The sequence below is a fragment of the Diospyros lotus genome, chromosome 8, assembly GCF_014633365.1.
Source record: "Diospyros lotus cultivar Yz01 chromosome 8, ASM1463336v1, whole genome shotgun sequence".
NCBI lineage: Eukaryota > Viridiplantae > Streptophyta > Magnoliopsida > Ericales > Ebenaceae > Diospyros > Diospyros lotus.
Genome location: NC_068345.1, coordinates 36,211,424 through 36,266,118, shown reverse-complemented (window position 1 = coordinate 36,266,118; position 54,695 = coordinate 36,211,424). Strand labels below are relative to the sequence as shown.

Here is a 54,695-nt window from a genome sequence, read left to right as displayed (position 1 = left end):
TCTCATGAGAATAATCTATGAGGTATAAACATGGTAATCATAAGCGTTAGCAATTCTTATAACATACCTGGAGACTGGAAGCTTGGACGGGTCGTGGTGGTTTTCATGAAAAGAATTTCCTTACAAATCCTTCCGAAACTAAAATTTTCCTTTGAAATAATTTGAGTCTACAGGAAAGTAGACCTGCTCTGATACCACTATGTGACACCCATGACTTAAAACATGCTTAAAAATAATAATGATAATAATAATATTCTTATGAACTTCAGGTTTAGCGCAGACGAAAACTTGAGAAACAAAACTTTTATAAACTTAAGTAAAGTTTTGAACATAATGAGGTTCAGAGTATTTTTCGTGTAAATATCAAGTTTGATACTGAAAACATGGCTTCAATAAAAGAAAGTGAGACTTAGCAAACATAATAGCATCCATACTGAGAAATCCAAACTTAAAATGAGATTTGGCTCTTTTCATAAGCTTATATAAGCTTTAAGGACATATGGTGTAGCAATCGTGTACATATATCATAAGAGTGTATTATCGAAAATATTACAAAATATCATTTTGATTATTAAAAATTATCTTCAAATATCCACCACACTCCACGTCCACGTTCCAATCTCCTCATTCATAATCACCTGGGGGAAAAATATGGGATGAGATTCTTGCGAGTCTCAGTAAGTACAAGAGAACCATCATATGTATTTAAGCAAGTCATGACATAACATAACATATCATATGGAGACACGAGAGGTTCCACCAACTTGTAGGGGTAAGAACCCTCGTGCGTAGCGCTACTGAGCTCCGGTCCTCAAACTTGCGTGAACATAACATAACATGAGGGACCATATAACATATTCATGGGCATGCTTAAACATCATAAATAGTTTATAATGTACTTACCTCAACTTGGTTGGATGAGATTCAAATGTTTAAGGCTTCACACCTTACCGGGTTTGTTTTTCTACAGATAGAATACATATTTTCGTGAACTAAACCTCACATAATCTTACATGGGATTCTAGGTACTTAAATAAGGGGTTTATACGTGAAATCTCATGGAAAAATGGGCCTCCACGCGCCCTCACGCTCCCCAAGAATAGGTGGCGCCTATTTTCACGCCTTGGGGGTAGATTCGACACCCTTTCGTATTTTTGTCATATCTCTCTCATTTTAACTCCGAATCGACTTCCGTTTGAACCTACGGACTCATATTTCAGTCCTCTACTTGATTATAGAAAGAAATCAGACTTACCTCTCCGATTGATAGACTGTTACAGCAAATCTTTGCAGCTGTCCGCTTTTCGCCAAGCCTTTGCCTCTTCTTCGTTTTCTCCCTTGTTTTTCACCGACTTTCTCTCTTTCTTTTACAAAACTTCCTCCTCACAATCAAGACCTTATTTCTTTCTAAAAGTGCTCTCAACGTAACTTGGATTTGGCTCACACAATTTTTGAGATGGCTCGGGAAGTTAGATTTCAAGCCTATTTATAGAATTATCCATCAAATCATAGCATGCCATGTGTCACCTTAATTATTTAGGGTTCATCATTACTTCCATGTGCTACCACTCAAATGGTGACATGTGTCCCAAACTTGGAGGTTAAGTAAAGGTTTGGAGAAGACTTGACTTATCCATGTGCTTCCATTCAAGTAATGCCATGTGTCCTATAATCATTACAATCTTTGAATTTTTCAATCTTCTCAAGCAAGCTTCTATTTCTCTTCCAATCCAAGCCTCCAAATCTTCCTTCACGTGGCTTATAGGATAAGATCCCATCATGGCCCTTATCTCTTCCTTTCCAAGACAGTTTCTTTCTTCCAAGCTAAGTCATTCTAAGGCTTCTAGTGTAAGCCAATCTCTTTCTTCCAAGGTAAGCCATTCTAAGGCTTCTAATGTAAGCCAATCTCTTTCTTTCAAGGTAAGCCATTCTAAGACTTTTGGTGTAACCAATCTCTTTCTTCCAAGGTAAGCCATTCTAAGACTTTTGGGCTAAAGTTAATTATTACAACTTCCAAGGTAAGCCACCTTAAGACTTTAATTGAAATCCGGGCCAATAGATTTGTGCCACGTCATCGTTGATTTTATCCTCAAACACCCAATAGAATGCTTCCACTTCACAAGGACACTTGGAGGGTGTTCATTGGCTAATCCTTGATATTTTTGGTTGATATTTTGGCTAGTTTACCAATATTACACTTGTGGCGGAGTTTTTCCAAGAATTTCGCTTTTACCCGGACTTGGTAATTATGATTTTGCCACTACTTCAAAAACGAAGTTTTTGTCTTAGAATTTTCGTAACCACTTGAAAATGTCTGATTTCATCATGTATCTGAACTTAAATATCCCTGTATATATCACAATTGAAAGTTCTTGGATATTACATATTTGAACTGAGAAAGAAACAAAAATCTTGAGTGTTACACTTGGACCTGAATTGCTAAATGATCTCCATTTTCATGGCCCGTAACAATTTGATTGATGTTGTAGTCATAGGCCACCGAGCAAGGAAGACTGTAAGAAAATGAGATTTACACTTGCAAACCCTGTATAGCTCATCTCCCACATGTGGTTTACAATATTAGGACTGCATAAGCATCAGAAAACACCCAGTTTCAGTCCCTTTTCACTAGGGCATTAATCACAAAAGACAAGGTGGCTAAAATCAGTATCATGAGAAAAGGTTAATGTGGTTAGCAGCATACAAATTGATCAATTTAAAAATCCAAAGCAAACCACGGCACCTTCATAAAAGTGTCTACTTCGTAGCAACAACACACACACACACACTCTCTCTCTCTCACCTTTTGTTCTTGTGTTTTTTTCTTTTTTGTTTTCCCTAATCTGTATGTGTGTCCCCTTTTAAGGGCTTCAAACAGGTAGGACTACTACACATGAATAGATCCTAGTATCATTACAAGCAAGTTAAGAAAATTCCTTGGCCATGGAATTTCGAGCAGAGTATAATAGTTAATATTAAAGAAAAAATTTATGCATCTGTACTCTCTTTCTCCTTTGATCTTGTAGATAACATCTCCACTGGATTTTTCAAGCTCTTTTAATTTGGTTATAGTGATACCCCCATGGCAAATTTACTATATAACCTACTTGATTAATTACAAGAAAATAAAATTAGTTGAAAAGTTAAAGAAAGTTTTTCGATGGATCTATGATCTTTTTGTCTCTTGTTCGTGTACCGGTGGCACTACTAATTTTTCATTCTTTGTTAATTTGATAGTAGTGATGTTCCTGTGGAATGAGCGACAAGTTAGAATTCATGTAGTCAACCCCATTTAGTGGGATCAAGGCATGCTATGATGTTGTTGATCGCCTTGAGACAAATTTACTATATAAATCTACTTAAATGGGTAATTTGACTGATCTTTTAAATATACTTTGTTACAAGACGCATAATTGTCTTGTGCCTTTCATCACATTAGCAATTTGTTTCCAATTCTAAATGAATCTATTGTGGGTGTGTTTTACAAAGTACAGACACTTGCAGACGCTTCCTAGTGATGTTGTATTCCTGTTGGATATCACATCAAATATGGAAAACTGGTTAGACACTCCTGAACACAGATTAGACATCTGCCCAAGTATGTACAAATATTTTTAATTTATTGAGAATCAGATAGTTTGGACATTTGGAGGACATATGCCAATCTTTAGGAATATGGACTTCCATTGCTTAGTCCATTCCTGAAACAGAACCTTGAATCTAGTGATGAAATAAAAATGAATATAGTAATCCCTGTTTGTTCTTCTCATTCATGTAATTGAATTTAAAAATTCCAGAAACCAAACATCTAATTTGTTTATAAATAAAACTACCTAACGTTAAATATATATACATTAAGATTCTTGTGTTTTTACTTGTTTTCCAATATGTAGAATATGAAAAATGATTTGTCGACTTGTTTTTATATAATCAAAATGTATTAGAAATTTAAAAGATGTAGTATTTTCATATATATCTATAACATACCTATTTATCTGATGTAGGGTCCCCTGTGCGTATTGTCCCGTGTATTTTGAGAACAATCACATCATCATCTCTGTTGTCATCTCCATACTACACTGTATCATGTTATGGGTTTGTATCCAGCCTAGGGTGTTTGACTGTATGAGGCTCAAATGTAATTGAGCCAATGTTTTGAAAAGCATTAAGCGCACTTAAGTATAGAAGGCCTACGAAGCTTAGGCACAAAGTGCAAGATTAAGCAAAGTGAAGCGCATATAAATAAAATAAAGAGTTTAAACTATAAATAAGCATGAAAAATATAAACTATTAAAAAAGCAATCATTAAAAAAAAAAACTAAATAAAAATGAGGGCTACAAATTTAACAAAAGATGAGATACTATTTTTCATTTATATTCTATACCAGTTTACAAATTCATGCAACCATAGCAAAAACACATAGGGGATATATAAAAGATGAGATATCATTTTTCATTTATATTCTAGACTAGTTTGTCCTGATGGAACTTGGAAGACAAACTGGTCTAATTCTCAGTTGAATGGATCTGAATATGTTTAAGACTTTTTTTTTGGTTGAGTCTTCTTTTGTTTTTTCGTAAAAGTCTGGCAAAAAAACCATTTCTATTTCATTAACATGATTGATATAGAGGATAGAAGAATAAGAAAAAAAAAATCATCCCTAATTTACAACAATCCCCAATTAGTCAACCCCTAATTTATAGCAATTCCTAATCAATAAATCCTAATTTGTAATCAATCAACAATCCTTAATTTACAACAATCAAGAATCAATCATCAATCCCTAATTTACAACAATAAGGAATAAATTAGCAACCCCCTAATTTACACCTACTTACATGTTTCCTTCAATATCTTTTGCTTGGTAAATACAACTGAGTCTTATTTTAAAAAAAAAAAAATGTATATATGATTTTATTTAGACATTTCTAAGATCTGATAATAGCTTTTTTTTGGAGAAGGATTCCAGACAAGCAGCCACACTATTGCAAAAATTTAAACAAATTCAACCATTCATATTGTTTGATTAAAAAAAAAAAGAAGTGTATTTCTAAAGCACGCTTTATTGCACTTTGGAGCTTAGGTAAAAGTGCGTTCAAATCAAAGCTCAAATTAAGCGCGCTTTAATCGTGCTCTAAAGTCGCTGAGCTTCACACAAAAAAAGCCGCAAGCCTGCTGTGCTTTGTGCTTAACCATGCTTTTTTAAACATTGAATTGTGCAATTGCTTTTTGGAGTTATCTTTGGGGAGAAATTTTGTATTTACAACTTCCTTTGCTGTTTTCATTATGTTTGTGAAATTTTTTATTTTTTGAACTTAGCAAATGACATTTCCAGGCGAGATTTTGATCCTTACATACTTATCCCTATGTTAGGCCTTCCAAATTTTGATCCCTTAACCATCCATTCCCAATGTGTGTGAATAGTTAGGGATATTAAAAATAGAGGTCAAGCACTATATTCCTTGAAATAGTTCTGTCTATAAAATGAAAGAAATTAAAAAGGAAAATGTAGCATGGAGGATGCTGCTTTCTCCCATCTCTTGGCTGTGCAATTCCAGCAAAATCACCTCCACTTTGTATTTTATTTTATTTTACTATTAAAACATAGAAGATGACAAAAAGTTAGTGCATGTGTATCCACATGTTTGTCATTCTATCATCTATCATATTTTAGTCATGGTTTTCTAACAGTAGTCATTTTAATATCTCTGTATCATGTATTGTCTATGTCTGTGCTTTATTGTGGTTATATCGATTAGGACTATCATGACCTTCCAAACTCTGAAGTGTGAATGTTCACTCTTATTGATAATATTGACTTAAGATAAGAGAGTTCTTGATGTTGTTATAATTTATGCAGGTAATGTTTGCTTGTGGCAAGTACAACTTGGTCCATGATTTTTTTAAGAAGGCGATCAAATCTTCTATTCCTAATGCCTTAACTTATAAAGGTAATTTATAAATATAAAAGAGTTTTTCTCACTCCTGTTAGTTGCAAAACATTAGCTTGTAAGTGACTTCTCTTACCACCTGTTATTAGTTCTTGTGAGTACTCTTTGGAAGGAAGGAAAAACTGATGAGGCTGTATTGGCTGTTGAAGACATGGAAAGACGAGGAATTGTTGGTTCTGCTGCTCTTTATTATGATCTTGCTCGTTGTCTCTGCAGTGCTGGAAGGTGCCAAGAGGCTCTAGTCAAAGTAGGTTTTGATGTCTCTTACCTTACTTTTATGTTGCTTACTCTGCTTCTGCTGTAGTTCTACTGAGCTCCTCTATGTCATGGATCGTGTGAGATGCATCATTTGCTAACAATTCCCAGTTTTCAACTCTAATAATATGATCCCCTTGAAACAGCTGTTTTGAGTTATTGAAAGAGTGGGGCCAAGTAATGAACCTAAGACATTTAGATTTCAATTCTAACAGTTTATACTTGGATGAAATGTTAGATGCCTAGAAGCATGAAAGATGAAAAAATGAAGAAGTTTTTCTTAAGGAGAAACTAGTGTGTATACAGTAAAAGTTGAAGCTTTCTAAGTGAAATATTTTGAATTTTGAAATATTTCCAGCTAGGGCAACTTGAATTATATCATTGTTATGGTTGACTGTAAAAGAATTGTTCGACAATCAATGTTCAAACTGACAGCAATGTGACATTTCAGCTGTGAAGAGAGGTATATATTTATGAGTTTGATGAACTAAGTATTAGTTTTTTGTGCATGAATAAAAATGGAAAGCCACCTCACAAATTGATGGGTAAAATACACAAGCCAATTCTGTAAATGATTTGACATAATGTACAAATGTGGATGTGGTACTTCTACTCATACCTGTTAGTTCAGTTAATGGTTGGTCGGGTTGCTCTGTGATTCACTATTTGACTATTCAAGATATTTTGTGGTGCGGCCTGAAGTATTTAAATCATCATGTAGTTTGAGTTTCAAATTACTGCTTGTGGATATTTTATATTTGCTTATCTCATAGTTAAACAGTTCTTTGGCAAAGTAAACTGTGTTTTCCCCCCTTCTTCTCTTGGCCTTTACAGATTGACAAGATTTGCAACGTTGCCAACAAACCTCTGGTAGTGACTTATACTGGCTTAATTAAAGCTTGTTTGGATGCTGGAAACATTCAAAATGGTGCTTATATCTTCAACCATATGCTCAAGTTTTGCTCCCCAAATTTGGTGACATGTAATATAATGTTGAAAGCATATCTGGAACATGGGAAGTTTGAAGAAGCAAAAGGTCTTTTTCTGAGGATGTTGGAAGATGGAAACTTTGTTAGCAATATAGCAGATTACAAGGACAAGGTTATACCAGATATCTACACATTTAATATATTGTTAGATGCCTGCATGAAAGAGCAGCGATGGGAGGACTTGGAGTTTGTCTACAAGCAGATGCTACACTATGGTTACCACTTCAATGCTAAACGACATCTTAGGATGATAATGAATGCATGCAGGGCAGGAAAGGTATTCTTCTTTTCTTATAATCTATTGAAATTTTAAATAACTAGAAATCTGTATATGTTATGTTTGTTTGATTTTACTGAACTTTTGTGAGAATGAAGTGCCTCACATGTAGGATGGAGCTAAGGTATGCTTTGAGGTGCAACTAACTAATAAGCTAGTACCCCTCCCCATATTTTGCTTTGTTATGCGGAAGGATTCAGATAATATTAGCTCCCACCTTAGGCCCCCATCAGACCAACATATTTCCTAGTCCAAATTCTATATTTGGATTCAATTTATATTTTTTTGTGCATTAATTATCACACATTCATTTATCCAACAGCAGAACGGAGAAAATGTTGTGTTTTTGGCACAGCGAAATACAATTTTTGTTATTTATTCCTTGCCAAAGAAAGAGTCTTGATGGCGTTTATAATCTTATCTCAGGTTGAGCTTCTGGAAACGACATGGAAACACCTGGCCCAGGCAGGCCGGACTCCGCCCCCTATTTTGATGAAGGAAATGTTTTGCACGAAACTGGAGCAAGGAGACCATGCTGCTGCCCTCTCCTTGTTCTCAGGCCATCATTATGGCGAGCTGCAGGTATTCTCCCACAATGCATGGCTGAATTGTTTGAAAGAAAATACCCATCGCTTTCAGAAGGCTACTGTTGTGAGGTTAGTACACGAGGGTAGCATCCTCGCATCTAGAGGTGACTCCCAGCATCTAGTATTTCAGAACCTGGTGACAGCCAGTGAGGAATTTCTGAGGACCAATAAGATAGAATCTGAAATTGAACATACAAACTCTCCGCAGACTTTAATGAAACAGCTATAAAATTTTTGGTTAATGCGTGCTACATTTTTATCATGATTAAATGATTCCATGGAAATGATAATATTGTGCTGCTATTATTTGTATGCTTGTATCATGCTGCCATAAATCACATGGAAATGATACGGATAATTCATGCATCCTGTCATTCCATGTGAAAAGTTGTGTTATAGGTAGGCATTATCTTCGATTAGTGAGTCTTTTAATGTTACTCATGCACTCAGATTTCCAATATTCCCATGAGCCTCATCTTATTGATGAGTGAGAATCCATGGATTTGATTTAAGGGCTCAAAGAGAGTGAAATGCGTATTTAAAGAGAGAGCTAGAATGGCTTGGTGGCATGGTCTGAGCATCTGATTCTGCTCATGATCTCCACAATGAGCAAGAGAAAGATATCAGAGGTTGTTGACGAGAGCTTGATAGTAACAGTGAACGTTGGGGAGGAGGAAGAAGAGTTGAGCAGGCTGGTTCTCAGTGCAGAGCAAATAGAGGAGGCCATCATCAGGAATCTGAAGCATCCTCCAGTAGAAGCTCTCAACAGAGGAGGAGATGTTGATGTTGAGCTGGTGGATTCATGCTCTACTCTTCCTCACAAAGCAAAGTTAGTGAAGAAGAAGAGGTTGGATTCTGATTCTGGTTCTGGTTCTGGAGGCGTTTATTATGTTCTTCACATAGTTGATAAGATAGAGATGAAACCAGGGCAGGTGATGAAGTTGCAGTACCATGGTGGGGCTATCTTCTTTTACCTTGTGTAGACATATAATATGATTTCTTTCTCGAAATAAATTACAACACATGCATTATCGTTGAAGCTTACACTTGCTCTCACTTCTGTTGGGTTTTGTTTTTGTGTTTATTATGTGAACTTCAAAAGGAATTGTTTTCTGAAATTGAGGTATTTTTTTAGATAAATGTTCTTTTCTTGCTCTTGAGAATCAATCATTGAACATGTTCTTTTCAGACTATCCTAAGGCTTGATTTGGATTAATCTCGTCAGTCCTTTCATAATCCAATTCATTGTGTGAAATTAATAGGGGATAATGATTTTTCATCTGAAAGTCCAGAATTTAAATGCTTGTTGATGCTCGATGCCTTTACCTCGAACAGTCGATCTCGCAAGAACAAACCAAACCAACATAAACCAAATCCAAGAACAAACCAAAAGAAAACTAAATAGAAACAGAAAAAAAAGGAAATGAAAAGATCGAATGGATTGAAGAATGGAACAGAATCTGGAAAATGGAAATGAAATAAAAAAGATCAAACAATCTGACGAAGAAAAATATAAGAATTTATGTGTTTGGATTCAAATCAAATCTTACTCATAGTAGGAGTTAGAACCTTTAGTCAATCCATTATATCGCGGCCACTGGTATAACGATTACAAGATTACACAAAACTTTTATCAGATTACAAGCTCTTCCCAATACTAAGAATGCTTAATGATCAATTTTTTCCAATTTGTTGTTTTATATACATTGGTCACAGGACATAAATAGAATTAATAAATTTAATAAAATATACAGGTTTGTACTTGTTGGGCTGCAGACATTAACGATCTAACTCATTTTATTTATAAAACCTAATAAATTATGGAAAATGCTATTGATACATCTTTGTGTACACCTTGAGCTACACAAAGGTGTATCAATGATAAAAATATCCTTCTGAGGCGCATGGAGAGGCGCAGGGTATTTTTGTCATTGATACACCTTGTGTAGTCCAAGATGTACAAAAATGATGTACATGTAGTATGACTCATAAATTATTGAGTCACACTCCTGACAAAATGTGATATAGGGGCAAAATGTTTTCAAATTGAATTCAAACTCTAATTTTCAGACCAAAATATCACGGTTTGTCATGTTCATTAAGACAAACACAAGTAATGGCAAATTAGGATAAAGGTGAAGGTCAAGCTAGCAGACTTGGTGGTGGGGTTCTGTCACAACCCCATTTGCAATTGTAAAGTGGAAGAAGTTTCTTAGAAGAGAGGGCATTCAAGTGAGACGAGGAAGAATGTTTCATTCCAATGTTTGAAAGTGCCCTTTGAGTAAATTAATGTGATGGAGAGAAGTCAATTCACGATGTGGTCCGTCTTTTTGGGTGACCTCTGAGCAAACTTAGGCAAATTGCACTGCCCTTTCCTTCAACTTCAATACTCACTTCTCCAAGTTAGGCACATAAAAATCATAGGTGACCTAACAAATTAACACTCCACACTACCCTATTTTTAATTTTAGAACTTAGACAGCCACCACTTTCATCTTTATGTTGACTTTAATTTTGAATTGAATATATGTATATATGTGATGTATTGGGTAGCTTTTTTTTTTTTTTTTTTTAAAGACAATTTAAATTTTTAAACAAGATGTTTAGTCACAAACAACTAGATTGTGAGAATGATTTACATATTTAACTTTCTATTAAAGCAAAACATAATATATTGCAACAATAACATATTAACTTTTTATCTCTATTATGCGATATTGATTACGTGAACATTAAAATATGAAGTTTTGGAAAAATTTAGGAATTAACATAAAGTTTATGGCAATTATTTTTTATTAATACGGATGAAATATTTTTTTTATATTTTAACAAATAAAACAATGGACATAGATAAATTTCTAAAATTAGGCAAATATCTCTTGATTAGAAGTTAGGTAGTAGTAGTAGTAGTAATTAGTTGACAATATTATTAATAATCAACTTGGGTTAAAAGTCAAATTACTCAGATAATTAGCTTATAAATATAGAATTATATTAATCTTTTATATAAAAATAAATTTATATGTATATTTATATATTTATTTAATATGTATGATTTGTGAATTATTATACGGACTCAATAAACTAACTTAATAAATATTTTAAAAATAATAATAATGAATTCTCGATAATCAAAAAAAAAAACTTAAATTTGAAGGGTGACCATCCAATACCAAAATGCTAGAAGATCCACCACCATCATTGGTCATGCCTGTCACCAATAGGAAGCACTAAGGAGGATATTTTATTTGTTAGAAGTTGGGCGAATTGGCCATAGTTTTGGGACCATGTTGATGGGGACATTGACTTCATGTGAACATGTACTGTCATGCTAAGAATATATGCAAAATTACCTAATTCTTTTAATTATTCTAAGATCTACAAGCATATGTCCCTAATCCCTGCTTTGCAGATTTGGTCGCCACTTACCAATTAGTTTGGTTGTATAGATTGGTTTAATCTAGTTTTTCATAGTACTGTTTGGAAGATTTGACTAAGAATGAAGAAAGCATCTTAAGTTGGTTGTAAATGTTGAGTCTTGGTATACAAATACAAATACAATTAGGTAATTTGTAATTAGATTTCATATAATTTGAACTATTTGTATATATGTTGTTGTCGATATATAATAATATATTTATAACTATAAGAGAGTTATTTTAAAGTGTTCGAGAAATTGTAAGACAAAAAACAGTTAAGGATGTAAGGTGTCTTCTACGTGAGCCATTCGATACCTAAGTTAGCCTCTGTCGAAAAATAAATAAATATTTAAGTGATTTGTATAAGAGTCCTTGCATACTTAAAAACGAAGAATCACCTTTATTTACAGAGGCTGAAACTAATAAATGAGAGAGTATATGCATCTTTCGAGATCGTTTGTTTTGATTTTTAAAACATCAATTTCAAAATTAGTTAATATGTGATGACTGAAAGTGCATTCGAATGGTCTCCAAAAAACTTAGAGAATCGGGTTTTTTGATTTTTTTGTGATTCCATCTGTTATTTTTTAAACTTTTTTGAGTTTATTTATTCTTGAACTTAAATCTTTTTATAAGTGGGCTATGATCCCAAATATATCAATATAGATATTTTTTGTGATTTAAAAATAATTATGAAGATTTGTCTAATTTGAATTTCTTGCTTCCACACTTTTCTGTCATAAATGACATTAAAGGCATGTTTGATTGTAATTGTTTTTCATGAAAAATGTTAAGGCATGTTTGATTGTAATTGTTTTTTATGAAAAATATTACATCAATGGAAAATTTTTCATGCTTGCATGTTTGATTGATTAACATTTTTCATGAAAAATTTTTATGGTACAACACATTGAAACATATTTTGACCCATTTTCCATAGAAAATTGCATCTAAGAGGGAGATGGGAATTGTTTTTCATGGAATTGAAAAATATTTTTCTTTTCCATCTTTTTCTATTCAAACACACCCTTACATCAATGGAAAATTTTTCATACTTGATGCTTGATTAATTAACATCTTTCATGGAAAATTTTCATAGTACAACACATTGAAGCATGTTTTGGCCTATTTTTCATAGAAAATTGCAACTAGGAGGGAGATGGGAATTATTTTTCATGAAATTGAAAAATATTTTTCTTTTTCATTTTTTCCAACAAACACACCATTTTCCATGGAAAATATTAATCAATCAAACATGCAAACATAAAAAAAATTTCATTGATGTAACATTTTTCATGGAAAACAATTACAATCAAACATGTTTTAATTAAATTGTAAGTAAGTTAATTGAAATTGAACAAATACAAATTAAGTTAAATTTATAAACTGAAAAAATGTTGGCCACTGAAGTTTCGGTCATTAGAGACTAACAACAATTCAATAGACTAAAATTTAAAAAATACTATTGGTATACCTTTGTGTACACCTTAGACTATATAAAGGTATATCAATGGCAAAAAAGTTCCTCAAGAGGCGCATGAGACGCATGGAGATGAGGGGTATTTTAGTCATAATATCCCTTTATGTAACTCAAGAGGTACAAAATGAATGTATAAGTAGCATCAGTCCTAAAACTTTACCAGTTAAAGCTACTTCGTTTCAAATCTCTAAATTTCGGTACCAATTGCTCTCAGATAATAAATAATAATCTACATATTATAATATCCCTTTATGTAATTCAAGAGATACAAAATAAATGTACAAGTAGCATCAGTCCTAAAACTTTACCAATTAAAGCTACTTCATTTCAAATTTCTAAATTTCGATACCAAATACTCTCACATAATAAATTATAATCTACATGTCATTGCTACCGTATACCATCTTGTACTTTAGTAGAAAGTTAGTTAAATGTGTAAAATAATTTCTCCAATCGAGCTATTAGACAGCTAAATGCACTCCTATATTATTGCACAGCCCAAGCGCTTCAAATTAAAGGCTTTGCAATAAAAATAAAATAATAGTAATTTGGAGGGTCGGGTCGGCAACGCAATTAATAGGAGCGGACACGTGTCGGGGGAGATATGGAGATGTCCCGAAAGAGGCAAGTCCTGCTCTGAGCGGAGAGCCAAACACGGCTTTGATTGGAAAGGAGATTTTGGAAGGAGAGACAGTGGGGCCCACGCGACTTTTGCAAGGAGGAGTAGCTGGTGACGAATGATTGGCCCTCCAAAAGTCCGGCCCTGTTTAGCCCCGCGTTCCTCGCTTTCGGCACGTTGCTACCTCGGACTGGACATTCACATGTCACAAGCCATGGATTATGCTACATGTCCCGGAACTCCTACAGGGAGTTTTACAGGAATTTTTTTTATTTTTTTTAATTTGCTTTTTCTTTCTCGACATTTATGCCAGCTAGCCGCCACCCCCCCCCCCCCCCCTCCCAAATTTCTCCCGCCCACTTACTGAAATTCCCCCCCTTCCCTCTCTCTCCCTCTCTCTCCCTCTCCCCCTCTCTCCTGCGACCCCTTTCCTCCATCTCCGCCGGAACCCCATCTCTGCCCAGCCCCAATGTCGCCGTCGTCGCCCCTCCCCGCTCGGCCCAGCCCCGCCGTCAGAGAAAACCTTGATTCTAAGCTTCCATCAGTTTCAACCATTATATTTCAGCAACAGCCCCCCATTTCTCATTCCCTGTCACCCCAAGTTCAAGTATTAGAATCCGCTGAGTTCATTTTCAGGAACATATTCATGATTTGCATGTGGAGTAAATAGCTCTAGACGAGCAATATATTATGCAAACTTCAAGCTGACATTTACAGGCATCTTGAATTCAATTGCAGGGAAAGAATTACCCTTTCAAGCTTATCAAAACTTTCTCAAAAATACTTCCTCCTCTCTCTAAATTGGTTACTTCTATAACTTTAGGGCTTAGAAACCTGCTATATATATAGCCTTCTCAAAAATCACCACTATACTACCATCTGCTATATATATAGAACATTACCCTGAATTTGATTACATAATAAAAATAAAAAATTACATCTTCAAGTGCCGATTATGATATGATATACCATAATCACTAATTTTAAGCTATCAATACCCCAAATAATCACTAATATTCAAGTTGTGTTTCCATGTTTTACATGGCTGTCTTACGTTATTCAATATTGCCTTGATAAGTTTCTCTACCAAACCTAGCAGTTGGGAAACTTGTGTTGTTGGATTTGCTGGATATTTTTCAATTATGCTGTGTGTGCAATGACTTGTTTCTGTTCTAGAAGACTCTGTTATTGATTCTGAAATCTAATGTTACCCCTGCGATGTGTTTTTCAGCTTTGATTGTCATTCTCCTAGAGATATATCTATTTCGCAAAAAAATTAGATGCCTTGTGATTATTTTTTGCCAGCTTACCTGATAGAGGAAATCAAACTCCTAGGTGCCATTGTTTTAATATTTTTGATTAAAATCATAACATCCATATCTATGTATTAGAACAGATGCCAATCAGTATTGAGATGAGATCAACATTATATGTTGTATATACTCTAGGTGCCATTGTATTAACATTGTTGGTTCATGTCCCTCCATGAGACCTTCTTCCCAATACTCCCTCCATTGATGCTCTAACTCTCAGTACCATTGCTTAAAACTTGGGAAGTATTTAATATTTATAATTATAAATAACTTAGATAATATATAATTGTCAATAAATATTTTGATTTTTATGCACAACATGTATAGCATTGTGATAGGACTTTAGTATATACTCTTTGTATACAGCAAGCAATATATACAACATATATATATATATATATATACTGCAGCCAGTTACGCAGGCGAAAGAAGCCGATAAAATGGCCCTATTTAAATAGCAAATCTTAGAAGTGACAAATAAGAGGGGACTAAGGATCACGAAGGATTGGGTATTGGGTGGATTTGCTTCAACTCTGCCCCAACCCAAATAGAAAACCTGCATCAGGTTTTTTTTTGAGAAATCTCATCTGTCATCTATTTTTTACTAGAACCTATACTGGTCATATTTACAAGTCATGTTTTCGTAAAAGAAACAGCAACTCCTCACTTGAAACATATAAGCACAACACAAAGGAAGAAAAAACTGACAGAACATCATTTCTTTTTCATTGAAACAGCTGAATCATTTCTGTTCCTAGGAAACCAACATGAAACGATATTAGAAAAATAAAATTTTCAAGCGTATAGAGAAATGTAAGGAAACTCATTGAAACTCCCTGAGCAGAGATGGGGTTCCGATGAATGGCAGAGATGGGAGGAAAGGGGTCGCGGGAGAGAGGGGGACAGGGAGAGAGAGGGAGGGGGGAATTTCAGTGAGTGGGCGGGAGAAATTGGGGTGGGATGGGGTGAGGGGTTTGACGTAAATGCTGAGAAAAGAAAAAGAAAATAAAACAAATTAAAAAATTTCCCTGTAAAACTCCCTGTAAGAATTTCGGGACATCTAGCATAATCCCACAAGCCATAAATACTTTCATTTATTTATTATGCTTAATCATAATATTCTATTAATAATTAAATAAAATCAAAAATAATTATTTAATACAAAAATATTATATTATTCACATAAAATAATATAATATTTATCCGACACTTATAAAATAAGAGGAGAATATAGATCTCATCTCTTTGTATGCTCAAGTCAAACTAACTCGATGCAGATAAACAACAACATATCTAGTCTTTATTCCACTATATGGGGTCGACTATATGAATTTTAAACTTTCATATATTTCTGTCTTTTGTCATATTTTTATTGAGATCCATACACTTCATATTAAATTAACTCAATGCAGATAACAGAATAAATTTCTTATTCAATACATAAAAAAAAAAAAGAAACATTATTGTTGTAAATGACACGATTTAAGTTTGCTAATTACATTAGTCAATTCCCTATTTGGCAAGAAGTAGAGAAGGAAATATATTCTCTTGGCAGCTACCATTATGAATTTACGATTTTCATGATATTGCACAAGTAGAAATTTTATACATAAAAATTAAATAAATTATATTGTTCTGTATAAAATTAATATTATCCATAAATGTAATCTATATTCTATTGTGTAATAAGAAACACTAGATTGATTTAGTGTTACCATTCACTATTTTTTTTGTTTTTCAAAGTGTTTTTATATACTTTGTTTAAAAAATAAAAAAGGAAAGCTCAACTTATTTTTTAACTTATATAAAAATAAAATAATAATATTCTTACTATTGTATAAAGATTTATCGTTAATTAAAATTTATTTAAAAAATTAAAACTATAATTATTAAATATTATCTCATTAAAAAATTAAATTTTATTTATGCTATACCCCTCGAGAGAGCGTGTATATATATATATATATATATATGTATGTATACAGAGGTCACGGGTATAGGAAGAAGTGGAGAAGTCACTGAACAAAACCAGTAATTGAAATGGTCAAATGATAGAATGAGCAATAATAGGGAGGTGGAAAGGGTTTGATTCCCCCCCCCCCCCCCCCTTGTTTTTTACAGTTCAAACGTACGAGAGATCATCAGGTGATCTCCAACGCCACCCCCTCCTCCTCCGCCTCATCATCGTCTGTACGTTCTTCTTCTTCTCTCTTGACGCCTTCTTTCTCCCTCGCTTTTCTAGCTCAATCGTGGTTTGTTCTCATTTTCTCGAATGCTGAATGAATGATGTGTTGAAGCTTTCATTTAAGTTCATTATAATGGCACCGAATTGGGTTTTCAATTTCGCTGCCCTTTTTACAGATCTCGTGATCCGTCACGTATATGTATTATGGTTGTAGGTTTGGTACTTTCTGGGGACCTACCCTTTATTAATTGCAATTGAATTTTTCGGTGTGTCTGTCTTTTCATCTGTTCGTGTGTATCTTTCGGGCGCATCTGGGGCTTTAAATTCAAATTGTTTTGGTAACACTTTTGCATATTTCTATTGGCTTAATTCTGTTCAGTTTCTGAGAGGTCTCTACTTCTCTGTTAGGGCTTGCATGGTCGTCTTTATGAATTTTATTTTCTTTTCTTCCTTATTTTTTTATGGTTTTGTTGATGCTGTGTTGTGTTGATATAGACAATGTGCAGGTTTGCTCCTGGAATTTGAACTTCTTTATCGGGATATACCTTCCCAGTATTTTCTTTTTGTTATCATGCTTAAAACTCTTGGTTTTGGATTTTGGATGATCGTGGCTTCACGTTGGCTTCGGTCGCAAAAATGTTGACATCTTTGCTGATTTGAACTTTCTATTCATCTCTCCGGGTCTAGTTTTAGTTTCTTTCAATGTTCTTAATTTCCTTTTCTCATGTTTTCTAATCCCTTTTCTTAATTTTTATAATCTTGTGGGTCATTTGTGGAGATGATTAACGATTGGTGTTTTTTACTCATCGCAGATTGTGCAAATTTGTATTGACTGCGGCTGATTAAGCTAAATTGCATCAAAATTTGTATGTGAGGAGGGCTCTTAATTGATCATTGACTCCTACTCCTTAAATTTGACACAAATCTATATCTTTGAAGTGAGGTAAGATTTTTCCGAATGCTGAATTTCAACAGGATGAGAAGTCAGTCAAGAACAGCAAGATCCATGTCTTTAGGAGGTAAGATTTTCTTTTATTTCTTGAGTTATATGACGTTTGCTCCTCTTCTCTGTAGTAGAAGATACATTTTCTATTTTTGTCCCCTTTTCTCTTATGTTAATTATCAGATTATAAATCAATTAATTCTTAGTTTATCAATTTTCCCCCTTTCTCTGTCTTTTGCATATTTTCTGTCTTGTTTCTTTTCTTCTTTTTTTCATTGTTGAATTCTATTGTTCCTTTCAGAATGTTTCTGATATTTTAAGTTGGCAAGAAACACTAGTAGTTTTTCATTTGAAGTGATTTATGTGTTTTTTTGTCTACATCTCGGGTCTTATTATATACTTATTGATTTTTTACCTTGCAAACACACGTATGAGTATTTACATTTACATAGACGTGAAAGAGTTTAATTATGTTTTTGTTACATAGAGTTTATATATTTCTTCTTTCGTAGTAGGCATGAAATGTGAGTTCTTTTGATGGGGGTTTTGTGCCTTTTTACTTTCTATACCTGCAGGTATGGATTATGCAGACCCAAAGAAGAAGAGCAACCTTTTTGGAAAAATTCTTTTAGCTGCTACTCTTACAGCATTATGCATTCTCTTGCTCAAACAATCCTCAAGCTTTACAGGCCCAAGCCCAGTAACTCCTTGATCCCTTTATTTAAATGATTGTATCTTCATTTAGAACCGTGTTAAACTGTTCTCAAGGATGGTTGGTTATAATGCTTACAAATAAAATGTTTAATGCGGTTGCTATTGTGTTTCTTCATTTTGTCTTGTTTTTCATTTGTAGTACAGTCTCAATGCTGTGATTATAATTTGCTTGTGATTTTTTGTTTCTTTTTGGCCTATCAGTTCTGAGGTCCTAAGTAGTGGTGTTGTATAAGATTTTTTGTTTGGCTAGATAAATACTATTGTTTGTGGATTTCAAAATCAATAATTTGGGGGAAGGATTGGATCACAGTTCACACTTTTCTGCATTAATACCTTGAAGTTTACTCGTCTAGCATTTGTGAAAGAATGGTTCACTTTTTATGTTTGTTAGGCAGATTGTGCATTAAAATTTAGTGTAATTGTTACCTCCCATGCTCGACAAGAATCCTCATTGCAACTTCCGCTCCAGTCCAACTTCTGCTGCATCTGCAGAGGAGCTAAATGGGTATTGGCTTCTTTTTCAGTCAAAATCTATGCACACTTGCTTATGTCTATGTATAATTTGTTAAACTGAATAATAAAGGGAGAAGATGGTGTGCTAGCATCATTGATCTTACATTAACTCGAGGTATATACCTTTGTTGTCTATTTAACAGAGTTTGCAATAGTAAAGAATGGTAATGCAACCTCCAGTTTGCTCTTCCTTTTTGGTTCGTAGCTATGGGTAAAATCTTGTGTCAATGGTTCTAAATTGGATGAAATTACCTGTTTTGCATTGGGGAAAAAAAACTAATAAGGGGATATTCTTTGATACCGCTGCAAGTGGTTGTACTCTAATTTTGTTGCACTTTCTGTTCTATTTTTCTTTTGCTTCATTTCTTACTAAATGTGTGCCACCAGAAGAGTTACTTGAAATTTGCTGATGATTTTGACCTTTTTCCTATCTTGAAATGAAACCTTTATTTCTTTAATTGTGAAGAAGGCTTAGGAAAAAGGAATGGAAATCTTGATTGAACAACTGTTGCTGTTGTGCATAATACAATACTCCAATTTTCTTTTAATGACTTCTCAGCTGCAACATGGATCGTTTTTTCACCTAATATTATACTTACCATTACTTGTTTTCTCCTTCAGTTCTCTCTTCATGAATCTGGAGTTACTCATGTCTTAGTAACGGGAGGTGCTGGATATATTGGTTCACATGCTACTTTACGACTTCTGAAGGACTCATATCGTGTAACTATAGTGGTATATCTCTTTCACAGCATGTACATTTATCCTTCTCTGATTGACTCAGTCCCTCATGCTAGTTTTTTTAGATATTTGAGGTAAACAGTTTCCCATGTAACAGGATAACCTCTCTCGAGGAAACCTGGGTGCGGTCAAAGTTCTGCAGGAAGCATTTCCAGAACCTGGAAGGCTTCAGTTTATTTATGCTGACTTGGGGGATGCTAAAGCTGTATCCTGAGTGCATTTCTATGTGAACTATGTTTTCATTTTTATTACAATATTGACTTTAGCAATGAGACTGGTCACCTTGTTTCCTTAATCAAAAGTTTAGGTGAATAAAATATTCTCAGAAAATGCTTTCGATGCTGTTATTCATTTTGCTGCTGTTGCATATGTTGGAGAAAGCACCATTGATCCACTGAAGTAAGTGTTGGTTGGCCTAGCCTAGACCTTTTTATACATCAATTAAACTGGTACTCTTTTTGCTTGTTGCTATGATTAGAAAAATAATCTGGATCTTGAGTTCCACATAGATATTGAACCAATTGCTATAATTTTTAGTTGCATTTTGTCATTAATTGTATTAGTAGACTGGCAACAAGTTGTTTTGATTATTTTGCCTCTTATTGAAGATATTTGGAGGAGGAAGGGTAAAGAAGCTTGCATATATTTCAAAATACTGGTTGCTGTTATTAGTAGACTCAAGGGTAACTTGTTTGCGTTACTTAAAAACTCTAGACGTCATTAAATCATTTGATGGTAACTGTTGCCTAGTTGATCTAATGGGATATATGGCTAAAACTACAATGCATATCAAATTCTTAAAATAGGCAGGATGTATAGACTGCAAAAAGCTAAAGAAACACTGAGAATCTAATATAGCCCTCCCATGCTTGTGAAGCTATATATATCAAAGTTATTTTCACACTTGGTGTAAATCCTTTTATTAGAATTCACAGTTGAGCCTGTTATAATCAAGCATTTTAGACTAGGTTTCACTTGAATATTTGCAGCCTGAGCATGGGTTAAGATGAACATGATTGTCTAGTTGCAGATTGAAAATAGGCAAGGATGACAAAGGGAAATGCTGCTCCCTTGGTGTGTAGCCTCATATAGGTGATCAGATGGAACATAGTCTTGGTGAAAAATCAGGTCAGGTCCTAAAAAATTGAGAAGTGACAGATTGCAACTTCCTTGATGGAAGGCAAGGTGGCTAATATGGTGCTCATGGGGCATGAAAAATCTGAAAAAGGGGCTAATCAGCAGGCATTCACAAGGCTTGCACTTTCGACCATATTACTTCAGTTTTGGTTTCGATTAATTATTTGTATAATGGATATATTAGGTTGATAAATTGATGGAATGCTTATGGTCTTGATATATGGTTTCCAGATTCAAAGGTCTCCCATGAGGTCTAGGTTTCTTGAATATGTTTGTATCCCTTTGTTTCCATTTTAAGTCTAGTCCTATTTTTGATGAATATGTAGTTCTTGTTTTCGTCTATGAAGTGAATAAGATCCAATGCAATTTTGGGTGTCAAGGGGAGATATATTATGCTTTGGGATGAAGAACTAACCATATGCTTAAGGAGATGGATGGTTGTTTGCTAGTGGCTCTCTTTATTCTTAGGCACTTAATGATGGTGTCACCACCACCTGGTGGATTATAAAGGAAATGAATAGTCTTTAAAAGCATAGATTCTGGACAAAAACCAGTATTTAGAAGGTGGCTGGATTCTGTTCTGTGACACTGTTTGAAGCTGTCCTGTCATTAGTTAATATGTTGTTTGCTGAACCTGTTTTTTGTTGTCTCTCTCTTTGTTGATAATGTTCGTTGGATAATACAGGTATTATCACAACATCACTGCAAATACTTTGGTAGTGTTAGAGGCAATGGCAGCACATGGTGTCGGTACATTGATCTATTCTAGTACTTGTGCAACTTATGGAGAGCCTGAAAAGATGCCAATAACAGAAGAAACACCACAGGTGAACTTCTAAATATGCTTGTACATATATGAAACATAACTTCAAAGTTTGTCTTTTGGTTTTGGAAATGGAATTCTTAGGCTATAGATTTGGAATTTTGGTTAATGAATTTAGAGATGTATTACTGTAAAATGACTCCCTTTCTCTTGCATGAATGCAGTTGCCTATTAATCCATATGGAAAGGCCAAGAAGATGGCAGAAGATATAATTCTTGACTTCCATAGGAACTCAGTCATGGCTGTCATGATCTTAAGGTAGCTTTTTGTGCATGTGGTAACTTTTCAGGTTTCATTTGGTATAATATGTTGTGGCACTTGTATTTTGTATTTTTGTTGAATCTTCATTTATTTATTTTTTTGGTAATAGTTTCTGAAAACTAATTTGGTTTTATGCCTGGTAATTCAAAAATGAAACTATCTATTTATTGAAATGTCTAATTCCAAAGATAAAAAGAAGCATTTGCATAGTGCTCATAGACTCTAAAATTTTTTTTAACAAAGTCTGTACAAGTTTTGTGCAGGATTTTACCAAACAAATGGGTTCAGTCTGTTTATATATTAAAGATATCTATTATCCAGCAGAAGCATGTCTTTTGAGTTATGGTGGACATATGAGACCTTTTTAATTATAACTGGATTACACTAACTTTATGCACTGGGGTTTTAGTGATGGATGAACTGATAAAAGTACATCTAAGAAGAGGTGCCTTGGTGGGAGACAAAAGAAAACAATAAATATTGAACTTGAGATATGGAGGAGCATGAGTAGGTCAAAACCCAAATATATGAAACGTAAGTTCAGTACGAATGAAAGTGTAAATAATGTTGTGGCAAGCTTGAAGATCAAGTTATTGTTAGAGAAGGTCAATGTCCAAATTTGCAATTTATTGTTCAAAAAGAATTAAGAGATTATTGAAGATATTACTCTCAGAATCAACTTGGAATGGTTAAAGTGGAGAAATGCAGATAGCATTTTATGCGATCTTAAAATCCCTTTAAAGCTACAAAGAAAGTTTGTTGGACAACTATAAGACTTCTTTAATATATTGCTTAGACAATTAAGTAGCAATATGTTCAGAATGTAGTAATTGAGACAAGAATGTTACAGTGAATGTGTAGTCATATAAAAGAAATAGAATTAAAAATGAGATTATCTTTAATTAAGATTAATTAGAGTTGGCACCTATTCAAGATAAAGTGAATGAGAGGTGATTAGATGGTTTGAACATATGAGAAAAAGACTAATAATCACGCTTTGCACATGAGGGTTAGTAGATAGAATGAAATTAAAAAAAGAAAGGGTTAAAAAAAGTCCAAAGAAAACTTGGTGAGTAGCTCTTAGAGGTAACATGGGATATAATGACCTTACAAAAAATATGACCATTTATAGAAATGGTTGGAAAGCTAGAATTTATATAGCTGACCCCACATAATGGGATTGAGGCTCATTGGTGTTGTTTTCTTTTTTTGGTTAGATTCTTTCATACAGTATTACAGTGCATTTCTTTCTTTTCTTTTTCTTCATCTCGTTCGTTGTTGTCTTCTTTTTTGGTTTCTTATTTTTGGACTTCCATGTTATTTATACCTGAAAGATAGACTATAAATCATTGTGCAATCTACAGGTGCTCTTTGTTGACATATCGGCCAATGTCCATGTTTGTCTTGGATAGGGGTTGGTCTTATTCCACAGAAGCAAAGTAATTGCTTTTGCTGTCCAATGTCCATGTTTGTGGACCCCTTATTTCTTTACTTGGGAAAATCATTAGCTGTTCCAGCCATATGTTAGGGTTTACTCTGCTGTCTCTGCTCCAGGCATACGTCACTAGGAAGCTATTTGTGAACTTGAAGTTCCATTTTAATTTTTCCTATTAAATTTCTTTGCCTTCCCTTCTTTCTTTGTTTCTTTTTCCTTTTCTTTTTCTTTTTGGATGGGGGGAGGGAGATGATGTGGCATTTGTATTTGAGGAGCCCATCATTCAGGTATTGTATGTTAAATTTTTGTCCTCTCTCTCTCTCTCTCTCTCTCTCACGCGCGCGCGCGTTCTCTTTGCATTCTCCTCTCTTTTTTACTAGCCTCAAGAGCTGTTACTATTATTTAGTAATCCCAATTATGGAGCCAAACACTTGGTTGTGGTGATTTAATGTCAAGCTTTTTGCATCCAATTGGACCTACCCAAGACCAATCATACATAGAACTTGAGAATGTGGGATTTGTCTGAACACAGGTGGCTACAGCCATCTGTGGTGCTGTGTTCTGTCCATTCTTTATATACTTTTATCACTGACCTTGAAAGTGCAGTACTGATTTCTCTCTATGCTTACTTTTAGATACTTCAATGTGATTGGCTCGGATCCAGAGGGCAGATTAGGAGAAGCTCCCAGACCAGAATTGCGGGAGCATGGACGGATATCGGGTGCTTGCTTTGATGCTGCTCGGGGAATTATTCCTGGGCTGAAGGTATGTTAAACCCTATAATTACTTTTGAGGCAAATGCTTTTATTGATCCCTTTAATTTGGGCTCAAACATAGAATTGGTTTTTTTTTTTGCTACTTGAATTGGGTATTTGAGATATATATATATATATGTATATATTCTGCAAGTAAATTGGGTATTGTACAAAGAACTTATTTGTGCTAAAAAATGATAATGCGGTTGGCGCTTGGCGGTCTAAAAGCTCCTCGTTATTTTATGGGTGATAATGTGTGCTGTGCTCTGAAATGGGCTAATTGCATTGCTCTGAGTTGTCATGCAGGTTAGAGGAATTGACTATAAAACTCCAGATGGCACTTGCATACGGGATTACATTGATGTTACCGATCTGGTCGATGCTCATGTGAAGGCTCTTCAGAAGGCAAAGCCTGGGAAAGTTGGAATCTACAATGTTGGAACTGGAAGAGGTGTGTAAACTGTTATACGGCCTTTTGTCTGTCCGTAAATGGAATTGTACTTGCATTGAATAATTGTTTCTCATGCTTGTTTTTTCGGAATAACTGTGTGTTCAGGTAGATCAGTTAAGGAGTTTGTGGAGGCGTGTAAGAAGGCAACAGGGATCGACATCCATGTTGATTTCCTGTCCCGTAGGCCCGGTGACTATGCTGAAGTGTACAGTGACCCGACAAAGATCAGGCTCGAGCTGAACTGGACTGCACAACACACCGATCTCCAAGAGAGTTTGAAGATTGCGTGGAGATGGCAGAAGTCGCATAAGAATGGTTATGGAATGCCCCCTCTAGCGATGGCGGCTTCTTAGGCGATTTTGCAGCAGCAGCACCTGCTAGTTCGTAGTAGAAGTTTAAGACTGATTCGAATCGCAGCACAGCAGACACAAGCATATATCTGTTTCTTCTGTTACTACCAGTACCAGAGGTGGGTAGGGGGTTTAAGATGAAGATGAAGTATATTCTTTTCCATTGCTATTGAATTAGAAAGGGTCGGTTAGAGTTGTAGGAAGCAGCAGCATAGTATGTGTATTATTTGAAACAATTATTATGATTTATGAGTTGAGCAATCAATAATAGAAACCGGTCAGGTATAGCCATTTTCACTGCTCACTCCTCTTTTTTCCTCTCCCACATTGAGCTTGTTATGTGGCTGTGTGGGAGACTGTAAATTCAATTTCTGATGAACTAAAGAGCCCAATACCATCCAAGAGTAAAATGATTTTTTTTTTTAAATTTTGGATTTGAAAAATGACAAATTAATGGTGGTGTTTCAGAATGGAAATTTTACTTGAGCTTAGCTGAACTCTAAGCTCAGCCTTATGAAGGATGTTTACTTATCAAGAAGACATTTTTGTGTTGATATAATTTAAATTTAAAAAAAAATAAAGAAATATTTTAATACATCCACTAGAATATATAAAAATGGGAATTAAATGAAAAAGGGTCTGTAATAAGATATAAGAACAAAATAACATTTCGAAACATACTTTACAAAATAGAAGCAACAGAAACAAAGGAGACAGATAATGGGTTGCACTCACAGTCACGGCTAGCCGCCACCTCCCCATGTTCATCGACTTCCCCGGCCTTTTCTTCTTCTTCTTCTTCTTCACCTTGCCTGGCCGCCACCTCTTATTGCCCTACTCCCACTCCTTCCTTCCTGTCCTCCCAATCACCTCCATCGTCATCAATTTGAGAGTAACTGCGAGCATGCATGGTAGAGGTGGCATGCATACACTCGATAGAAGAGTCGTTCTACAGGACTCGATAGGTCTATCGAGGCCCTCATAGAAAGAGGGCAAAAAAACGATTTTGCCCCCGTCCCTCTGTGTGTCTCCCTTGCCATAGCCGCCACCTCGTCTCGTCTCCGTCGCCTCTTTGCCATCGTCGTCTCGCCTCATCTTGTCGACAGTCACGAGGCAAGGCGAGAATGGCAGAGAGGCGACAGAGACGAGGCGAGGCGGCGGCCATGACAGGGGAGACGCACAGAGCAGGGGCGGGGCAATCCATGGGAGGGGAAGGGAGAGAGCAGGGTGTGGGGGCAAAATCGTCTTTTTGCCCCCTTTCGGTAACCCGCTCGGTAAGCTCGTCGGGCTTTCTAGAATTTTCCCTCGATAGAAATCCCCCTCTCTTTTTTTTTAGTTAACGCACCATCGCAAATGCCTTAAACTGTTTGGCTTCACAATTTCAATAGAATAAGTAAATCAAGGGATCCAACAGATAAGTTTCGACTCCTAACATAACCGCAAACGTAAGGTCAGTAAGTATTTTTTATTTTTCAAGATTATTCCTTGTCTACTGAACTCTCCTAATTAGGAATCCAACACAAAACCTGAAAACCCAAAAAGCAACACTCTCTCAATTCTTCTCTTCTGTCTTTCTCTCCCACTTTACTTGTCTTGTCTTGCTTTGTGTTGCTTAAGCAAGTACAAGTATCATATAATGAGATTGCGTTGCGTGGTAGGTAGACGGGTAGTCACATTAATAATTATTAGTTAAATTTAATGGAGTCAAACGGTTAGTACGTAATTGATAATAAATGAAAAATTAAAACACTTAAATTAATAAAATTAAAAATTGTATTCAAATTTAAAAATAAATCACCTTATAATTTATTATAACTCTATAAAAATATAATTCAATTTTTTGAAAATTTTGATTTATTCATTAGAACTTTCAATTCATGACTCCATATAAAAAATATGATTAAAAAATAAATTATTATATATTTTAAAAAATATAAAAATAACAAACTAATGTTCTATTATAAGTAAACGAAGTTTTAGTTAAGTGGCAAAGGTAGAGATATTGAAATTTAGAAATTTTATACAACAAGTTTTGTTTTATGTAAGTTTTCATTAAAGTTATTATTCAAAAAAATCATAAAGAATTGATTCAAAAAATATAAAAACTATTTTACTTGTGAAAAGTTATACTAGTTTTTCAAAAAATATCTCCTATGTGATAGAAAATTAGAAATTATGTTTAAATTCTTTAAATTAGAGAATATAAAACAATTTTTTTATTTTTTGAAATTGTATTAAACTTTATAAAACATCTTAAGCATGTTTAAAATAAAAAAACACTTTTTTTTTAATTTGAACCCCATTTTAAATATTAATAATAATATTTCTTTTTTCATTTTACTTATCATTTTTTTAGAATTTCATTCATAGTCATTCTTGTCGCCCTCTTCTTTTTTTCTTGTCGTCCTCATCTCTTGACAAGCACAAACGTGCTTCCTTCCATCACTATGACGACGACGACTTCTTTCTTTATCAAATTGTCATTCATTTTTCTTTTTTATTGTCAATTTTTACTTCTTTTCTATTGTATAATTTTAAACATATAGTCTTGTTTTTTAAAATTTAAAATTAATTTCATATTTGATATAAATAAATATATTTTTTTATTTTTCTAAATAAATAGAAGCATAAAAATAGAGATAACTCAAAAACAGTGGCTCCGAACAAAAAAAAGACCTTTTGCTATTTTATATATATATATATATATATATATTTCATGCTATTCTATTTCTTTCCATTATTGAATCTCTTCAAAGATAACATCTAGGGTTTGTCCTTAGAATTCGCTTTTCGTAGATTTCTCTATTGAACCGGTCTCCGTTCCATTTCTTCTCGAAGCTGCGAGCTCCATCCATGGCTGATTCTCTGAGACTGATGAGTCTTCCAGATTGTGCTTGAAAAAGCTGTAAGCTATCCACTTCTAATCATCGCTCGCCTTCTTTCTTCCTAGTTATTGAATTTCGAAGAATGCAATGCGTCGTTTACTTTCCAAGTACATCTCATTAACCGCCCAAATCGTATTCGGTAGGGTTAGAGATTCAGCTCCCTTCCGAAACTATTCGAACTTTCAGAGGGATATACAATCTATTAAATCATTCTCTACTTTTAGCAATGGTCGTAGTAGAAATATTGGTAGTGGTAGCAGCAGCAGAGTCGTCACTGCCTCTTCTACAGATGACCAGCAGGAGGCTCCCTTGACTGTCGGGGGCCTGGCCAAGGCCAAGCCGTTACTTGTTGGCCGTGGATCCTCAGAGGGACCTAAGTTGGTTCTCAAACTGTTGGAGAGTACTGGGTTTCCCCAAACCGGAATCAAGAGAATAGTTTCCTTGGTTCCTGAGATTCTCTCTTACGATTCTAATAAATGCCTCAAGCCTAAGATTGATTTTCTTCGTTCAGTTGGTCTGTCTGAAACCGATGTTGTGAAAATGATCACTTCACATCCACCTTTACTAAATCGAAACTTGAAGAATCACATTATCCCCTTATTTGATTTTCTCAGAACTTTGCTGGGTGGTGAACAGTGTGCGGTTTATTTCATCAAACGTCACCCATTAATTTTCAAATACAATGTCTCGGATAATATGGCACCCAATTTGTCAGCATTACAAGATATCGGCTTTCGCAATATTAAAAAATTGATGAGTATATCAAGATTTACCAGGGTGTTAGGAGAAGTAAAGCCTAGTCGGTTCAATAAGATTGTTAACGAGGTAATGGATATCGGTTTTGATTCCTCGTTGTCACACTTTATAAGTGCAATCATTGCCATGGCATCTCACACTGAAAAGACCTGGGAGAAGAAACTCAAGTTTTATGGAAGTTTGGGTTTCTCTGACCAAGAGGTCCTCTCTATGTTCAAGAAGCAACCCACGTCAATGGAGATATCAAAGGAAAAAATAAGAGCAGCAGTGCAGTTCTTCACTAAAAAATTTCACTGGAGCCCGACGCAGATATCAGCAAGGCCAGGCATTCTGCTATATAACTTGGAAAAGAGAGTTATCCCAAGATGTTCAGTTTTGCAAGCATTAGTGGCAAGAAACAAGGTTCGTAAGAATGTATCGGTTCTCAGTTTGGTCTGTATTAGTGACAAGGACTTTGAAGATAAGTATGTGACTAAGTACATGGAAGAGGTTCCGGAAGTGGTGGATGCCTACCAAGGTAAGTTGAAATTTGATGAGTATACATTTGATTCTTTTAAATCCAAATGTTCTAACGGCATGTGATAATATTTTATTTGGGATAGTGTTTTTCCTTCTTATATACTTTTATTTTCTTGTGATCACTATCCTGAATTTTCCAATGTTAGATGATGTGAAAATATGTGTGATTAGCTCATTGTAGGAATAGCAGAATACTCAGTTTGATTTTGTTGTCACTTTTCTTGTGCTCAGTTTCAGTTTAGTTTAGTTTGTTTGTGTGCCCGTGGGCGCGCGTTCTATAAAAACCGAACATTATATTTCAGGTACATGGTTACCCAAATAGTCCCGTACTGAATGTTTCTCTGGTCACATGCTTTAAATCTGGATCGAAGCTTTACATCAAAATTGATGGGAATGTGGAGTGTCAACAAAATTCTGCAAAAGTTTACCAGTGATATTTGTAGCAGTTAAGGGGTAATTTGAATGCTTGAAAAGAGAAAAAAATCATTGGGAAACCGACGGTGATCTAATTATATGCAAAACAGGATTAAGAAAAAGGAACTAAAAATGGAAAATGTATTCTTCTGCACCCCACAGCTTTTTGTTATATGTATGCATCTAACTAGTTGTTGAAGGCAAACTGTTAGTTTTGCTCTTTTTTTTTTTTTTTTTTTTAAATTTGTTGATTGTATGTTAAAATAGCTGGATTATTCTTCTTCTTGTGATCCTAATACTTGTTTGGAAGGTCTAATTGCATATTGATAAGGCTTCAAACAATCTAAGTTAAGAATTTTGATTGATTATTATAAGAGTGGACAGAGTTGCTAGATTGCTATTTCAAAGTCTTGTTGCTAGTTTTTCCATAAATATTACTTTGAGAGATTAATAAAATCCTGGTTGAGAGATTGACAAGTTAGCAAGCTCTGCATCCTTTGCTTAACGTGTGATGCAATCAAGATCTTTGGCGTCTTTCTTTCTCTTTGCTGGAGAATAGGTTTATGTTGGAACTGAATTGCATTACATACTTGGGACAAGTGTTTCTTCCATTTTGAAATTTGCCTATTGTTTCGTGAAAAGGAAGAACCAAACTGTGAGTGAATGGTGGTTTTTGAAATTTTGATTAACTTTCAATATTTGAGTTTCTCATATTGTGTCCTTGTATGTTGAACTGATTGTAATTTTTTACTCAAATATGTGGTGAGTGAGATCAGGTTTACTCGTATATTTGGTCTAGTTAGATGTACATCTGTAATTTATTTGAGTTTTTCTTAACATTGGCTGAGACATGAGTGGCTTAGAATCAGATGTTAGATCGTATTGTCAAGGGTTTACTCTACCAGCTTTCCCTTTTTATTCCTCCTATTGAATAAAAAAGTGTTATTGAATTTCAGTTTCTACTTTTCAGGAATACAAATTGGGCATTGGAACTCAAATTCAGTAGCTTAGAAAATTAAGGCCCATTCAGTTTTATAAAATTTTTTTTTAATTCCAATTTCCCAAGCTATTGAATTTGAGTTCCAACACCCAAAAAATACAGCTGGGTTTCAAGTGAAATACGACTGGGTATGTTGTTATGTAACCATGGGTAACTTCTAAAGCATCTCTCGAAGTAGTAGGTCTTAACTTTTTTAAGAGGAGAAGATATAATGAGATGAAGAATTTAGATAATGACTGTGATAAATATAAATAATGATTGCAAAAATTTTAGAGAAAGTGCTTGGGTTGAAATCTGCTGCTAACATCAATCAAAACCAAAAAAAAAGGGGGCAGAAGACCCCCCCCCCCCCCCCCCCGGAAATCTGCTGCTAACATCAATCAAAACCAAAAAAAAAGGGGGGGCAGAAGACAACCCCCCCCCCCCCCCCCCAAAAAAAAAAAAAAAAAAAAAGCCTAAAGGAGCAACAAAATTTCAAACAAGTAAAATCAACACTAGTTTAAACAACAGGAAAAGGATGCTTCCTAGTACTAGTAGAGGGTAGTATACATCATCATCATCTCTACTGAAACTGATACACGTCCAGCGTAAAATCAATGTTTTTCTTCAACACCAACAACAGACTCACAAATTTATATAGTTCTCTACCCAAACGATAACACTTTAGCCGCTTCAGTTCATATATATATTGTTCTTGTAGGCTACAAAACTAAGGCAGAGAAATAGGATCTGAGATTTATTGCATTATCAGTGCCCTCTTAACATACCAACCACTACAGGCTGTCTTGTCTCCTTCAAGCAGTTGTTTGGACTGCTCTGTCAAAACTCTCTTCTGCTGATGATGCGCGTTTCACAAGCATGTGGTCTGGATGAGACAACTTTAGCTGACTGCATAATAATAAAGATCAAATAGAACCAAACAATTGTTAGAACCTGCCAAGCTTGTGGCATTCCAGAGATAAAGCGCAAAACAGCAGCAGCAATTACTCAAGGAGTACGGCTACCCTCAAAACAACTACTTAAATAAGAACCATGCTACTTGTACTCCTTGGGTACAGGAAGGGCTATACGCACATGTTAAAATGTTGAAAATACTCCTCTCCTCTCTACAAATTTACTTCCCCCACCCAACAACCCATGGCCGCTTGCCCTCTCCTCTCTCACCCCTTCCATGGCCGCCTCCAACAATCGCTTAGTGCCTCCATCCCCTTGTCACCTTCACCTCGTGATTGTTAGAGGCACCGGGTGATTGCTGGAGGCAGCCATGGGAAGGGGGAGAGAGGAGAGAGCATGTGGCCATGGTATTGCTGGGTGAGGAGAGAGAGGAAGAACAAGGAAAGACTTTGCAATTTTGTAAAATGAGCAAGTGTATTTTTATCATTTTAGATGCATTGTGTAATCCAAGGAATACAAATAACATTTTTCCTTAAATAAAGCATAGCTGTTAATGCCGGACAATGTACCGTTCGAATTTATTTTAAATTAAAAATGTAAATCATAAAAATATATAAACATAATAAAATTTTCAATAAAAATACCATAACCTACAAGAAATATAGGTGATCTAAACAAAATAACAAATTTGCCAAAACATGTATTTATTTAGAAAAAACAAATTTTCCTTAATAACTATTTTAACATAAACTAACAAAATTATAATATTTCAAAATTAAGTAATCAACATAAACACACAGGATTTGCACTTTTTTTGGTGAGGTTCTAAGAGTAATTAACAATCACAAAACAATACTAAATTTGCTATGAACCATTTCGGTCCAAATTCCGATGGCACCAGCCGGTTTCGGGTGAAATCTTGAGATATCGGGTGTATCACACCTGGCACAGACCACCAAGCAATTTTTTGGGGAAATTTTTATTTTGCTTTTAATTCTTTCCCTGTCCTCCTCTCTCGGCAAAATTAAAACTCAAAACCAGGAAGACAAGGAAGTAAAAACTTAGGAGAGCCGTACTGGGTGTTCTCTTCATAACTAGCGTACCTAGTAATGTCTATTCTACTGTCCAGGGATTTTCAGTATTAAATCCCTGTTTCATTTTTTTTTCATTGGGGGACCCTGCTTTGTAGCTTGTCACAAAGCAAACAAGATCTACTCCTCCGTAAGCTTTCCCAGATAGTAAATCAGGAAAGTTTTACTTAGCAAAAAAAAAAAAAGTCCTATATGCTTGAATGTAAAGCAAGGAGACCTGGCACAGTCAAGTATTTCCTCCATAGACAGATGAATGGTTGAGTTGAAATTCAATCAATTCATGTACTTGAGTAGACCATATCATAAATTCATCTTGGGTAAATTATGGATTTCTCAGAAAACACGAGAGCTGCTTAGAGATGGTGATGAAGATGATAACACCAAGGTTTGGTGCAACAGATATTAACAAGCAAGTAAATGAGACTGGTGAAGGTGGCGGGCGGCAATCAAGAAATATGGGCATATAAAGTAGTGAAATGCGGTAGTAACGTTATTCTCAGCAAGAATCCCAATTTTAATCCAATTGATGATTGGAAAATGGAGAAACAAGAAATCATAAAAATTACAAGTATTTGCATCAAGAAGCTTTTTCATGAACAAAGGCATGAAAAGTGAAAGATGTGGAAAGCTCAACCAGACAAACAGCGGACTGCTGCTGGTAGGGCACACCCAATGTTGCGCATTGTACCATCTTACAATAATTTTAAGATGGTCTTAACCAAAAAATCCATGTTAAGTATGAGACCCAGATAATGGAAGAGAAAAGAGAACTTAAGCCAAAACAAGGTAAGATATCCAAAGAGATTGGCTTTCATTTTACGAGGCTTAGTGACTTGAAAGCAAACAAAGCCAACAAACAAACACTGTTTTATATGCTTCACTAAACTACTCTACACTCGTATGTTCAGAATTGTTTTAATTTCTAAAATGCAGTTTGTCTATCCAATTAAACAATATATGCAAAGAGATGAAAAAAAAAATTCCTATAGCTTTGTTGAACATGTAACTTACTTAAGGTAGCGTGAAGAAGGTTTGCCAAGGTGAAGACTGCATACAACCAGATTAGCTAGTGTTTCAGGATCCTTTGCATCCTGCATCAATTATAATGCAGCTCAATGTTAGATAAAATGAAGATAAATATATAGCTGAAGTGGTCATTGAAACTCCAGGTCACAGAGCATAAGAACATTTAGTGGGAAGTCAAGTTTCAATAGTGATGTTCCTTTTTCCTTCAATCTAAGATCTAAGAGGTTAATGATCATTCCACTCATTATCAATTAGATACACAAAATTGCAATAGAACAAATGCGTCTGTCTTGGTGACAGCTTTCAAAGGCATTGGGATTTGGGCATTCTGTTTTGTTTTAAGGGACAATTTTCATTTCCTCTCCTTTCTTGAACAAGACCTCCTTTAGCCTCTTTCTTTTTTCTTTTTTTTATAGTTCTTGGTTTTTGTTTCTGCTTGTACAAGATTTACAACCCCTTGGCTGTGATATAATTACTTGTAGAAGAATAATATATTCAGTTTTACTTTTAGCGGCTTTGCATGGTGTCAAAGGGTCTTTGGAGAATTAGAAGGGTAAAAATAACAGGAGAGAAATGTATTCAGTCCAAAATTAATGTGGTTAAAAACAATGGAAGCGAGCATTTTTAGCATGTCATCAACAATGTCAAACAACATCTCAAATTGAATAACCTCAATGAAGGAACACCAAGCAAAGAACCTGCCTTGTTCAGTGCTTCAAGCAATAGTGTCTCAGCTTCGTCAAAATTTCCCATGTGCATACAGCAAACTGCCTTCCCATTCAGGACCAAGCTTGTCATCTGATACTTCTCGGAGAAATCTTGAAAGATAAGATATGCTTCCTGTACCTTGGAGCCACCCTGGTTTGTAGAACATAGATTAAGAGAAAGATATAGAATCCATTTTCTGATAAGAACAATGGAGAATAAGAAAGTGGGAATGGTACCACAGCCAAGTTTAGCCATGCACTTCCAAGTTGAGTAAGTGTGTGATCCTCATCAATCTGTTGCATGATCCTCAATTGTTTCTCTGCATAATCTGATCTGTGCATTTTAAGGAATATTTGGACATTCAGTGCATGCCTGCAAAAGCATAAATCCATAACACACTTTAGATACTGAGGAGGTATTACTCACATCAAGTTTATCAAATGATCCTCACATTTGCAGTTGAAGGCAGAGGTCACGATTCACACTACACAGACTTCAAACAATCAAACAAGAATCTGATGCAAGATTGTGAAGTGGAACCACATTATGCTACATATACCTAAGAAGCATGGATACAGACGTGGGACAAAAAGACAAGAGACAAAACATGACATAAATATGCATAAATGGCGACTTTCAAAAAGAATTAGATCATGACATGGCAGGGGCACATCAAATAGCAACTTATATATTTAATATGTATATATAAAAATAACTCACCTTATACATAACAGAAATTGTGACAGAAAAATCTTAATATATATTCTAGAAAACCCTTATAATAAAAAGTTCTGTGAATTAAGATTCTTAAAATTCAAAAAGTAAGGAAATGGAAGACTAGTAAATGTAAATCTACATTGATTTTATACAATAATTTACTTTTTACTCATTTTGTAATACTTATAATGTGATTTTAAGCATTTAACTGATGGGCGTACAAGTCAAATGATGGAGGCTAGTGTCTCCCACGCGTTTGTCCTGTAGTGAAAAAGAATTACAACAACAACAACAATCACAAGCCTTAATCCTGCTAGGAGGATCAGCTACATGAATTCTAGATCTCCAACTATCTCTTTCCATAACCGCATTATCTGTTAAGCCATTATATCCCATGTCATGTTTTCCCTGTTCTTCCTCTCACTCTTTTACTACAAACTTCCTCCATTGTATCCAATAGCTTTGTATCTATCAGTCTTTTTCTCACATGTTTAAACCATCTTAACGACATGCTTATGAAAGCATTCAATGAGTTCTGATTCCGTACTAGCATTCAACATAGAACCGCCAACTTAGAAACCTTCTTTCTTTTTAGACAACGATTAAATAAACAAACAATTGTACAGGATGTAAAAGATTTAGTGATAGAACAATCATCCTCCAAAAGTCTTACAAAAAGCAATTATCAGTTTCACAAGCTTCAAACTTGTTACTGCTGCATATTCCAACTTTAACATCATAAACTCATTGCTGAGAACTCAGACATAAAATTGAGGCAATAATTTACAGAAAAAAAAAGAAAGAAATTGAGGCAATAACCTACTTAGCTAATTTGACAGAGACAATACATTTGGAGGTCTAGCCAAGTAATCTAATTTCTACACGTGAATCAGCCTGATAAAGAGGTCCTTTGCATGACTTGTTAATGACTGCCTCTTAACAACCAGAAACCAACCCCAGCACATAAAGTCCACACAATTGTGTCATTTTTCCTTTTCTTTTTATGTCAGTTCCTAAGGCTATAAGAAATGACAGAAGATTTGCAGGCTGCAAAATCAACTTCCTGTTGAAGGTGTTTGCCATTGAGTGACTTCCCAAAGAACCTTTGACAGCCCACCAGAGTTCTATTTTTCCTATTTCTTACATTTTTCTGCACTTTAAGCCTCCAAAAGTATATCCCCTCACTGACACTTTGTAATTTTAAAGGTTCAAATCTAGCGTTGCTTTTCATGTCCCCCTCTGTTCACATACCTTATAACTTCACCTTTGCTTAATATGTTGTTTGTGTTACTATATTCACAAGTACTTGTGGATCTATCTACGCAAATCTCTGGAGGTGAAAGTTTACCACTCCAGATCACGTAGCACTTGCACTTCCTTTTGCTTGGTAACTTTGGTTAAGTTGATTATTAGTAAAAGATTCATGATTCACAAGAGAAACAGGGAATTGATTTCAATTTTCCATTTACATGTATAAACATTTAATACATGTAGACATATGTGTGTATATTTGAGTGATAGAGTTGACTAATAGATTTGAGCTGTGGATATTAAAGAAACAAAAACAAGAAATGAGCTCAAACGTGAACGTAGCTTGAGTTAAGACTTTGAAGTTTATGAAAATACCCAAGAGTAGTTAAAGATTAATGAAAAGGTCAAAATACCAAATAGACCTTAGAATGAAAAGGTCTCACACAAAATTGATGAAATTTGGCAACCATGTCTTAAGAGTCTAAGACATTGTTCTTATCAAAAATAGTAAAATACATCCACGATAACATTAACAACAACACTAACCAAACTTTTGGTACACTATCTATTATTCTATGATGACCATATTTAAAGCACCCAATTAATCATATCTCCATATAGGATCCACCAATACACATGTCAAACTACCTCAAAAACATTTTTAGATAAATAATATTCTCAAGAACTTTGGTTTTAGATGAAAGGAATACTCACAGCTCCAAGGTTCCTCCAACATTGGTATGTTTCAAAGCTTCATTATAGTCCTGTTCATGCATGAAAATAATCCCAGCAATAAGACGTAGGATGGGATTGTTTCCGATGGCTGGATCTCCCAACAATTCATGTAAACTTGAAATTGTAGATTCCTGCAGAATTCAAGTGCAATACCAATATCAAGTTGAAAGCCAATGGCACCAGATCCCTACATGAGATTGCTCAAAAATTAACTCCCCCTCCCCTTTTCTCTTTGTCTAATTTTTCTTTTTGTATTCCAAATCAAAGGAAACTCGGTTAACTCAGTGAAATAATTAGATCTGGAACTCTTAAGGGAATGATCATTTTTCTTCAGCACAAATAGAATTAAAAACAAACAGAACCCAAAGAAAGATGATCTCCAAGATCTACTTCTCATATTGACATAAACCTTTTTTTTTTCGAAAAAATATCACTTTCATTGAACGAAAGCAGGACACATACAAGCACAAACAAAACCATACAGGCCTTTTGCAGAGAAAGGAAAAATCATGGAAAAGATTGCAAACTAAATCACGATTTTCTAAGATACATATAAGTTACGTTATTAATTAATCACTAGAAAAACAAGATAACGATCTAGAAGAATTTTAGGTCATTTTGTTGACCCTTTTCCCGGTTACCAAACAGCATCAAGAAGAAAGAGAAGACATAAACATCGTAAGTCGAACTCAGATCTTAATTCTAACAGGATAATGCCTACAAATCCAGAAATAAACAGCAAGGTATATAGATCTAGCCAAAATCCATAAAAGGGAAAGGTAATAACCTTGTTATCAGGAGCGGAGAGGTATAAGGCGAGCAATTTGACAGCCTGGAGAGGCGTCGGGGCTGACGAATCGATCTCGCTGATCACAAGCTGAAATGCTCAAAATTTTGAAGAAGAAAATCGTTACGAGCTCAGATTCATGCCGAAACACAAAATCAAATTGGTAATTGGAGAGAGAGAGAGAGAGAGAGAGAGAGAGAACCTGGTGGCTGCCGAGGGCAATGTAAGATCTGAAAACGAGAGAGTCCCTCTCGACGGCTTCTTCAGGAGAGAGGTTAGGGACGTCGCTGTTGTTGATGGCGGCCTGGTACGCTCCCAGGTAGAAGTTGTTCCTCAGACCGAACAACAAGTCTGGTGCAGCCACCGCCATGCCTTTCCGTTCCTCTCGACTTCCGGATCTCCCCAACGCTGAACTTCCAGAGCCTAAGAGAGACTACTTACAGGGAAACACCGGAACTGCAAACCTCTAACGTGCGCACCGGGTGTGCTGTGAACTTGAACAGTTTCACTGCTCGACTAGGGTTTGGGCTTCATTTCCTGCACGATCTGGCCCGTTGGGCTCCCCGCAAACAATATAAGTTCAAAACATCCATGTGTTCTTATACCCGAATGAGTCGGGTCTGGAGCAGATCCATGTGGTGCAAACGCTTTTGTACACTCAATAATGTCATTATGAAATTATATTCAATGAATGTACAATGAACCGCGCAATTCATTCATGTATAAATAGCATCTCCATTCAAATCCCTTTCAGCCTTTCTTGAGCCCTAATTCCCTCCTTTGCTCAATCTTATTGATTCTAGCCGGCGAAAATCTCCGCGACGCTCCATCAGTCAAGCTTCTCACTTTGTTCCGAAGGTATTCTCAGCAAGGAAGAAAGGGATTTTTATTGGATAATTTCGATCCGTTTCCTCGAAAGGAGAGTGAAACAATCCAAATTGGTGTTTCTTCGATCTCTAATTTTTTTTGTACTTTCTTTTTATTTCATCGTTCTTTTTGTTTTTCTTGTTCTTGATTTGCTTTCTGGATCTACTTTGGCATGTGCTATTATTTATCTTCCATTGATCTTTGCTTACATGTACTTGAGCAATTCGAATGTGCATCCACTACCAACTGTTTGATATAAAGCCTTAGTGAACACTTGTTTTCGTCTTTTTTTTTTGCTGGGGGTTTTGTGTTTAATTTTTCTATTGTATTGGTAGTATTTTTCAACTTGATTGCTCAGAACTTTATCATTTCGCTAATCCAAGTATGGTTCTGTCGTGACCCTAGGGTTCCAACAGAGAAATTATGGCCAATTGTAGGAAGAATTAGGGAAGAATTGGAGAAAGAGTGGGAAAAATGGAAGAGAAGAAAGGGAAAATTAGAGAGAATCAGAAGGGAAAGATAGGAAGAGAGGCTCAAGGGAAGAGAAGACAAGTCCATGAGGGAGAGAGATAATTTGGGAGAGAGGAGAACAAATGTTTCAATTCATATTTTCATATCCCCACAACAACAGCCTAGTAGCTTAATATAGCTACCACCACAGCTTACAATCAGCCTATTGGTTATTCCTCTAACAATTATTGACAGCTCCTCTAAACCACCTAACTGCCATTTAACAGCCTATTGTTACAACCAACTAACTGTTAACCCTACTGTCTTCTATTACAACTATCCATACTAACTATCTAACTACTGTAGGGTCCTGACAGGTTCAGGCAAAGACAAATGCTACAAATTTGATGTTTCTGTGTAGGCTTTTGTAGTTCTTTGGTTTGGAGATAATTTGAAATAATCCATTAGTCAAATTGAAATTATTGTTTGATTCAGTTGCAAATTCTAGCCATTACTGCAAATATTTTATAAGTATTTTGCATAAATGTGCGCCTCGCATGCTTGAGGGTTGCACTTGACCTCGTGCCTAGGACCCAAAAACTCTTTGTGCCTTTGACAACTATGACCGATTGAACAAAATCAGTTAAGCCAAGAGTGAGTGAGCCACTAACATAGTTGTTAAAGGCGCGCCTAGGCGCAAGGCGCCTTAAGGTGCCAGTTCTGTGCCTCGCCTAGGCTGAGGCGAGGCGATTTCAACGAGGCCCTCGTCTTGCACGGTGAGGTGCTGAGGTGAGAGGCGCGCCTCATGAAACTACTTTTAATTAAAACCTGGGCAGCCCAATTTCTCCCCTCTTCTTGGTTCCAGCATATATACATTAAGACATATTTATAATTTTTTTATGTTAAATGATTTATAAGAGGATTCTGGTCCTGGAGAAAATATTGGGATTGACTGCTCAAATCATTTGCTTTAACAAGATTACTCTTAGTCTGCACGTCGCCTTTTTATCGAAACTCTCCTGTTAGATGATTTATCATGGGAAACTGGGGAGAAGATCTTGGGATGGACTGCTTACATCAATTGCTTCGTGCGGATCAGTCTACCCATCGCCCCTTTTGTACAAAACTGTATTTTGTTAGATGATTTATAAGGGAATTTTGGTTTTGCAAAAGTTCTTGGGATGGACTGCTTAAATCATCTACCTGATGGGGATTACTATCAAGCTGCAGAACGCCTTTTTTAATAGTTACTTTATTTTGTTAGATAATTTATCATGATATTGTATAATTGATACAAAATTTGAAAATTTATATGTAAAATTAATAATTTTTAAAGGTTGGTGTAAAATTGATAAAACTGTCAAAAGTATGTGAATTTTTTGTTTTTTGATAATTTATTCCAATTTTTTCTAGATTTGACAAAACATATCCTCCTTATGTTCAAGAGGTAAAAAGTAAAAGCAACGAAAAATGAATTGAACATAAAGATATTGAATAAGAAAATGACAATATCTTTCAATTAGAAAGATGGAGTAATTAAATAGTCAATAACATATTTAAGATTATCTATCAGTTATGATACATCAAAATATCTCGACCTTCCATTCTAAACGTATCTATCACTTATTTTTATTCTAAAAGATATTTCTTGAATCATCTATTATTCATTTCCATACTAAACACATCTAATTTAATTTAATTTAATTAATTAAGTAGAATATTAATTAATAAGAAACTTGATAAGTACACAATATAAAATTTTTGAAAATAATTTTCACAAATAAAGGGTAAGCCACGTAAAGATGCATGTATAGAGCCACCTATTAAATCTCTGAACTAAAACTGAACAAATAAAGTTACGACATTAAACTTAAAAAAGAAAACATGAAAAACAATTCCAGCTCCAATTGTCCTTCCCTCCACCTAATCATGCAGTTACAAGAATGCAAGCAAGTTGGTAGCTGATGGAGTAGGTTGTTGTGTCATCTTGGTCGCCACTCCTTTTGCCATTCAAGACCTCATAATTATTAGTACATATTTACATATATTCATACATTTTATTTCTTGGAGATCCAGGCCTCCAAATTTCTTGATAGTGTGTTGCTGCACCTTTGTTTGGTTTGTCTTTAGGGTCCATGAATAAGACAAGATCACAATCTAAAACACAAATATACGTGAGCATGTGGATTTGAGTGTACCTACATGCCTCTCACAAAATTGAGTTATATTATAGGGTGAGACAGTCTTACAGAGAGACTTACAGAATAGAGTTAAAAAGATCAAAACACAGCCTAGCTCATTTCTCCCTTCTCCCATGGTGGATTTGTGCGCAAAGCCCTCGCCTCCCTTCTCTCTATTTTCTCCGCGAGATCGTTGACCGCCGCGCCTCGCCTCACTCGTCACCTCGTCGCCAGCATCATCGCCTTACCGGCAAGGCGACGAGTGAGGCGAGGCCCGGCGACGAGCAAGGCAAGGCGCGACGATCGACGATCTCGCGGAGAAGATAAAGAGGAAGGAGACGAGGGCTCTGCAAAACAGCTATGGGAAAAGAGAGAGATGAGAAAAGTGAAGGTGGGCGAGGACAATTGGGTCATTTTGACCCATTCGGTAAGTCCGTCTGTAAGAGCGTCAGGCAATGTAAAATTATTCCACAAAATTTATCTTCAATCATTACATATTTGGTAGATTCCATTTGAGCTCATAGTTTGCATGGTTTTGTTTTTTTTTTTTTTTCTTTTTTTTTTTTTTGCTTCAAAAGCGAATTTTCCATAAGTTTGAAGGTGCATTGACGGATTTGTTATTTGTCCAATGCAAATGACATGTACATTTCTTGAATTACGAGTTTTTTGGTGCAGCCATTTTTTAAATTTTCTATTTTGTTAAATTAGTCTTTTAAATTTGTTGAACTAGTAAGAGTAATCCCTTCATCTCCAGCATCTTCTAAATTTATTTTTCACTAAATTGGTCCTTAAATTTTCTTGAAATGGCCATAATACCATCTCCGAAACTACATTAATTAAATCAAATTAAGTTAAAATTATCCTTAATCTTTATTTAATAGGTAAATTAGACTGAACACTCCTAAGATTTCATAAAAATATAGGAACATTCTTTACATTTAAAAAATAACAAAGATCTCCCCTTACTCTATAACTTCAACTACTTTTTTTTCCTAACTGTTACTTTATAGACGTTAAAAATTAACATGAGAAAAATATTCGCACATTTTTTCATTCTCTTTCTTTATCTTCATATATAGAACTAGTTTGGATTTGATTGTCAAACCAGATAGAAAAAAAAAATGATGGTGTCAAATTTGGACCAATTCACCAAATAGAAGAAAGGATAAAAGGAAAATAAAATAAAAATACAAAAGTATTTTAGTTATAATAATAATTCTTATAATAATAGGGGAAAATATAACTAGAGTTGTAAAGTTATTATGCGAGGCTATTTTGCCATTTCTCAAATGTTGTGGTATCTCTAACATTGTACCAAATCTTAGAGGTCTTGTACGTAATTTATCAATATTTAATTAACTTAAATTATGTAAAAAATTAAATAAAAAATAAGTTTCAAAAATATTGACAATGACTCAATGGAATTCATAACCAATAGTTTAGGTTGTATTCTTTTTACTGTTTTCAACCCGTTTTGAGTTTTCAGTTTTTCAAAATACTGAAAACGCGTTTATTTTACTATTTTCAAAAGCACATTTTTGAAAATAAGAAAAAATCTCGTAAAGAAAATGTTGTTTTGAGTGTTTTCAACCAAAATATGCTAAAAACATTAAAATGCGAAAAACACCCCATCTCCCTTAATCTCGCACACGTATCTCTTTTCTCTTTCTCTATCTCGTCTCTTCTCTCATTTCTCCTCTATTCCCTTCCATTCCCTTCCTTCTCAAGGCTTGATGATATCGATGGCCAAGCAACTTCTACTGCCATGGCGAGGGCAAGAAACGACAGCTATGGTAGAGTAATAAAGATTGACAGCCATGGCGATGCATAAGGCTATGGTCGGTTTAACATGGCAGAGGCTGTAATATCCCGGAAATTGAGAAATAAATAATGAATATTAATTTGGTGTTTGAAGACATTAGTGAATATTTGGGAATTTAAGAGAAATAATTTATTTATGTGGTTTTGAGGAAAATAGGGAATTAAGGGTAATTAATTAAATTATTTGGGAATGACTAATCATTATTATTTATTGTATTTGGGGGTTTAAAAGAAATATTAATTTATTTGGGTATTTGGAGATTTAAAAAAAATATTTATTTATGTTATTTTGATAAAATAATTATTTAATTGAGAGTATTTATGGAAATAAGAAAATTAAATTAATTTAGTGGATTTTTGAAAGTTTTCGAGTGTAAGTGCAATAAAGGAAATTGGAGTCCGGGGTGTGTGTGTAATTAAGGAAAATTAGGGGTGCTGAAACATGATTTGCGAAAGTGGCTGCAAATCACCTTAAATTTAATAAAAGGCCCTTATATGTTGAAGGCGAGCGTGGACGCTGGCGGTCGCGCGCGAGGACGGTGGGCGGCTGGACGCGAGATCGAATCCGCGTGGGCGCGCTCGAGGTTGAGAGATTTTGCCAATTTTAATCGGCCAGGGGAAGGCCGAACGTTTCGGCCCTGAGGTGGTGGCCTCCCAGCGCAGTCCACAGGCTGCCACGTGGTCGCGTTCTGGCCACCTATTTTTGCCCGTTTTAAGGCCCAATTCGAGCTGATTTCGCGCACAGAACAGAATGGAAATTGAGGGAAAAAATGAAGAAGAAGCAGCGCGCGCAAGGGCCAATTTTTGAAGAAAATTTGAAGATTAAACTATGTTTAATCGCGGTTTAATTAATCAGGTAAGTAAATAAATATGTAACAATCATTCTATGTGGTTGAAATTTCATTTTAGGTTCAATTTTGTTAATTTTGGGAGTTATTCTATTTTACAACGTGTATTATTTTAGTGGCATTTAAGCGTAAAAATGCTGTAAACGACTAGATACAGGCAAGCTCTCATCTACCCTTGCGATTTCTTTCCATTTTATGATCCCCTCGCCTTCCCTTAACTCGTTTTGATATCACGTATTAATTATATATATAAATTGAGGAGGTTATTGGTATTATTTAATTTAAAATAAATATGAGATTTATTGAGATTTTATTTGAGGTGCCCCTACGTGAGATTTTAGGCGGTTAAATTATTTATATTACACGGTTAGATTTAATTAATGCGAGTCAGGGTTTTATTAATCGCTATTAAATGTTTTACTTCGTAGCGGGAGTGCAAAAAAGGCAAGAAACGGCCATGTAAAGGCAAGCTCTTAACCCTCTCCTCGTGTTCTTCAATTCCCGTGAAAAACCCCGTAATTTCTCTCACCTAGCCTTATTTGTTGAGTTATTATTCATTTGTTTTAATTTAAATTAAATTCGAGACATCTAGAGTTTTATTTGTTGTGAGCTTATGGGGGTTTGTACCGCCCCCACTCCTTTTAGGAATGATACTGAACCAGTCTGGGAACTAGGTTTCTAGACGTGCGGGTTTATTTACGATTTTATCAGATTTATTTATAGTTTTTCTCGAATTTATTTATGGTTCGGTTAAAGCTATCGAGCAGTGGGGCAGGGATCGGTTATTGGTGAAGTTGGGGTAGACTATTGTATGGCCCTAAAGTGGACCATCGGGTGGACACTCCTTGTCACTGGCAGTTGACCGGTGCCGGGCACTGCTGACTAGATCTACCAGTATGTGATTTACTGCACGTTTAGATTTATTATATTGCTGTTCATGATTTGATATGCACATGGGTACGGGTTGCATATTGGGATATTCATTTATTGAGTATGCTTGGACATGGACATGCTAGCTTGGTTAGGTTACATCCAGCACGGGCATATGCATCGCGTGTGGTTTACTATATGGGCGGAGCATGGCCTGATGCCTAGATGTATGGGCGCCATGTATCACGTTGATGTTCATTACGCCATTGCATTTTTATGTGCATTACATGGCTACTGATAGTATATAGTTCTCGGACAGGAGTACCGTTTTGAGGGAGCCTATGGCTCGGGTGTCAGGAGTTTCGATATGGACGGGTGACGGGAATACCGACCCGGGACAGCACGTGCAGGTTTGTTGGAGATACATGTTGCCTTTTAGGGCAGCGGCAGGTTGGTATGGGACTTGGGTGCCAGGTGTCTTGCGTGGGCCCCAAGGACCGGTATGTGTTTTTATTATGCTATACTATTATGTTGTAGCGTCTCATGGCTTGTGTGTGCCTAGAGGTTTATTCTGGGGAAAGATTTATGGTTTTGTGTAGCCTTCAACCTTTCTTTCCTTACGCTTGCTAAGTCTCTCGACTCACCTTGCTTTCCATCATTCCAGGTAGAGGCAGCGTGGGCCATGGCAAAGAAGTCAGCGTCTAGCGGCAGAATCGGTATGGTATACAGGCAGTCCCATCAATCCTTGTCAACTCTGATGGTTGAGTAGGATTTACTCTATTATTTTTACTGTGCCAAGTCATCCCTTGAGTCTCGTATATGTTGACACAAGAGTCAGTTTTCATTTATTGATCTTATGACCGTTGTGCTAGCGAGGTACCCGTAGTGCATGCATGTGTTTAGCTTCGCTTCCGTTGTTCTTATTTTTGTGTATGCATGCCAGGGTGGTTCTTATCTTGTATTTCATTCTTTCTCCTCCCGTAGGCGCACCCGTTCGGGTAGTCCGAGTGGTTGGGGATATCCGGTCGGGGGTGTTTACAGAGGCGCTCAAGAGGTTGCAGTCGAAGATGACACATCGAAGGAGAAAATCGACGACCAATAACTACGAAAGGTAACATTCAGAACCATAGAGCCTTCAACTGCCGACAACACGTCATTGGGCATGACAATGACCTTGTTCCCTTTATTGACAACATCACAACAGTGAAAAAGAAAACCCACTGCCATAATGCCCACCGATGATGTGAAAGAGGCCTTTGATAACTGGAAACCACAAACCACCAACCACCTTAGCCGATAGTGACTGACAATACGTTTTTCAGTTTTGGTCAAAAATTAAAAATCAAATGTATGAAAATCTAACGGTTAAATCTGGCCTATTTTTGTATAAATTAACCATATTGACTTGACATTTCTAATGGTAGGTTATGATTGTATGAATTTTCTGCCAGCGATGGTCGGTGGCAATGAAGAAGATGTAGGGTGCCAAAGAGAATAGAAGAAGAAAAAGAAAAAAAAAAAAAAGAAAGGAAAAAAAGAAGAAAAATTTATTCTTAAATTTTAAAAATAAAATTATATATATATTTAAAATTTTAAAAATGTAGTATATCTATATTATAATTAAAAATATAGGATAAGAGATAGTATATTATTAAGTGTATTACATATGTTATGTATAATAATATTTAATATAAATTATCGCTTAGATGTCACTAATTCATTAATTAAATTTATTAGTTTATTTTAATAGTAGAATTTCATTAAAAAGAGTTGATTTTATTATTTAATAGTCAAATTTATTAAATAAAATATCATAAAATATATTTTTTAAAAATTTTAAAGTAAACGCGTTTTCTAGTTTTCTTATTTAAGAAACAGTTTTTCAAAATAATAAAAAAATATGTTTTCAAAAATTTAAAAATAGATACTTAAAATATAAAATTAAAAATAAATTTAAAACTAAAAATTAAAATCCAAAGAAAAATGCAACCTAATTTTTTTTTCCTTCTTCTCTTTCTTTCTAGACTTGTTTGAACTTATTTCATCGGTTAGAGATTGATGATTAATTCATTTTATTATTTATCTTGTATTAAAAATAATTTAATTGAATTAACGTTGTTTTTATTGGAGGGTGTTGTGGCCATTTTGAGAAAACTTATGGATTGATTTGACTTAAGAAAAAAAAAAAGTTTAGGCAGTGTTAGGGATAAAGCCCCAAAATTTAAGGCATATAAGGTTAATTTACTTAATATAAGAAAAGGAATGTAGTGACAAGTTTGAAAGAACATAAAGTATAAAGTATAAAAAATATTGGACCAAAAAACATAAAATTTAAAGAGAAACAATTAAAAAAATCTATATCTTTTCTAGGGATAAGCATTCAATCGGTTCAGCAACAATACTGAAATCGAAATAATTAAATTTGTGTCAAAAATCGAATAGAATTAATCAAACAAATAGAAAAATTGAACAAATTAAAAAAAAAAATCAAACAAATACAAAAAAACTGAGCCTCGTGTCAATTTGCTTGGTAGTGAGTCCATTTTTGTCTACTCAGCCAGGATATGTTCACTTTGCTGGTTGAGCACAAATTTCTTGGTCAGAAATTTTAAAAGTCTACATTCATGAATACTAATTGTTTATGAACACTGGAAATACCTACTCTAATATCAAATACCACCAGTTGGAGAAGTAAGTTCTATAAACATGATCTGTAGTGTACAACCAGGTTTGAGTGTGCAGGGTAAGCATTTAACAGATGACGCTAGTAAAAATATGCTTGGACAAGGTTTTTTAATTTGTTTTTTTTTTTCTTTCTATATCTATGATAATAAAATGATAATGATGATGACAAATGGAAGAAGATGAAGAAAATGATGGTCAACAATGGCGATAAGTGTTGTAGACCACGATCAAAACAAAGAGAAAGGAGAAGAATTAGTCTCCAATCAAAACAAAGAGAGAAATGAGAAGGGTTGGGGTCACTGGTCGAAGCAAAGGGAAAGAATAGGTGAGAATAAGATTATTGGTCAAAGCAAAAAGAAAGAAAAATAGGGAGTCGATCACGGGTTGTCGGTTGGAGCAAAGAGGAAGGGGAATGACGAGCGAAAATAAGATTGTTGATTAGAGTAAAAAGAAAGGAGAATAATGGGTCAATCGCAAGTTATCGATTAGAGTAAATAGAAAGGGAAAAGATGGAGATGACTGCAATGTTGTCCTTGGATCACCCTATTAATTAAAAAATATAACGAAATGTGAATTGGCCATGTATGTAATGGTTTTGCTATTCTTGGAAAAGAAATATGAAAATGCCATATGGCTGTGTTTTGATACGTTCGACCATTGTTAAAAAAGTTAATCCCACGAGATTCATGTACCAAAGCAACCTAGCTAGCTTAGCTAGTTACCCCCAAGAGCCCAAGTTGTGCTAAAACTGTTGTTAGAAAACAAGTTCCCATGCATAGGATCCTCAAGCAAAGAGTGGGAAGAAGGAGATGATAAAGATGCAGATTGAATGGAACCCTTTGAAATTTGTGGGGTCAATGGAGACACACATTTGGTTTGTCTTAAATATATAAATCCACTGTGACTTTCTTCATTGTTTCCTTAGCAAAGTGGTCTTCAATAATTTTTAAACTAACAATGCAACACTCATGCAAGGTAGATATTTCCTTTTAGGTAATGCCATTTGGGTGCACATGTCCTTTTATGTAATGAGATTACTACCCAACTACTGAGTATTATTTGGTCAACTATTTCTAAGATATTGAAAACAATATTTAAAATCAAGGGCAGATCCCCGCGCAGGAGGGGGGCGGAGGGGAGTCAGTGCCAACCTCAACCCTCTTCCAAATTTATTTTTAGATAACAGATCTAATCCATTTAGGAGGAGGGAGAAGTGACACGACCTACAAATTTGGGATCAATCCTCCCCTAAATCTATCATTGAATTCACCCCTATTTAAAGGGTTTTAAATTTAAACAACCTCTTCAACAATTAGCGATACAGATGAAGTCATGTTTGAAAAAAAATTTATAGAAGAAAAGACATCCACAAGAGGTGCTAAGTAGTAGTAGAGACACTAGAATGAAATTCATGTCGTGAAGGTTGATGATGGTTGGTAACAAAAGCAACAACTTGCAAAATGTTATTAGTTTGGTGCAACATCGATCATCCTCTCTTTCATCTCTGTTGCCTCCTAGTCCTATATTCTTGCTCATCGTCATCATCCTTATAATCTCGCAAATGCCCCCAATTAATTTGCATTCAGAGGATGCATACAGGAGTTTACACGTAAAATGAAGATTCAATAGCTTATAAAACTAGATAAAAGTGTCTAATAATATTGGTTAATATTTTTAAAATTCTTAAAGTACTCTTATCTCTTTAATGTTGGTGAATTTGCATTTTGCAGAGTGAGAGAGAGAGAGAGAGAGAGTGCCACGAAAAGGTGATAAAAAAGGGAAAGATATGATAATGATTTGGAGGATCAAGTTCCCCCAAATAAAGTTTTAATGTGATGAGCCACAGCCACCGCAAGCATAAAGGGGAGTTTGTGGGGGCTGCTGACCGAAACAAGCATGGGATTATAATACATGGGCATGCACCCATTGATTACTTTAGTAACATTATCTTAATTTTTTTTTTAATTTTTTAAATTGAACTTATAGGGGCCAGACCCAAAAAGGACCCCAATAATAGATCAACTTTTACTTTTACTTTTACTTTTTTACTGGGATAGTTTCAGAGTAGGAAGGTTTTGAATGTAGAGGTACGTACTTTAGGGAAAAGGTTATCATGAGACGCGAGGAATACAAGGGGGCCTAATGATATCTAGAATTCGGTGCCCTAAGCTTTCGAGCCACTTTTAAGACCAGGTGGAAGGAAGAAGAGCCATAAAAGGGCTTTATAAAAGGACAGCAGAGTCTCCTCTCCTCCCTCAGGCTTTAGATATTGCAATGCAAAGCAAACTAAAAGTCAAGGGCACCATTGAGTTGACGTTGTCCTACAACCACAACTACTGTAACTTATTGCCATTACCATTTTTAATCTGATTTAATCGGTGAAAAAATGAAATTAAACTCTTTTTTTGGGGATTTAATAAACATCCTCAATAATTGTTGGAAATTTTAGAATACTTGTATATTCATATGTTCAAATTGATAAATAGGTGAATGAAAAATTATTTTTAGAGTATGTGTAATATAATGTATAATTTATATTATTATAAAAATAAACAAAAAATAAAGAGTATATTATGTGTATTTGTGTTAAATTATGAGGGTATACTATACGTGCACTGTGTGAGAAGCTGATTGAATTTCAATAATACAATCATTGTGTACTGTGCTCAATTGTATGTTATTGTATTATATTTTTAAGAAATAAGGGCAGTCTCAGTCGCCCCTTTCTGTGTTCTGTCTTTCTTTTTTCTTTTTCCTTTCTTCTTTCTTCTCTTTTATTCATTCTCTATAAATAGAAGGCTTATTCTATCAAAAAATAACAATAGAACTCGTATCTTCCAGTTTTAATAGTGTCCAACTAGTATTTCAGTTCACTATTAGACTCTAAAGTTTGCGTTATCTTCTCAGTCTATAAACTATTGTATCTTGAGAAACAAACACCAATTAACTTCTAATATTTTCGATAAGACGACGAATTTATTTTAAAAAAATTGTGTGTTACACAGGTCTCAGTTTTACCATCCCTTTTATATACAGTTGTGTTTTTATTTTTCCTTGTGTAATATTGTATTATTTCAATATTTTTATATTGCTAATTTAAATATAATATTATAATAGTTATATTTTTAAACAATAATTATAATATTATAAATATCATTATTATTTAATTAATAATATAATTATTGTATTATGATTGACTAACAATAATATGCAAACTAAACCCACATATTCTAATGAAAAATTTTCAACATCTAAATTCTCGTCATCAGAATAAAATCTTAATAAATACCCACAAGAAAACATTCCTATTTCTAAAGGATTAATCTAATATAATTTTAAATAACAAAAATAAATATAATTTTAAAAATGATAAATTGCCAAAAATGCTGAACTTTTGATTTATTTTAATTTTATAACCAACTTTTAATTTTTGCAATAATATATCTAACTTTGTGTTTTATTTCAATTTTATAATATCTTTTTTCAATAATATCCAGATATTTTGGTTTCTTTTCAAATTTATAATCTATTTATATGAAAACACTTTATAATTTAAAAACGTTTCTGGAGATCTCTGTAACTTAACGAGAACCCATTACTTACTAAAGATATTAATTAAACTTGAATAAAGTTATAAATATAAAAATATGTTCTTATTAAAAAATATGATTATAAACTGGAAAATATAAATCCATTACATAAAATATGTTTTAATTAAATTATATATTATACACATATATATATATATATCAGTGTACATGTAACATACAAATTCATATTTTTGTTCCTATACTTTCATGTTTTTTTTTTTTTTTTTTGTCTAATCACTCAATTTTTTTTTTATTTTGATTATACTAGTGAACTTGATTTTTTAATCAATTTAATTCTTATACTTTAACATTTTTTTTATGTGGCAATTTGAAATTTTCATTATTTCGATTATACCCTTTAAATTTTTATTTTTTAATATTTATACTTTAATATGTAAAAAATAAAATAAAGTGAAAAGACAAATTACAAGTTAAACTCTATTTACGTCAAAGTCCATGAGTTAAATTAACTTGAAAATGTAGGTTCAATGGTATTATTGAAATAATAAAAAATTTTAGTTGCCACATAAAAAACTATTAGTACAGGGGTTTAATTAACTTGACAGTGCAAGTTTAGGGTGTAATTGTAATAATAAAAAATTTAAATTATTTATTGTTCAGTTTGTCACACGAAAAATATCAAAATATAAGAGTTAAAGTGATTTAAAAATACAAATCTAGAGATATAATCTAAACAATAAAAAGTTTGAGTGGCCATATAAAAAAATATAAAAATATAAGGACAAAAATATAAATTTCATCTACTTTTTACCTTTATATATATACACATATTCATACATATTTAAAAATAAAAAACATAATGATAGCCACCAAACGTTGTCAATTGCCGCCAAATCCATAGTGTAGGGATGTGCACGGTTTGGTTTGATCAATTTTTAACATTTTCAATATGTCGAATCGCATATATAATTTTCCTATAAAATTAAATCACGTAATTTGGTTTGGTAAGTGAAAATAGCATCGAACTGCATAGCATTTTGTGGTTTGGTTTGGTGCAATTTTATGTTGTTTGATGAATGTCTTACATCCTTAGTGCGGTTTGGTTCGATGTAATTTGGTCTTCGCAATTCAATGCGATTTGGTCTCTAAAAGTACTTGCTTTTGTGAATGAGATAACAAGTTTTGACTGTAAAACTCAAATTGGAAATTCATCAAATAGGTGGTGAGCGTTAGCCAGTCAATCTCACAACTTTCCTAATTGAAACAAATTAGAAATGAGAGGGAATATAACACCAGATATATTTTCCCAACAAATTCGAAGATCTAAAAAAACCCAAAAAGAAATAAATAACTAGAAATTGACTTAGTCAAACAAGTGATTCGAAGAAGTGGGGTTGCTCACTGAGTTAAACGCATTTGAGGCCTCACCAGCAATCTCGACGTGTTCGAGGCCTCATAGATGATCTGGTTGGCGATCTCCGACGCTATGGAGTTGCTGCGACGAAATGGAGTTGTTGTGACATTCTGGTTGGCGTATCGGGTGACAACCTCGATGAGTTGCAGATGAGTAGTTATAGTAAGAGCTAGGTAAAGTGGAGACTGGAGAGGAAGAATAAGATTAGGGCTAGTGCACCCTTTTAGATTTTCATATATTTTGTAATTTTTTAATTAATACAGTACTTGGCGATTTGGTTAAAAATTGAATTGAGAAAATCTCAAACTATGTAGAAATTCTCAAACTACAAATCACATAATTTGAGAATTTCTCAACCCGTGCCGAATTGTTCCTCTCAAAAAATTGCGTGATACAGTATAGTTCGGTCGGTCGATCTCGAGAGTTTTTCGGGTTTTCACCCCTACCATGGTAGGGTTCCTCCACATCTATGGGGTTTTATATAAGTAAATATATATATATATATGTTTGTAGTTAAAAATATGTAGGGCTTAAATAAATTTACTCTAGTTTGTAAAAAAATTAAATTTATTTAATAGGTGTACTTTTAACTTTTGTTTTTGTGATTAAAAAGAAAGAAAATTGCAGGATCTAAATAAATGAGTTCCATTTCATTGTATATATAAACTGATCAATATACACTGAGGATTATTTGGAGGAGTTGCAATGGTTCTTTAGGTGGCTATTTAAAAGTTGTGCCATTCATTGATGGTGAATTAATTACCCAATTTTGAGTTGAGTATAATAAGCATTGATTTGCTGACTGCAATTCAACTGCAAATCATTTCATTAATATTCTTTGCATGTGTACTTTTCATCCTAATTCCTAATACTCAGTCAGCCAGCGTATAACAAAAGCTTACAAATAAGCAATTAATTCATGTACATATATGTAAGAAAGAGAACACACTTGTCCCAACGAGAGAGAAAGAGCGGTCAGGGCGATTGCCAGCCAAGTCAAACCACAAAACACGACCTTGCGGCGGCTCTGCTGTGCATGTGGGGGCTATGCTGTGCTGGCTGTGGCTGGGCAGAATTTGAACGTTGGAAACAGTAATATCTTCTCATTCTGCCCTGCCCTACCCTCACCGCCTTGTCCCCCAAATCCCACACTTTTCGCTTCTTTCTCTTTTGCCTCTTTTCTTGAGGCTACCGTTATTATACCTTATTGTTATTCTTGGAGTTAGACCTTATAAACTCAATTAGCATAAAGCTCTTTTATCATTATTAAACTTAAGCTTGTAGTTTTTTCGAATTACTTTAATCCTCTTTAGTGTTCCCCTCATCACTCTTTTGGCTTATCTATTTGGTAGCTAAGCCTAAGAATGTATTCAAAACTTCTAAATCTAAATCGAGGATAGAAGATAGAAAATCTCCACCTCATTACTCCCTTTACCTTTTCTTAAACAGTATTACTTCCAATCCCTTATACGAAAATGGGTTCTTCTACTAGCATTTATTATCTTCTTTTATATCATACCCAAAACAGTTGCCATTGGTTAGTATTAAAATAAATACATTATTGTAATAAACGTAACTAATTATAAGTGTTTATGGCACATCACAGAACTGACCAAGCTATAAAATTAAGGGTCAATTTGGCCTTCTTTTATGGGTGCAATTTTTGTAATCCTTTTCTGCGTTTACAGTTGCCTTCCAACAGCAACCAAATTCGTTGCATTTTTATTTGCTGACAGTCATTTAAACACTGCAATTACACACACCTCTAAATGCATCGATAAGTTGGCTAGATAGAGGTCTTGTGGGACCTTATTACATGGATTTTCCAACTTCTTTTTGATTATTTATAATTGATATTTTAATAAAGTATAATGCTGATCATTATTTTTAAAGCAATGGTTAAGTTTTAAAGATGTATTATTTTTAATTTTAAAATAATTTTATTAATTGATAAAAATGTTACAAAATACGATACATTTATTAAAGTCTTACCTTATAATAAATTATTTATAATGTATAATCTAAG

General features: G+C 34.6%; 4 protein-coding genes across 17 annotated transcripts in view; 3 read left to right on the top strand and 1 right to left on the bottom strand.

Annotated features, from left to right (window-relative positions):
• The window catches only part of LOC127807914 (pentatricopeptide repeat-containing protein At1g30610, chloroplastic), a 30,422-nt gene extending 22,120 nt beyond the window's left edge, over positions 1–8,302 (top strand). For 3 of the 7 annotated variants that reach the window (XM_052346140.1, XM_052346138.1, XM_052346133.1), the window contains 2 exons: positions 7,042–7,473; positions 7,900–8,302. In XM_052346140.1, the coding sequence (XP_052202100.1) occupies positions 7,042–7,473; positions 7,900–8,289 (822 nt within the window). In that variant the 3' untranslated portion in view covers positions 8,290–8,302. Of the gene's footprint in view, positions 1–5,861; positions 5,953–6,041; positions 6,200–7,041; positions 7,474–7,899 lie in introns of all 7 variants that reach the window. The other 4 variants (XM_052346139.1, XM_052346135.1, XM_052346136.1 and 1 more) reach the window with 4 other exon arrangements.
• An 8,584-nt stretch (positions 8,303–16,886) lies between these two features.
• LOC127808254 (UDP-arabinose 4-epimerase 1-like) lies at positions 16,887–25,504 on the top strand. Of its 4 annotated transcripts, none has more exons than XM_052346707.1 (12): positions 16,887–17,081; positions 17,889–17,942; positions 18,052–18,095; positions 18,595–18,719; positions 19,868–19,981; positions 20,085–20,192; positions 20,295–20,386; positions 21,810–21,951; positions 22,112–22,206; positions 24,280–24,409; positions 24,706–24,850; positions 24,956–25,504. In XM_052346707.1, exons 3-12 carry the CDS (start codon positions 18,053–18,055, stop codon positions 25,201–25,203), a joined length of 1,242 nt encoding a protein of 413 aa, XP_052202667.1. In that variant the 5' UTR covers positions 16,887–17,081; positions 17,889–17,942; position 18,052; the 3' UTR covers positions 25,204–25,504. The 4 variants fall into 4 exon arrangements, with proteins under 4 accessions (XP_052202667.1, XP_052202665.1, XP_052202666.1 ...); XM_052346708.1 differs by lacking the exon at positions 16,887–17,081 and adding an exon at positions 17,565–17,582; XM_052346705.1 differs by having other exon boundaries at positions 17,889–18,095.
• A 2,431-nt stretch (positions 25,505–27,935) lies between these two features.
• Positions 27,936–40,631, top strand: LOC127807775 (uncharacterized). 5 transcript variants are annotated; one of them, XM_052345869.1, is made up of 2 exons: positions 27,936–29,358; positions 40,237–40,552. In XM_052345869.1, the coding sequence occupies exons 1-2, from the start codon at positions 28,173–28,175 to the stop codon at positions 40,272–40,274; spliced, it is 1,224 nt and encodes a 407-aa protein (XP_052201829.1). In that variant the 5' UTR covers positions 27,936–28,172; the 3' UTR covers positions 40,275–40,552. The 5 variants fall into 5 exon arrangements, 3 of the variants coding, with proteins under 3 accessions (XP_052201829.1, XP_052201828.1, XP_052201830.1); XM_052345868.1 differs by lacking the exon at positions 40,237–40,552 and adding an exon at positions 30,745–30,914; XM_052345870.1 differs by lacking the exon at positions 40,237–40,552 and adding an exon at positions 29,663–30,001.
• Positions 31,237–38,409, bottom strand: LOC127807776 (coatomer subunit epsilon-1). The gene is made up of 7 exons (XM_052345871.1): positions 38,186–38,409; positions 37,984–38,073; positions 37,176–37,327; positions 34,730–34,865; positions 34,488–34,643; positions 33,771–33,850; positions 31,237–31,662 (listed from the first exon to the last, which is right to left on the bottom strand). Exons 1-7 carry the CDS (start codon positions 38,351–38,353, stop codon positions 31,569–31,571), a joined length of 876 nt encoding a protein of 291 aa, XP_052201831.1. The 5' UTR covers positions 38,354–38,409; the 3' UTR covers positions 31,237–31,568.
• Positions 40,632–54,695: the final 14,064 nt, after the last annotated feature.

Excerpts from the sequence above, each read along its gene's own strand:
- LOC127807776 (XM_052345871.1), bottom strand. The coding sequence starts at position 38,353 with ATGGCGGTGGCTGCACCAGACTTGTTGTTCGGTCTGAGGAACAACTTC. Across the intron at positions 38,074-38,185 it reads TTGCCCTCGGCAGCCACCAG|CTTGTGATCAGCGAGATCGA; the intron begins GTTCTCTCTCTC and ends TGAGCATTTCAG. Across the intron at positions 34,644-34,729 it reads CATGGCTAAACTTGGCTGTG|GGTGGCTCCAAGGTACAGGA; the intron begins GTACCATTCCCA and ends TCTACAAACCAG.
- LOC127808254 (XM_052346705.1), top strand. The coding sequence starts at position 18,035 with ATGCTGAATTTCAACAGGATGAGAAGTCAGTCAAGAACAGCAAGATCC. Across the intron at positions 20,193-20,294 it reads ACTTGGGGGATGCTAAAGCT|GTGAATAAAATATTCTCAGA; the intron begins GTATCCTGAGTG and ends TCAAAAGTTTAG. Across the intron at positions 20,387-21,809 it reads AGCACCATTGATCCACTGAA|GTATTATCACAACATCACTG; the intron begins GTAAGTGTTGGT and ends TGGATAATACAG.
- LOC127807775 (XM_052345868.1), top strand. The coding sequence starts at position 28,173 with ATGCGTCGTTTACTTTCCAAGTACATCTCATTAACCGCCCAAATCGTA. Across the intron at positions 29,359-30,744 it reads AGTGGTGGATGCCTACCAAG|GAATACAAATTGGGCATTGG; the intron begins GTAAGTTGAAAT and ends TCTACTTTTCAG.